The sequence below is a fragment of the Megascapheus bottae genome, chromosome 3 (assembly GCF_031878675.1).
Source record: "Megascapheus bottae isolate mThoBot1 chromosome 3, mThoBot2.hap1, whole genome shotgun sequence".
In the NCBI taxonomy this organism is placed as follows: domain Eukaryota; kingdom Metazoa; phylum Chordata; class Mammalia; order Rodentia; family Geomyidae; genus Megascapheus; species Megascapheus bottae.
The window spans coordinates 80,832,150-80,904,238 of record NC_143511.1 but is presented as its reverse complement, the minus strand read 5'-3'; the positions used below and the strand labels follow the sequence as shown (position 1 = coordinate 80,904,238).

General features: G+C 37.0%; 7 protein-coding genes and 1 pseudogene across 7 annotated transcripts; 2 read left to right on the top strand and 6 right to left on the bottom strand.

The window, feature by feature from the left end:
- The first annotated feature begins 18,322 nt into the window (after positions 1–18,322).
- Positions 18,323–19,832, top strand: LOC150065902 (olfactory receptor 1J21-like). Its single transcript, XM_090329382.1, has 2 exons — positions 18,323–19,226; positions 19,789–19,832. The coding sequence occupies exons 1-2, from the start codon at positions 18,323–18,325 to the stop codon at positions 19,830–19,832; spliced, it is 948 nt and encodes a 315-aa protein (XP_090185508.1).
- Positions 19,833–24,105: 4,273 nt separating this feature from the next.
- Positions 24,106–31,390, top strand: LOC150065900 (olfactory receptor 1J21-like). Its single transcript, XM_090329381.1, has 2 exons — positions 24,106–25,025; positions 31,291–31,390. The coding sequence occupies exons 1-2, from the start codon at positions 24,106–24,108 to the stop codon at positions 31,388–31,390; spliced, it is 1,020 nt and encodes a 339-aa protein (XP_090185507.1).
- On the bottom strand, positions 27,333–28,271 carry LOC150065901 (olfactory receptor 1J21-like). Its single transcript, XM_090330582.1, has one exon. The coding sequence runs from the start codon at positions 28,269–28,271 to the stop codon at positions 27,333–27,335; it is 939 nt and encodes a 312-aa protein (XP_090186708.1).
- A 3,490-nt stretch (positions 31,391–34,880) lies between the features above and the next one.
- On the bottom strand, positions 34,881–35,819 carry LOC150065899 (olfactory receptor 1J21-like). Its single transcript, XM_090329194.1, has one exon. It carries the CDS (start codon positions 35,817–35,819, stop codon positions 34,881–34,883), a length of 939 nt encoding a protein of 312 aa, XP_090185320.1.
- Positions 35,820–39,955: 4,136 nt separating this feature from the next.
- LOC150065898 (olfactory receptor 1J21-like) lies at positions 39,956–40,936 on the bottom strand (annotated as a pseudogene).
- A 9,507-nt stretch (positions 40,937–50,443) lies between these two features.
- Positions 50,444–51,379, bottom strand: LOC150065897 (olfactory receptor 1J21-like). Its single transcript, XM_090329193.1, has one exon. The coding sequence runs from the start codon at positions 51,377–51,379 to the stop codon at positions 50,444–50,446; it is 936 nt and encodes a 311-aa protein (XP_090185319.1).
- A 3,217-nt stretch (positions 51,380–54,596) lies between these two features.
- On the bottom strand, positions 54,597–60,924 carry LOC150065896 (olfactory receptor 1J21-like). The gene is made up of 3 exons (XM_090329380.1): positions 60,024–60,924; positions 57,564–57,618; positions 54,597–54,747 (listed from the first exon to the last, which is right to left on the bottom strand). Exons 1-3 carry the CDS (start codon positions 60,922–60,924, stop codon positions 54,597–54,599), a joined length of 1,107 nt encoding a protein of 368 aa, XP_090185506.1.
- A 7,677-nt stretch (positions 60,925–68,601) lies between these two features.
- LOC150065895 (olfactory receptor 1J21-like) lies at positions 68,602–70,637 on the bottom strand. The gene is made up of 2 exons (XM_090329379.1): positions 69,730–70,637; positions 68,602–68,641 (listed from the first exon to the last, which is right to left on the bottom strand). The coding sequence occupies exons 1-2, from the start codon at positions 70,635–70,637 to the stop codon at positions 68,602–68,604; spliced, it is 948 nt and encodes a 315-aa protein (XP_090185505.1).
- Between the last annotated feature and the right edge of the window lie 1,452 nt (positions 70,638–72,089).

Below are 72,089 nucleotides of genomic sequence, written 5' to 3'. Positions count from 1 at the left end.
CAACCATAATTAAGAATGTAACTTTGCTTCCATTTGAAATTTCATGTTTAACTGTTTTCTTTTATTGAATTCTTTTATTTTTGTTTTTCATTTTTATTTTATTACCCGTGTGATGTATAGAGGGGTTACCTTTGCATTCTGAAGGTACTGAGTTCATTACTTCTTGAACAGAATCACCCCTTCCCATGTTTGTCCCCCACTTTCCCCACTCTCACCCCCTCTCAAGTTGTAGAGTACCTTTCCAACATATTGTCCTGTGAATATCGCAGTTACACTAGTTCATCCTTTGTCTCATCATCTTGTTTTTCCTCTTTCCTGATTCAAATAAATATATACACAATATGTCGGGAAATGGTACTGATTTACTTGATATTGTTTGACGTTCTTATGAGAGTTATGTGTACAATGTCAAGATCATGGAAAACCTACATATTTTCTCAAACATTTTTCACATTATTATGAAGATATTAAATTTTTTCTTCTATTGTTTTGAAGTATATAGTATTTGCTATTGGCCCAAATATCTTTGCCAAATAACACAACATCAAGAATTGTTTCTATACTTTCCTCATTAACTGACCTGACCACATTCTTCCACTCTCCTCTTTTTCCTTTTTTGCTGGAGTTGTTTAGTGTGATTGTAACTAAGCACAAAACATTTTTTTTTCCTCCAAGGAAATGGGCCTGATCAAAAACCGAATTGAGATCCTTCTGTGTTAGAGGTAAGGTATGTTTGTGATAGACAACTGTCTTTTATTTTATAATAGCAAAGCAATTTTTTGCCTAATTTTCTTTCATCTAAAATAGTAGCTTTGCCCCTATAAATTGAGAAAGTAAGTTTGCTCAAGGCAAAGGTACTTAACTTCATTGCTACACGCTAATTACAGTAACAGATTTTTAAAAATCAATTCATATTAATTGCATAAATTAATGTTTACCATACTATTTTCATACATATATGTATCATGCTTTTTTCATATCCACTCTCCCATACCCTCTCTTCCTATGAAGAATGGTGGTTAATTAGAGGTAAGAGTCACACAGATTTTCTGCCCAGGCTGGCTTTGCACTGATTCTCTGATCTTAGACTTTTGAATAGCTAGGCTCATAAATATTAGTCACCAACACCCAGCTTCCTGATTGTTTCAGTGATGGCTCACTGTTTATTCAGATTTTATGATCTAGAAGTTATCTATGAGATAACTGCAGCATTTTCTACTAATGTATCTATGCTTCGATGACATGCTGTCCTCAGTGGATAAGAACATGTTATTTTTCTGACCAGTATTTTTTTTACATAGGTATAGATATTCCCCATTAGTCAGAAGATGGTTACCTGCTGTTCGCAGAGATAATTAAAGCAGTTTCCTGAATTGCCATGTAGTGAAAACTGATCTACTTATTAAGACACGCAAACTTGACCATTAGGGAACCACTTTTGCTACCTAAATTCCTTTATGTGAACTATATGTGTTTCCTGCTTTTCTATAGGAAAATTAATAAATAATCTATTATTTTAGTTAAACAATAGATTGTTGGAACTAAATTATTTAAATAATTTTAACAATTCATTGAATAGTATTTTAATGATAGATTATCTTAAATAAATAGTAGATTATTTATTATGCTAATTTTATTGTCTTTAGTTATAGAAAGAGATTTCAATTCAACATGTCCATTTGTGAGTGTAATACATTTTGGTCAATAGTACTCTGAGTTATTCTTCCTCACGTGTTTTAACCCTGCCTGTCTCCTCAAGCTTCCTGGTACCATTTTTACGTGCAGGTGACTGTATTCACCTCCCCATTCTCTCCATCCCTGCGAACCTCCTCGTCTTGCCTTTCTCCCTGACAAAACCTGTTTCCACTTCCTGGTATTTATATATTAAGTATAGTCTTCATGTATTGTGGAAATCAGTGTGATTCCACTGCTTATTTGCAAATATTTTTCAACTTCCAATTTTGCTACTTTTCAACTATCTAGAGGGACAGGTCCCAGTATTAAGGTACTTAAATTATTACCATACTAATTTCAGTAATGTACTTAATGTATGTACTAATTTGTACTAATAAGGTACTAATTTAACTAATCTAATTATAATGTGATTGTGTGGGGATGTCACCTTGAAAATGGCAGACATTCTATTGTAAGAAAGTAACGTGATATCAACCTGAAGAAGGGATGATTCATTTATGGCCAGGGGAGAAGCTTGTATTTGCAAATGTGATAGTAATATCCCAGTGGATTCTCCTGTAACAAAATTTTATATTAGCTCCATTTCAACACACACACATACACAAATTATGACTAACAGTTTATGTATACAAGAGTCTCCAGAGAAAAGCAGAAGTTTATGACTGAAAACTAGTAACTAATTGAGTCACTACAGTGGCAAATATACACTTAAGCTAATGGTTACTGTATAATGAGAAACCGAGCAAGATCTCACCAGCAGTAGGAACAATAGGAGGCAATAATGTATTCTTTGATAACAATTCATTAGGATCCAATTATTATAGCACTTGGAGATTTCTAATGCTTAAGAGAATTTTTTCTTACTTTTTTATTAGTGTATATGAATTGGGCAAAGGAGTTGTATGATGGTATTTTGCCTGATCATTTAATGTACATTGATCACATATCATAATGGCTTTATTCAGTAAGTCGTGCTTTGTATATGGTAGACTCAAATGTATATGACTTTTTTCCAAAGGAATCCTTCCACTATGTACCTAATGATAATATTTTATGCAAAATTATAAAATATTGCCTCTGATCATGAAGTTCCTGAAAACATATGGGACTGATTCTTGTTTTAAGAATGACAAAACTGTGCACATTGATTTAATATCAGTTTTAAATGGAGAGTAAAGGGGGCCAGGTATGATCTAAGTACATCATATATATGTGTAAAAATATCATAAAATCCATTAAAATGTATAAAAAAGCATTGCCCATTTAAAAATATATTATGTGACAAAATGTATTTTAATATTTTCTGGTAATAATGAAGTGTTTAAGTTTTATATGTTATGATTTTATCAGTTATCTACAATCATAAATGAAATATGTAAAATAGATACTGAAAATGCAAAAGGTAACTAAATGAAGAGTTTTGCTTTTTAAAGTTAAATGTAGGGGCCAGGAATTTGGTCTAGTGGTAGAGTGCTTACCTAGCCTGCACGAAGATTTGGGTTTGATTCCTCGGTACTACATACATAGAAAAAGCCAGAAGTGGTGCTGTGGCTCAAGTGGTTGAGTGCTAGCCTTGAGAAAGCCCACAAACAGTGCTCAGGCCCTGAGCTCAAGCCCCAGGACTGGCAAAAAAAATTAAATGTAATTGACAAAACTTTGCAGAAGAAAAGTTAGAATATCTGTATAAAGAATCCAGAGATGAACAAGAAGTTAAATAAAATGCAGAGGATCATTAATGAGTGTTTTGAGTACGTATATACATCTTGGAAATCCAGGAAAAAAAAAGAGAACCTTACAAACAACTAACAAAATTGAGCTACCAAGACACAGACAATCTGAATAAATCACAACAAGAAAAGAGAAAGAACATGTAATAGAAAGTCTCCCAACAAATGGGTACCAAGACATGTGAAAGGGTATCAATGTATGTGAATTAATGCACCTTCTATCTCGCAAATATCATGTAACCCTTTTACTAATTACAATAAACAAATTTAAAAAAGAGCTTAAAAAAAAAAAAGAGGGGCTGGGAGTTTGGCCTAGTGGTAGCGTGCTTGCCTAGCATGCACGAAGACCCAGGTTCAATTCCTTGGTACCAAATACATAGGGAAAAAAAGCCAGAAGTGGTGCTGAGGCTCAAGTGGTAGAGCTCTAGCCTTGAGAAAGTCCAAGGACAGGGCTCAGGCCCTGAGCCCAAGCCCAGGACTGGCAAAAAAAAAAAAAAAAAAAAAGAAAGTCTCCCAACAAAAGTTACCCATGAATGGAATAGTTTTTATGTGGAATTTTACCAGCTTTCAGAGGAGAGCAACTATTCTCACTTTATTCCAATTCCAATGTGTCCTAAGGTAGAGAACTCATTTAAAACAATTCTATTATTTCACTACTTTCCTGATCCTCTAACGAGAGAAGAATCTGGGCCCGATGGGGCACAACTATATTCCCAGCACTTTAAAAACAGTGGCAGGAAGTTTGTGTCTTTGATGCTGTACGAGATAAGTAGTAAAACCACCTCAAAAATGTAAGAAAAGGACACTCAACACACACGCCCTCAAAACTGTTGAAGATGAACTTTACAACTTGGGAGAAAAACACGGGAAGGGGTATCAATGTTCAAGAAATACTGTACCCACTACCTGACAAATGTAACTGTAACCCCTCTATACATCACCCTGACAATAAAAGAAAATAAAACCCTGAAAACTATATACCAATATCCTTGATGAAAGTAATTATGATAATTCTCAACAAAATATTAGGAAATAAAGTACACAATTATATTAAAAACATCATCCACCATGTCCAAGTGGGATGTATCTCAGATTGAAGGATAGTCTGACATATAAAATTTGTTGGACAGACTATGACACATCAATAGAATGAAGTATTAAAATCAAATGATCATTTCAATGCTACATTGATAATGATGAAATATAATTTCCCTTACTCTTTTGATCAGAAAGTGAAGTTGTTAGAGTATTCTTGATGTTCTTGAAATCACATAGGTTTTTACAGCAAGGGATTTTGCTTATCATATTCAAGAATTATCTTGGTACATTGTAAATCAAATTGTCCCAGGAAAGCAAAAGCTTTGGGATGTACCAAATTCATAATAGCTGCCTAAAAGTTACCATCATTCTTCCAATGTGAACTCCCTTGTGTCTGCTCAACCAACAGTTCTATCCCCAAAAGAAACTCAGAGCAATGGTGCAATTATACAGCTTGCCTCTAATTTATAGCTACGAGTGGAGAGTTACCCTTGGGTCCTCTGTGTTGTTTGTAAAGTTAAAACACATGCTAATTTTCCAGGAGCCATAAGTAAAGAGGAACCCATTTGGCTCTCAATGGAAATTCTTCTGCTTCTCACAAAGAAACTTTAAGCCCTTAGAGATCCCTTGTGTTTCACTGTATTTCATGCTTTCTAGAAAGAAATGAAAAATCCTGCCCATGCCTTATTGCAGAAGATAACTCTACTCGTTGTAAGGAGCCATGCCAGGACAGGAGCAGAATTTTCATTTGGTGGTATGACTATGTGGCTGTTGTGTGCCCAGTGTGTGATTCTTTTTTTTTTTTTTGCCAGTCCTGGGCTTGGGCTCAGGGCCTGAGCACTGTGCCTGGATTTTTTCTCAAGGCTAGGGCTCTACCACTTGAGCCACAACACCACTTCTGGCTTTTTGCTATGTATGTGGCACCGAGGAATCGAACCCAGGTCTTCGTGCATGCTAGGCAAGCACTCTACCACTAGGCCAAACTCCCGGCCCAGTGTGTGATTCTTATCTCTAGTGTCAGCTACATCATAGTGTGAAGACAACTCTGTCTTTTTTCTATAACAATTTATCTTGAGTATCCATTTTAATTTTAAGATGATTCTATACATGGAAAAAATCCATGTATAATTATTTATATCTCTCTGAACCACTTTTAAGAGTAAAGCGATGTCATCTTTTGCTTATCTTTACCATTTATCTTTAAATATTCAGGTTTTATATGAAATCTCTAATACTCATCTCTATTGCCACAGTACAGATAGAAACCGGTCTTATTTTAAATTACTGCAATAAGTTCCAATTCAGATACCTTCTTGTACACTTGCTTTTTTATGATTTAAACATTACACAGTAGACACAAAGCTCTTTAAAATATTTTACTCTACACTTTACCTCTACTTAAATCATTCTTAGGTATATATACTATTATTCTGAGAACAGAATGAAACAGTCCGTTATGGCAGAATAGACATCACCTAATCTGCTTCCTCAGTGATTTCCTAATCAATATCTTTTCTAAGCCAATCATGGTCTTAATCTTTTCTGGTCCTCAAATTGTTTTTGTGTGTGTCTGTGTGTGTGTGTGTGTGTGTGTGTGTGTGTGTGTGTGTGTGTGCGCCTCAGTCCTGGGGCTTGAACTCAGAGTCTGAGCCTGAGCACTGTCCTTGGACTTTTTCCTCAAAGCTAGCATTCTGCCACATGAGCCACTGTACCACTTTCGGCTTTTCTATGTATGTGGTACTGAGAATTTGAACCTGAGTCTTCTGCCTGCGAGGCAAACACTCTACCATTAGGCCAAACTCCGAGCTTGGTCCTCAAATTCTTTAAACTTGTCCTATCACCACTTTTTTTTCTCTTTTTCTTTTCTTTTCTCTCTTTCTTTTTTTTCTTTGTGGATCATGGGGCTATCACCCCACCCCTGGGCCTGGGCATTGTCCCTGAGTTCTTCAGCTCAAGGCTACCACCCTACCCCTGAGCCACAGCCCCACTTCTGGTTTTCTAGTGATTAATTAGACATGAGTCTCAGGTTCCTTAGTGCCCGGGCTGGTTTTGAACCGAGATCCACAGATCTCAGCCTCCTGCGTAGCTAAGATTACAGGAGTAAGTTACCATGCTCAGCAGAACTTTTAACTTCTGTGTACATTGTTATAATTTTTGTGAGGCATGTTCTTATATTAAGCTTTATTTTTAAACAGCACATGAGAATTAACTTTATTACTTGACAGTCCTGTAACTTGACAATATGCCAAAATCATGAACATACATGCTACAACTTCTTTTTAAAATTCATCATATATACATGAGCTGGTAACATAGTTACACGTAAGATAAGTAAATATATAATCCATCTCAAATAACATAGTTCAATAGGATTTTTAGTAAATTGAGCTGGAAAATACCTGCCCTTTAAAGATGATCAAATCAAGTTGGAATGTTAATATAAATTTTAGTTTATCTCCAAATGATGTATAGGTCAGTGTTCCTTGCCTGCTTTTAAAAACCAAGTTCAGATTCATGTTTAATATGTCTTTAGACTTTATCTTAGTACAAAATCATTATGATGTCTTTCCCTGTTATGTCTTTATCATACTTATGGACTTATTATCTAAGACTAACTAACTTAATGGAGAAAGAAGAGGATTAATTAGTATTTACAGAGTGCAAGAAATGTTAAATGTATAGCCAGAAAAAAAGTCCTTGGCATAAATTGAAACTCTTTCTCACTTACTTGAAGAAAATAATAATAATAATAAAGAATTATTGGTTCATAATCAAAACTAGGAACTACAAAATGGAGAAGCTATTATCTACTTATGATAGAAAGACATTTACAAAGATAATTTTTATTGACAGATCTTGTACGTAAAATTGAGCCATAGCACCATTTCCAGCTGTTTTCTATGTATGTGGTACCAAGGAATCAAATCCTGGTCTTTGTGAATGCTAGGCAAGCACCCCACTGCTAGGCCAAACTCTTGACCCTGTTATCTGCTTTTTTAAAGTCTCTCTCTCTCTCTTTTTAGACAATGCCTTACTCAGCTTAGGCTGAGCTGGAACTCAAACTCATGATCCTTTTTCATGTCTTCCTGAGTGCTGGGACTAATGGTGGTGTCACTCTGCCTGGCTATGTGCCCTTTCTTTATGGGTAAAACATTTTTTAAAAAATCTCAGATTTTGCAGTATATATCATATATTATCTGTATCAAGAGGCACCATTCTATGCAATAAAACACCAGAAGTAATCTATTTATCCACCAGAACTATTTTCCACTACCAGTCTAACAAATGTACTATCAATTAGCCCACTTTCTCCATCTCTCCTTTCATTGAATTCCTCCAGTTGGTTGAAACTCCTTATTCAATATCCAATTTTTAGTTCTCTTTAAGAGGGGATAGTAGCTAGGCATATGATTTCTATTATCTGCAAGGTCATAACCTTAAAGATGGTCTGTTCTTATAAAAGAAACTTTTTTATGTGTTTAGTTTCTTCATATAGTTATTCAGGGAGTTGTCATTTAACAAAGCAGTTTATAAATACAATGCATCTTGAACAATACCAAATATTTGATGTGATGATGATTCAGCAAGTGAGGAAGAATGATACATAGTACATGTATCTCAGATTGGTTGTTTTTCTACATTCTGTAGCATATAGGTTCTTCAGTTCTAAATTTGGCACATATAGTCTAAAACAATAAGAGGGAAAAAAAAAACCTAATAAGGTATCACCAAAGAAGGTGAGTGACTGAAAAAATTTGGGATCCTGAATATATACATATACATAGTGCATTTATTTTAAAATAGTGTTTAATTTGTAACAAAATCAGTAGATGAAATTGTTCTTTGCTTTCAATTCTGGTCCCTCCTTACTAGTAGCATAGGAGAATTAATTCCCTCCTCTGAATCTAAATTTTCTTATCTGTAAAAATTAAGCTATATACCTACTTCCAACAATTGTGTTAAGATTAAGCCAAACCACATGCTAAGACTAGAATGTAATAGATAGGAATAGAATAAGTTTCCCCCACAAAGGGACTGGTTTGATCGCTTAGCCCAACCCTTGATCTCAGAACCATAGGAAGAAGCAGCCATGATCTACAGGTTCCCACAGCCCCACCCTCCATCTTCACTAGCTCCTCTTACTCAATACTTTCAAGGAGTTTTATCTTGGTATCCATAAGCAATGTATTTCCATATTATTCTCTAACAATTCAAAAATGACAGTCCCCTGTGCAACAAATTGATGTCAATAAAAATGTGGAAAAAACTTCTAAAATAAAATAGAAAGGTGGTATTTATTCAGCTACAGTTTTTTTGCCAGTCCTGAGGCCTCAGGGCCTGGGCACTGTCCTTGAGGTTTCTCAAGTCTAATGCTCTATCACTTGAGCCACAGTAGAACTTGCAGCCTTTTCTGTGTATGTGTAACCCAGGAATTGAAGATGCTAGGTGAGCACTGTACTGCTAATCGAGCACTCTACCACTAGACCACACTCATGGCCCTTCCACTACATTTTGTTTTTATTGCCTACCATTATCATTTCTTTATGTTTGTATTGTACTAGGAGAACATCCATATTTGTTTCCTATAGTTTTTCTGGTCATATTTTCCTCTCAGTATTTTTTGTACTGTGCATTTCTAAGTATAGCACTATGGTTGTATAAAATGATGCTACCAATATTCTTGTGTATCCAGTGTGAACGTGGCACAGGTTCTATATATCATATACCCAGAACTGTTGAATTATATTGATCCAATTTCCTATCACTGCCAAATATAATATATACATATATATACATATATATGTATATTTTTTGGTGGATAATGGGTATTGAATTCTGGGTAGGGGTGCTGTCCCTGAGCTCCTTAGTTCAAGGCTACCACCCTACATCTGGAGCCACAGCACCATTTCTGGTTTTCTAGTGGTTAACTGGAAATAAGAGTCTCACAGATGGACTTTAGTGCCTTGAGTGGCTTTGAATCATGATCCTCAGCTCTCAACCTCCTGAGTAGCCAGGATTATAGGCATGAGCCACCATTCCCATCTGCCCAATATTTTCATTTCATAATTGCACATGGGTATGATTACATGCTACATGAATTCAAAATAACAGAGAACAAAGCAATCAGTGATTGCTAAGGGTTTTGTGTAGTAAAGATTAATGTGGAAGCAAAAGCAAGTTTTATTTTTGTTACAAAAGAAATATCAGAACAGAATATACATTGTGTGCCATGCTGGAATTGTGTGCAAATGCCACTATGCATTTTCATATGTTAAGGGAAAAAAGGGAAGAAACCACAATGATACAACAAAAGGTGTAAATCTTAATGTCAACTCTGGGCTTTATTTGATAACAATCTACCAAAACTGTGTCACATAATGAATTTATTATATCAAGGCAGAATGCCAGTGGGTGAATCTATGGCCAGATACTATGGGAAAAGTACTATATAATCATTTTTGCCCAAATTTTCTGTAATTTTTGCTCCAGTGGAAGAGAATGTGTTGCTTCCTAGTAAGGATGTCAAAGCATCTTGTGGATCTCCTCATATATTGAATGGAGGCACATTACTTACTGAACCTGGAATTCATTGAGCTGGGATCCTGAGTTACTACATAGTTAGAGCCATCGCACCCCTAAGAGACCCCAGGAGACCATCAGAACAGCGTCCAATCATGGCGGAATTCCTTTATATATAAACAAAGGATAATGTCTTCATCCTGCTTTTCTGTATGGGTGTATTTCTTTCATTTATTGCTTTGTAGATATTCATTGGTAATTTGAAGAGTCTTTGAGCTCAAGCCCCAGAACCTGCAACAAACAAACAAGTAAATGGACAAAAACAATGGCAGAAATGTAAAATAAATTCTTTTTGAAGATGCATGTCAGTGAGGGAGAAGGGAGGAGGAACAGGGCCTGAGGGTGCGGGGAAGAGGGGAGGATGAACATAGCCTAAACACATTATACACATGTATGAAAATAGAACAACAAAATCTTCCAAAATTGTTTTAAGAAAGGAAAGAGATTTTTTGCAGCTAAAATACACATACAAACATGCTTGTCTTTGTGTTTTGTTATATTTTTGGAGTCTAGTTTTTCTTCCATCAGTCCTATTCTTTAATTGATCTATGGGATAGTTTTACGCCATTGGTTGTTGTTGTGGTGGTGGTGGTGGTGGTGGTGGTGGTGGTAATGGTTGTATAGGTCATAGGGCTTTAACTTGAGGCTTTTTGCTGTAAATGTTCACACACACACATATGTATATCTTGAAACATGCAAGACATTCTTTAGATATAAATCTGACACTGGATTTCAATGGTCCATGGCAGTGAAAATTTCCAAGTGTACAATGTTACAATAATTCTCTGCTATGACTAAGACTCTCCGGTCTCATACAACATTCATTCATTTTCCACAAAGAATATCCTTGGATGTAATTCTTTCAATGACTTTGAATATAGTGGAACTTTACTGAGGTTTTAAATTTTGTTTCTCTAGCTGTTTTGGAGTTTGGCCATCTTTTCTTATGGTTCTTGTGGTTACAAGGTTCCTATCTTTGAAACTCTTGTTAAGTCAACTTGCTTAAAATCTCATTTCTTGTGTCTTCAGATGTAAGTATGTTATTTTTCAAATTAAAACTAAACTAGAGGGCTGGGAGTTTGGCCTAGTGATAGAGTGCTTGCCTAGCTTTCACGAAGACCCGGGTTCGATTCCTCAGTACCACATACATAGAAAAAAGTAGAAGGTGGTGTTGAGGCTCAAATGGTAGAGCTCTAGCCTTGAGAAAGCCCAGGACAATGCTCAGGCCCTGACCTCAAGCCCAGGACCTGCAAAAACAAACAAACAAACAAATAAATAAATAAATCTAATCTAGAAAGATTTTGAAAGGATTAGAGACAGTGAAAGAACTTGGTGTGGAATAGGATAAAGATGAATGTGTTTTTTTCATATATTTTTATTGTAATTAATAGAAGGGTTGCATGATATTTGCCAGATAGATGGTGCATTAATTCCCATACATTGATACCCTTTCACATGTCTTGGTCCCCATTTGCCATCCCCCAACCCCAACCCCTAGGATGAAAGTCTTATGGGAAAGCTTTCTAAGACAATAGTATCAGACACCTGAAGAAGTAGTATTGTCATTTATTAATTCAAAGAAATCCTCCCAAGGGTTAACTGGGCAGAAATCATGCATTCATTCGCCTTTTAAATCTTCATACATACATGAACGGAGGGAATTTCCAATGATATAGTCTCTATTTGAAAAATATTATTACCCTAGATTCCCAGGACATAGGAATGATCCTTTTCACATTATTATCAAAGGTACAAATGATAATTATGTCCTACAGAAAATCAGAAAATATCCTTGATTTCCAAATATCCTCAGGATTTCCTCCTTGAAATAAACAAGTAAAGCTTTGTTTTGAACATGAACAAAACCCTTGGATAGTTTTTTAAAAAAATATTACCCATCTGCTTAAATAACAAACTTATCATATTCATCTTCAGGTGTTTCTGGAGAGGTATGGAAAGATGTGGGATTAATTTTGGAAGGAGTAAAGAGAAATATTGAATGAGCACTTATTGATTTATTTATTGTCATAGTGATGTATAGAGAGGGGGGTTTCATTACACTTGTAAGGTAATGGGTCTATTACTCCTTGAATGTTGTTATTCCTTCCCATGTTTTTCTCAAACTTTCCATCCCCCTACCCCTCCCAAGTTGTAGAGTACATTTCCAACATATAGTCTTGTGACTATTGCTGTTACACTGATTCATCCTTTGTTCTTTCACTCATCATTTTGTTTTATACTATTATGAGAAACGTATCAGTGGAATGACAAACTCATTCCTTTTGGGCAGAAGAATGATGGTTTTAGGCATTATCTTTCAAATTCCACTTTCCACTTGTGATAGTGTAATAAAAGGTTGCTTCTTTTCTTGGTTAGAGAAGGAAGGAATCAGAATATTTCTAGTGTTCTTGAAATACCATGGAGTTCATGCCTTCTTGTCTCTGAGTTACATTTTCTCAAATGTAAACCAAGAAAGCAGAATTTTTTTGATCCATCACCTCCCAGTGAATCTTTTGTGATTATTTCCATTATTTCTCCATTGGATGAATTCTCATATGCACAAGCAGTTCTTCCCTCAAGGGAGCCAAAGGCAATAACGTGCTTTATCTTGTTTTCTCTAATTTAGAGCAAGAGATGAGTTGATTGCCCCTCCCCGCAGGGCTCTTTTAGTGTTGTGTGGTTTTTTTAAATTAGATTGACACTGATTCCTTTGGAACTATGGCAAAACTGTATTGATCTTTCTCTTATTTGTTAACAGACAACTCTTCTGCCTGTCTCAGTGCAATACAGAGTTTCCTAGAGATTCCATCAATTTCACCTTATCTCATACCTCCTCTAGATAAAGGGAAGAAGCGTTCTATGTAATGTTCCAGTGACAAAGAAGCATCCTTGGATCTGCTATGATCTGTGCTTCTCATCTCAGAGACCAGGTGAGAGCAGAGATAAAACTTACATTCAGTCGTGCCACATTATGTGCTCGTGTTTGTGTGTGTGTGTGTGTGTGTGAAGTATTATTTATTCCTTCACTCTACCTTCCTGCTTTGCACAGTTATCTGCCTGATTCAGTCAACTCCATGAGGGGCAATTTGAGGTCTGAGGAGATGTTTCCAGCTTGGCACTCAAGACTCAGTTGGAGAATTAAGCTTGCTGTTACCATACCAATTTTTTCATCTTTTATGAAATTTACCTTAATGTCTTCATTTAGGAGCATTGGAATACAATGAAGTATACAAATGTGTGCTTGGGGAATCACCATAGTGAAACCCCATCGTGTATCTTTCCAATTGTTGAGATAGAGCACAAGCAAACCTATGCATAGAATAAACTACTTTATCTCAAAGTGATTTTATATCTGCTTAATGAGATGCTTATTGGGAAAACATCTCCCTTTGTTTTGATGATTTTCATCTGAATTTGCTCTAAACATTTAAAATTTTATTCTTTACTACTGGTACAACCCACATGTGTTTTGTATATCTCATCTATTTTTTATAGCTATATATTCAGATTACATTGTCCCTGATCTGTTATAGTAGATAACAAGCTATTTAAGAATTTTCCATTTCTTTACAAATAGTACAATGTCATTCTTTCTAATGAATTAGCAAAATTTCTATTGTGTGTGTAGATGTATTGTAAAGATATTCTTAGCCATTTGTTAGAAAACGAAGAGATCTGAAAAAATTATGTGAAATGTAGTCAGTCAGACCCAGAGACACAAAGGACTCATGATTTCCCTTATCCATGGAAGCTACATCCAGCTTATAAACTGAAAAGTAAATGTATTGGGTGGTATGCAGGTGTATACAAATGTATTAACTGACATATGGTACATTAAAGTGAGAACTCAAATAGTGTGATCTTTCAGAAAGGCAAAGTCAAAGTTCAGCAAAATAAAACAGCAGAAAGTGGGTCTTTGAAAGGACTGGGGTCAAGTCAATGGGTAATGGACAGACAAAGAGAAGAGAGGGATAATGCAGTCAGGAATTCAACAGATATTCAACAAAATTAAGAAGAGTGAAGGAAGAGGTTGTAGAGAGGGAAGGGTGAGAATGATGAAATGGATGACATTGATCAAGATACATTGTGTTCATAAACTACTTTGATAAATGGCTACTCCTTTGTACCACCACTTAGAGATAATAAAAGAGAAACTTAATCATTTGTTTGGTTGAATATTTTCTTTGAGTACGCTCTTGCTCTGATACTTGGAACTTCCAAGCAAGCAGAAACGGTCTAACATATTTTGGCTTCACAATAATTTTCCAAGACAAGATCTTTCTGAGGCTGAACATGATTTCAAATATTCTCAGTTCTTCAAATGTCCTAGCCCTATCTTTTCCAATGGTTCTTCCATGGAGTACCCATCTGTATATTTTATAAATGATAGTTTGTATATTTAGGATATTTTAGATTATTTTTGTTTATGTGGTACTAGGGAATCAAACCCAGGACCTCATGCATTCTAAGCAAGCACTCTACCACTATGCCACATTCCCAGCCCTAAGTTTGTTTGTTCGTTTGTTTTTTAAAGAACATATATGTTTAGGATTCCTCATCAGGTTAGCATTTATACTTTAACCATTTATCAAAATCATGCTATAAATCACCTCCAATACCATTTCTAATCATTAGTTCTACCTTTCCATGTTGATGGGCAAATTGGTTGTGGAAAATCTCTAATTTTAGTATTAGTAAAAATTAGAAAATAATAAAAACAAAATGCCATTTTCAGGAGATAATTTGCATTTGCATTTTAAATATGATGAATGGTTTATTATGAACATGGCCATGGATAGCATAATTGAATGATTAATTTTAGGTAACAATGTCTAATTAAAAGAATATATTGGGATAAAACATGAAAATTTTTGTAGTTTCAAAATTATATACATAAGTATAAATATATAATTATAATGTATCTGTAATAAAATAAATATATGCTAAAGTAGATGTGTCATAATGCATATGTACTGAAGAGATTGTTGTGATGATTCCCCACATGAATATGGTATAGTTTCAACAAGTTTACCTCCTCCATTATGCTCTAAGACTTCTGAATAAAGAAACTTGTATGGTGATTTTCTTAAAAATGAGAAAATGGTTATAGTAAAAGTAAACTTCAGGTAATTGCCCAAATGAGTTTTTCTAAATATATTTTTATTTTAAGTATTAGAAGGGCTACATTACATTCACCAGATAGAAGATGCATTACTTCACAAACATTGATACCCTTTCTCATGACATGGTCCCCATTTCACTCCCCCCAAATCCATCCCTCATCTTGTTTTCCCCCCTTCCCTCTCCTATTTCAAATAACCAAATAAGAATATATTCAATATATCAGATAACAAGGTGAAATACTGTAACAATATGAGATAACCAAGGGACAGCAAAAGAGATGAGAATTAACATTGTACATTAAGGACAACAATCACTCATTATATGGCTTTTGTTTCTATATCATGGAGGTCCTTTCATTTAGCGTCATACTATATGGCCTTGGGTATCTAGGTTTTGCTCTATTGTAAATCTCTGCTAGGAGAGACCAAGGTTTCTGCTGGTTATGACAAATGAGGCAAACCATTGAGCCTATGTTCCTTTGAGTCTAGCTTAATATGATTTTTTCTAAGTCTTTCTATTTCCTTACAAATGGGGCGATGTCATTTTTTCTGACAGCAGCATAGAATTCCATTGTGTATAAATACCACATCTTGTTGATCCAATCATCTATTGAGGGGCATCTGGGTTGGTTCCATTTCTTTGCTATGGTAAATAGTGCTGCAATGAACATCATTGTGCTAGTGGATTTAGTTAACTTGAAATACTTTGTAGATCTCAAAGACAAAAACATTCAGCTTGTTTGAATTCTGTATAGTTTACAGACTCGAACGTTTAGTGAACAAATTCTTCTTTTCTCTTTCTCTATGACTAAGTTGTTCACATGGATACAAGACCAACTACCTTTCTGTGGGAAAAAAAAAAGAAATGACAATATTGACAAATCTTAAATATCTAATCAGAAAATATCTGCAAATAATCACTGGCATAAAAACCAGGATAGATGGCTTATGCATCTAATCCTAGCTACTCAGAAAGGAGATATCTGAGGATCACTGTTCAAAGCCAGCCTGGGCATTAAAGAAAGTGAGACTCTTATCTCCAATTAATCACTAGGAAATGGGAAGTGGTGCTCTGGTTTAGGCAGTAGCCTTGAGCTGAAGAGTTTAGGGACAGCGCACAGGCCCAAAGTTCAAGCCCCATAACCCCCACACACATACACACAAATAAATAAACTAAAATAAAATAAAAAATAAAAATAAAAACCAGGTTAAGCGCAATAGAAAAGCAGAAGATATTCTTTATGTCAGGAAGATATAAAGAACTTCCTTCACAGATTTAGGATTGGCCAAGAAAATGCAAATACTGACTTCTTTTTTGTGATAATATTTGAAAATAATATTTGAGCAAATTAATTGCAGAAAGGGAGCTCATTTAGATATTCCTATAATTGAATTAACCCGTAATTAGTTTAATAAGCCCAAACTATTGAGGAATAGATATTGTATCTATTTGTTTGATATATTTAAATTGCGACTTCCTTAACTCTCAAGGGGTAACATTTATTATTGTTTTTTTTTTATTGTCAGGTTAATGTCTAGATGGGTTACAGTTACATTTGTCAGGTAGTAGATGAATTACTTATCTCACATTGATCCCCTTCTACTGTTTATGTCCCCATTTCCCAACCCCACCCCTCCTAATCATGTTTTCTCCCTTCCTTTTCCTATTTCAAATAAACAAATAAACTGAGATGTAATATACCTGGTAACAAAGTCAGATACAGAAAGAATATGCACTAGAATAATTTGAAAGAGAAATAGGTGTTTTATCTATATTCTATTTCTCAAAATAATTGATCAATGTAATCCACATTCTATCACTTGATATTTTATGCTTTTGGATTAGATTCATGGCCTTAATTCCTTTGTCTTGACCATCATAGTTGTTTCCCACAATGTCTTCAGCTCATAACAGGCTGAAGCTCCACAGCAAGCCACTTGATTATCAATCCTTGGGGAAGAAATACTAGAGAACATGTATTTCAAAGGCATGGGAATGGAGGGCAATTGATAAATACAAATAATGGTAACCCTTTTGACACAAACCTAACTATCAGATTTCTACCACAAATACTTCTGTATAATCCTGATTTGATGATCATTTTAATCTCTTGTAGTTTCTCCAAAGGATGTTGCATTAAATTCTAAGTGGACAAATATGACCTTTAATCAGAATACACATAGCCATTAGTGGTAAAATGTTTGAGATTTAATGAGTAAAATGAACAGACTGACTAGTTTAAAATAATGTGTTTAGAGGGTGCTAGTGGCACACACCTTTAATCCTAGCATTTTAAAAGTCAGGGATCCGCAAGGATTCAATATTTGCATACCCAATGGTATAGGCATGGTATTGGAAATATAAACACAACTGCATAGACATAAAAATTTATGACTTTATAGACATAATGTTTTATTACATAGATTAATACATATCTATGACATACAAACCCTCAGCCTAATTTTAACTATGTTCAAAAATTTAAGTGCCAGTGATTATATATAGAGATTCCGTTCTTGAATACTTGTTTGTTAAATACGTCATTTGAAATATGATGTAAAAATCAATGTTAATAAATACTTAAAAAAAAAGGTTGGGATCTGAATTTTGAAATTTGACTCATAGTAACCATTACTCTCAATTAACCAGCAATAAGCCAAGACTGGAAGTGTATTTCAAATTGTGGAGTCCTAGCCATGAGTGACAATGCCTAGGAAGACTGAAAGGCCTTGAGTTTAAGCCCCAGTAACACACACACACACACACACACACACACACACACACACACACACAGAGAAAACCCAGTGTTCATCTCGTCAGGACGTAAGGAGACGAAGTCTTCCCCTAGATAATTGGCCCTTGATTGTTTCCCTAGATGGTTTGCTTTCCTAGTAGGTTGAAATGTCCTCATTTGGTTTGCTTCGTTAATGCAAATACTGGGTTTGGCCACAGCTTGTGTGGTTTTGGCCTATGTAGGCTGCTGGTCTTTGAGAGAAGAGTCTACCAGTCGTCTTATGGCTCTCCAATAAAGACTCACAATTTGGCCTTTTAAGTGGTGGCTTCTCTGTTTTGTGTGACTGAGTCACCTTACAATAATAAGAGATTCATTTGTCTTTCACATTTCTTTTTTATTTGCAGTCACGAAGAGGAAGAAAGCCATGAGGAGAGATAATCACAGCAGTGTGTCTGAGTTCATCCTCCTGGGTCTCCCCATCAGGCCCAAGGAGCAAGGCCTGTACTGTGCCCTCTTCCTGGCCATGTACCTGACCACCGTGCTGGGGAACCTGCTCATCATTCTGCTCATCAGGCTGGACTCCCGCCTCCACACCCCCATGTACTTCTTCCTCAGCCACCTGGCCTTCACCGACATCTCCTTCTCCTCCGTCACAGCACCAAAGCTGCTCATGAACATGCTGACCCAGAGCCAATCCATCCCGTATGCTGGCTGCATTTCTCAGGTGTATTTTTTCTTATTGTTGGGGGATCTGGACAGCTTCCTGCTCACCTCGATGGCCTATGACAGATATGTGGCCATCTGCCACCCCCTGCACTACACCACCATCATGAGTCAGAGGCTGTGTTTCCTGCTGGTGATTGTGTCCTGGGTCTTATCTGTTTCCAGTGCCCTTGTGCACACCCTCCTCCTAGCCCGGCTCTCTTTCTATGGGGACAACACTCTGCCTCATTTCTTCTGTGACCTCTCTGCTTTACTTAAGCTGTCCAGCTCAGACACCACAGTCAACCAGCTGGTTATCCTCACTGTAGGAGTGGTGGTCATTACTGTGCCATTCCTATGCATTCTGGTCTCCTATGGCCACATTGGGGCCACCATCTTGAGAGCTCCCTCCATGAAGGGAATCTGCAAAGCCCTGTCCACATGTGGCTCTCACCTCTCTGTGGTTTCTTTGTATTATGGAGCCATTATTGGGCTCTACTTTTTCCCCTCATCCAATGACACTAATGAGAAGGATGTCATTGTGGCTGTGATGTACACATTAGTGACACCCATGTTAAATCCTTTTATCTACAGTCTGAGAAATAAGGATATGAAAGGGGCTCTGGGAACTGTATTCAGAACACTTGTAAAGCATTAGTGATGGGCCCCATCTTTCCCTAAATTGTGTACCCATATTTCTCTGGCTAAGTTGCTGATTTTAGGAAGTCTTAATGTAGCATCATTTTCTTGCATTCATTTCCCCTTGATGCACTAACACAAAATCTACCCAGTTATCTGTTTGGCTTTAGAGCGTCGATGTTTTTCCAGTTTGCATATTATTCTTTTCACATGATACTCATTGCCATAGGGACCCCAAGTTTAATCTCTGTGAACAGGGTATAAATACAACCTCTCACAGCTTTCTTAAAACTTTTGTCATCATTACAGAAATATTTCTTTTGGAATTTTCTCTGTTTTGTTTTGTATTAAATTTGTTGTACACTTGGAAGTAGGTGTACTTTTTATATTCTATTGTATTTTATTGTCAGGGTGATATATAGAGGGATTACAGTTCCAGTCATCAGATAGTAAGCAAATTACTTCTTGAACACTGATATCCATTCCCATGTTTTTCTCCGACTCTTTCTCCCCCACCCTCTTCCAATCATCTTATTTGTCCCCTTCCTTTCCCTATTTTGATTAAACAGATTAATTTGTATACAATATACTAGATACAGTAACAACATGAGCTAAAACATAAGGGAAACAATGAGAAAAGAAATAACTTTACATACTACATTCAGAACAACAATCACTCATTATATGGCTTTTGTTTCTATATCCTGGACGTCCTTTCATTTAGCGTTACACTATATGGCCTTACGTATCGAAGTAACTAGGATTACAGGCATGAGCCACAGCGCCCAGCTGATATGTTTTTTAATTTTAAAGGTAGCAGTCCACATTGTCTTTTATACTAACCTGTGGGTATAGCCAAAGAAAACATAAGTCAACGTAGAGAAATTGGAAATCAGTCTTGGTGCCTGCCTAACAATGGATGTCTAAGGAAAATTTGCTGATTGTATACAATCAAGTATTATTCAGATAGATAAAGTGGAGCTGAAGACCCACAGAATAGATGTGGGATAAGTTTCCTAAGGAGTTTACTGGTAAACCTTTATTGAATGATGAAAAATTGTGTTGGGATTTCTTTTATTGTCAGGATAATGTATGAGGGGTTACAGTTACATTTGTCAGAAATGAGTATATTACTTCTTGAACCTTAATAACCCTTGTCATGTTTTTGACTGTGTTGGAATTTTGCTGGAATTGAATTAATTAACTCCATTCCTAATTTGTGGGCAGAGAAAGAATAACTATAAGTTTTTCCATATGGTTTAGTGCTGGTAATGAGATAAAAATCACCCTCACTCTTGTTCTTTGAGAATGAAGGCATCTGATGTTTTGAAATAATGAGATTATTCCAGTTATCACAGCCAACCTTCACCTTAGTTTATGGTGGACTTTGTCTCATGTCTCTTCAAGGTAAACTGAGAAGGCAAAAGGTTTTGTGAACCTATCTTTTTGTTGTGATTATGATCTTCCGAGGTAAACACTCGTATGCCTGCTTCATCCAGGAGTTCTCGTCCCACCCGGGGGAATTAAAGGGAACAAAGCAATTATATTCTGTTTGTCTCTGGGGATAAAGGTCATGACAAGTCCTCTCTATGGCTTGTAAATGTATTTTTGTCTTACGTCTCAGAGGATGCCAACAAACATATCTATATCGTTTCATACTGTTTTAGTAATTCGGCCTGTTGCAAAGGGAATTGGAACATTTTTGAGACTTACCTGTCTTCTGTGCCTGGTGGAAAGACAAGGAAGAGCTTGCCATGATGTATGTTTGAAGGTACCTCTGCCCTGTATCTAAAGGCCTTGGGCAGAACAGGAGTAGATTTTCATTCAGCAGTGCTGATGGTATGTGCTGGGGTGTGTGTGTGTGTGTGTGTATGTGTGTGTGTGTGTGTGTGCTACTGATCTCTTGTATGTATATTGGAATATCTATGCATATTATAAATTGGTATGGTCAGATAATTCTCCAATTTGAATAATTTCCTTAAACATATCTTTTATCTAGTTTTGGAGAGAGGGGGGGGAAAAATCCCTGTGAGCATCTTTTATTTATTCAATGTTTTCTTTGTTATGATAATGTGATGCACAGAGGTGTTACAGTTATATTAGTTAAGAGTACATTTATTTTTAGAAAATGTCAGCCCTTTTTTACTCTCTCCCTGTTTTTCCCTCCAACCCCACCCACAAGTACATAGTTCATTTTCAACACAGTGCCTAGCGAGTACCACCTCTGCATCTCTGTGTCCCCCTCTCCATTTAGAGTGTCTTTAATCAAGTAGGTGTAGTTTGGCTTCTTCTAAACCTAAGACCAAATCTCTGCAATTGTATTCAACACTGTGGCTATCATGTAGGCATAAACAAGTATTACTTGTATTTAAACTATTCTAATAAATTCCCATTCAGATTCACGTGGATACTTATGTTTTTATTGTAATTTGATTTATATAATATACCACATATTTAAAAATATTTAGTGTATTTTCTTTTTTTTTAGTGTATTTTCTTAAAAGCTCTTCTTCAAAGTATGGTTGTCCTGAAATACAATTAAACTTTTCTAATTTAAGGAAACAATTTTTTTGCCAGTCCTGGAGCTTGAACTCAGTGCCTGAGCACTGTCCTGGGGCTTTCTCAAGGCTATTTCTCTACCACTTGAGCCACAGCATCACTTCTGGCTTTTTTTATGTATGTGGTTCCAAGGAATCAAACCTGGGTCTTTGTGCATGCTAGGCAAGTACTCTACCATTAGGTCAAACTCCCAGCCCTGGAAACAATTTTCATATATTCTGGCTGTTTGATAATTCTCCATTCTTTTTTCTTCCTATGAATACCACAATCTCGATATTTTCTGTTCCTCAAATGGCAAGCTTCAACCTCTCCATCACTTAACCAGAGAGTTAAGAGAGTTAAAAAACTATTTTAGATTATTCATGGAACAAGTTTGTTAAAGAATAAAGAACAAATAATATTGATTTCTCCTATCATTTTAGCTTCTTGTAATTTAATAAACTATCAAAACCATAAATACACATTTCCTGATTCAATTTCTAGCAATTTATCCTATGGTATTTATGCTAATGTATAAAATTGCACAAAAATGATGTTATTTATTACAGTATGTATGTAAACAGTACAATATTAGAAACAATATCTGTGCTTCATACATGGCTAATTATCATTTTCATGTGGTAATTGCATAATACCATTTATTAACATAGTAATGAGTAAGATAACCGTGTATATAACCCATCTCAGATAATAACAGCATAAATAGGATGGTTTAGTATAGCAGACTGAAGGAAGAATTTTAAAGATAATTTTAGTCAATTGGGGAGATTTGTATATTAATATAAATTATAATTAGCCCCCCATGAATGATGGATCAAATAAGATACATCCCTTGTCTTCAAATATAAATACATTCAGATTGCATGAAATTTTATGTAGAAGGGATTTTAATTTTTAGTAGACAGATTATCAAATTCTGTCTCTCTCTGCTTTGTGATTTTTTTCATCTAGCTGGTATAATATCCACTGAGTTGAGAAAGCGGTATGAATGACTAGAAAGTAAAACATTAAAATTGTGAAAAGGAAAACAGAAGAACTTTTGACATAAAACCTAGCTAAGACACCATGAATAAGGAAAAAGCTTATTTGTTTATGCAAGGTGGACATTTGCAGAACTTCTTTTGAGAGAGAGAGAGAGAGAGAGAGAGAGAGAGAGAGAGAGAGAGAGAGAGAGAGAGAGAGAGAGAGAGAGAAAGGGAGAGAGAGAGAGAGAGAGAGAAAGGGAAAGAGAGAGAGAGAGAGAGAGAGAGAGAGAGAGAGAGAGAGAGAGACAGAGACAGAGACAGAGACAGAGACAGAGAGAGAGAGACTGAATGTGACTACAAAAACTATTTTCCAGAATTCTGAGGACTTGAATAAGGGTGGTTTGATTTGAGCCAAGGAAAGACTACACAGAAATGGTTTGAGAGAAAAGAAACAGATCTTCCCCCTCCCCCCCGTCTTTTGTCCATGAAAATTTCTAGAGAAAGGGTCATGTAAGACTGAAAATAGTAAGTTGGAAATAATTTTCCTGTTTCTTTTTGCTTGAATAAACTATTAGTCAGGCTATAATCAGGTTACTAATGAAGTTCTACCTTTCTTGGTACTGTAAAATAGAGGGGAGAAATGGATAGTAGTGCTTAATTAAAAAATCCCAAATGACATTGACAGTTTTCTTCACTTCTATGTTCTGCCCTCTATTGGGCAATTATTTTCCTAAAGGAAGCACAGAGATGTGCCACAAGGGGTCTCCTTAATTACTTTAGGTTACCGACATATATTCACTCATGCTCTCAGAGCCCTTCCTTGCCTGGCAGCATGTGGCATGTACCATCTCCAGTCACTGTCTTGGAAGATGCAGCTCACTGGGGATTCTTTCATTTTATCTGATCTCTAGAATAAAGTATTGGTTAAAAAAAAAGCCCGTAAGTTTTAGAGGTATAGACAGGATAAGAAAAGCAAACAAACCATTAGAAACCATCTACTGTTTTTATTTTTTTTTTCTGTAAATCTACTACTGATTGATTACTTAGTAAACTAAATTGTTTACTTGATATCAGATTTCCATGACAGACTAACAGGAATCTCAAGTTTGAGCCTGGGAGGACATGACACAATGATCATTCAGATCTTGCATATTGACCTGGTATCTAGGTAGATAAATAATAATTTTCTTTTGTTCGTGCCAACACCAGTCTACTATGGGGACAAAATCATGGGATGTTCACATTAAAAGACATGTAGATACTGGTTGACAACTTGGATTTTATAATGAAATACTATTCTTTCACATTTCTGACTTTCTTATTGTCCACAAAAGAGAAGAGCATGAGGAAGGATAATCAAAGTTGTGTGTCTGAATTCATCCTCCTGGGTCTCCCCATCCAGCAAGAAGAACAAGGCCTGTTCTATGCCCTGTTCCTGGCCATGTACCTGACCACCGTGCTGGGGAACCTGCTCATCATTCTGCTCATCAGGCTGGACTCCCGCCTCCACACCCCCATGTACTTCTTTCTCAGCCACCTGGCCTTCACCGACATCTCCTTCTCCTCCGTCACGGCGCCAAAGCTGCTCATGAACATGCTGACACAGAGCCAATCCATCTCATATGCTGGGTGTGTTTCTCAGGTGTATTTTTTCTTATTTTTTGGGTGCAATGACAACTTCCTGCTCACCTCCATGGCCTATGACAGATATGTGGCCATCTGTCACCCCTTGCACTACACCACCATCATGAGTCAGAGGCTGTGTTTTTTGCTGGTGATTGTGTCCTGGGTCTTTTCCTCTGCTGTTGCCCTTCTGCATACTTTACCCCTAGCTCGTCTCTCTTTCTGTGGAGACAACACTCTGCCTCATTTCTTCTGTGACCTCTCTGCTTTACTTAAGCTGTCCAGCTCTGATACTTCAGTCAACGAGCTGGTCATCCTCCTTTTAGGAACAGGGGTCATCACCTTGCCATTCCTATGGATTCTGGTCTCCTATGGCCGCATTGGGGCCACCATCTTGAAAACTCCCTCCCTGAAGGGAATCTGCAAAGCCCTGTCCAGATGCAGCTCTCACCTCTCTGTGGTTTCTCTCTACTATGGAGCCATTATTGGGCTGTATTTGGTCCCCTCATCCAACAACACTAATGACAGTGAAGTCATTGTGGCTGTGCTGTACACTCAGGTGACACCCATGCTCAACCCTTTCATCTACAGCCTGCGGAATCGGGATATGAAGGGGGCTCTGAGGAGAACATTTTCATTGTCTTAGGTGTTGTGTTTTCTGTGCAAAACCCTTGTATCCTGCACAGGCCTTCTTTCCTGAATTCTTACCGAATCTTGATGTAGCATTCTTTTTCTTTTACCTCTTTGACTTTTGGGTACAGTTTTTCCCTCTCATTCTGTCTCCTGCTCTCCCTCCTCTTTTCTGCCTGTCCTCTCTCTTCTCCTCCCTCTGTGCTGTTACCAAGGCTTGAACTCAGGGGCTTCGCATTGTTCCTTAGCTTTTTCACTCAAGGCTAGTTCTCTATTATTTGAACCACAGCTCCACTTTTGGCTCTTTTTGTCTTGCTAGTTAATTGGAAATAAGAGCATCACAGAATTTCTAGAACTGGCTCTCAACTGTGATCCTCAGAACTCAGCCTTCAGATATGTCAGGATATGTCAGGGACACAAAGTCTCTCATTCTCTCTCCCACCCTCTTGTTCTCTCTTTTATCCTCATTTCCTCCCCTCTCCTTTTCTCCTTTTCACTTTATATTGATTTAAGAATTTCAAGGAAGGTGTTTGCAAGCATGTTCCTTTCCTGAAATTTCCTTTTTTTTAATGTATTCTAGTGTACTAAAATCACTTGCAAATTTTATGTAGTTTTATAATTTAGTTGTATATTTAAAATGGATGTAAACTCAGCTTCAGCAAAGCTTTCAGTTTCTTTTTAGGTTCATGATTTTCTTACTATAGTTTATTTATTTTGAGGTACTGGGTTCTGAATAAGGGCCATGTATTTGCTATGAAAATAGAACCAAGGAAATGTAAGCAATTTAAATGACCCATACCGAGCCATGAAATTAAAGTAATAAAGAGTCTCCAAACAAAATGAAGATAAGTAATGGATAAATTTATGGCTGAATTTTATCAAATGTCTAAAGAAACATTGCTTTTCAGACTATTGCATAAATTAATAAATAAACGAACATTACAACATACACTATGAAACCAGGTTTTAAAGGACTGAACACCCACAAAAATGAACATTATACTGGATAAACAAGATGGAAAATAAATTCTTGCAAAATGAACTCAAGAATTTAATAAGAAACATCAACACTGTGATTAAGTAGGTGTAATTCCAGAGATACAAAATGGCTCAAAAAATGCCAACAGATGTAGTATAGACCATGAAGAGAACCAAAAACATGAATCATATGATCTTGATTGATAGATAACATCCTTTGATAAAATTCAAATTCCTAAAGAAAGTAGGAATGGAAGGAACACACTCAATATGATAAATAGTGTTTGACAAACTTATAGTCAACATACTACTAGATGGGCAAAATGGAAAGTAATTCCTCTAAATAAGAGGAAAGAGACAAGGGTGTCTATTCTCTTTATTATTAGTCAATATGGTTGGTGTATTCTTAACTGGAAAAATAAAGAAATGAAAGAATACAATAGGAAAGAAAAAAAGCAAAATTACGCCAATTTTCAGATGACATGATTCTCTTGGTAACTCCTAAGTAAATTCCTACATCTCATAAACACATAGTAGGGTGCCTCTTCATACGGATAATATATGGTATATGCTGTAATATCTGAGATTTTTTAAAAAAATGTTTTACCCATAAAGAAAGGACACATAGCCAGGCAGAGTGACACCACCATTAGTCCCTGCACTCAGGAAGTCATGGAAGAGGATCATGAGTTTGAGTTCCAGCTCAGCCTAAGCTGAGTAAGGCATTGTCTAAAAAGAGAGAGAGACACTTTAAAAAAGCAGGTAACAGGGTCAAGAGTTTGGCCTACTGGTAGAGTGCTTGCCTAGCATTCACAAAGACCAGGATTTGATTCCTTGGTACCACATACATAGAAAACAGCTGGAAATGGAGCTATGGCTCAAGTGGTGGAGCTCTAGCCTTGAAAAAGCCCCAGGACATTGCTCAGGCCCTGAGCTCAAGCCCAGGACTGGCAAAATAAAGGAAGTAACAAATATTTGAGGAAACAGTTATCCTTATCTTCTCTCTTGCTTCTTCTGTTTTGTTTTTAGAAATTCCTCGGTTTTTATTTTTTTTATCCATGTGGGAGCTTTAACTCAGGGTTTCTTGCTATTTACCTTCTCTTCAACATTACACAACATATGTATATGTGCAAACATCACCTGCTAGCCAAAAAAAATGTGCACATTTATTGTATTTCAAATAGCAGGCATACTTACAAAATCACTTTCCAAACAGATGCAGAGGGGGATGAGCCAGCCATCAGAAGAATCTCATAAAAACTAGGCCCTCAGAGGAAAAAGATTCCTGGGCAAGTTCGACAAGTTATCTTGCCCAGCTAATAGAGAAGTCAGTGTCAGTTACATAGAAAAGGTTCCTTTTTTGAGCATATTTCCCAGAGCTCCTTTCATATCTCGATTCCTCAGGCTGTAGATGAAGGGGTTGAGCATGGGTGTGACCAGAGTGTACAGCACAGCCACAATGACATCCTTGTCATTAGTGTCAGTGGATGAGGGGACAAAGTAGAGCCCAATAATAGCTCCATAGTAGAGAGAAACCACAGAGAGGTGAGAGCCACATGTGGACAGGGCTTTGCAGATGCCCTTCACGGAGGGAGCTCTCAGGATGGTGGCCCCAATGCGGCCATAGGAGGCCAGAATGCATGTGAATGGCACAGTAATGACAACCACTGCTAAAGTGAGGATAAGCAGCTCGTTAATGGTGGTGTCTGAACTGGACAGTTTAAGTAAAGCAGAGAGGTCACAGAAGAAATGAGGCAGAATATTGTTCCCATAGAAAGAGAGACGGGCTAGGAGGAGGGTGTGCACAAGTGAATTCGCTGAGGAGAAGACCCAGGACACAATCACCAGCAGGAAACACAGCCTCTGATTCATGATGGTGGTGTAGTGCAGGGGGTGACAGATGGCCACATATCTGTCATAGGCCATCGAGGTGAGGAGGAAGTTGTCAATGCACCCAAAAAATAAGAAAAAATACACCTGAGAAATGCAGCCAGCATACCGGATGGATCGGCTCTGGGTCAGCATGTTCATGAGCAGCTTTGGCGCTGTGACGGAGGAGAAGGAGATGTCGGTGAAGGCCAGGTGGCTGAGGAAGAAGTACATGGGGGTGTGGAGGCGGGAGTCCAGCCTGATGAGCAGAATGATGAGCAGGTTCCCCAGCACGGTGGTCAGGTACATGACCAGGAAGAGGGCACAGTACAGGCCTTGCTCCTCAGGCCTGATGGGGAGACCCAGGAGGATGAACTCACAGAATGTGCTTCCATTATCCCTCCTCATGTTCTTCTACTTCTTTACTGAAGGAGAGGAGGGAAAATAAGAGGTGAAAGAAAGACAAATTACCATGACTATTGTCTGATCAAATCATGGATTTAAATTAGTGAATATGTACATTTTGACCTAAATGTCTCAAACATTTCACCAGATTTTTGGCATTTGTTCACATGGAAACTACCTTCACATTTTTTTCAGAAATTTTGCATCGTCACAATAGCCCTCAGATAAGACCTGAATCAGAATTGAGTGGGGATGAATTCATGCTCTGATTATTCCTCCTCTTGGTTCTCTATTTCTGTTTTCCTGGACAGAAAATAAATAGCATGAACTTGGTCTAATCAATATATGCATTTTATTCTGAACATTTCATGTCTTAGCCACACTAACAGGCTATTGATGCTCTGAACAAATGACATTACTTGTCCACAGAAGAATCAACTCCCCACTTTCTGGAGAAAGCATGAGACATCAGAATGATCACAGAATAATCACTAAATGAAGCAAAGGTTAAGATTAAGGTATCCAGCAGTCCATGTTGGAAATCAGAGTTCTAAGAGGCAGTATACAAGGTCAAATTGATCATGAATTAATAGCAAAACTAGTACATGGCTTCGTACTGTCTTTGGACCTGTTTTAACCTATTGCAGGCCAGAGAAATACATTTTTAATGTTTTATGCACTGGATTAAGGTGAGAGAACCCAAGGTTTACTTTGAATCTCTACAATGGAATCTGGAGACTTGTTGCCAATTTCCAATATAGCAAGTCAATTCAAGAGAATCAAGTGTTTAAATCCAAGTCAATAACATAAAATATCTAGTGTAATGCCTCTTTCGCCACTCAAGATTTTCGGTCTTCCTCAGTCTTTCTAAAGGATTTTTACTGCGATATGGGAGAATAAAACATGTCTGACTTCCAACTTTCTATCTTAGAACAGATCAATCTTTGTCAAGGCTGTAAAATATGAGAAAAAATATTCTAATTACCTGGGTATGGTGGCTCACACCTGTAATCTTAGCTATTCTGGAGACTGATATCTGAGGAATAGGGTTCAAGAACAGCCCAGGCACTAAAGACCCTGAGACCCTTATCTCCAATTAATCACTAGAAAAGGAGAAAGGGGCTGTTGCTCAAGGTGGTGGCCTTGACCTGAGAGCTCAGGGACAGCACCCAGACGGGGAGTTCAAGCCCCATGACCCACAAAAAAAAAGAAAGTTCTAACTACGTACAGGATCTGTCAATAAAAATGATCTTTGTAAATGTCTTTCTAGCAGAAGTAGAGAATAGCTTCTCCATTTTGTAGTTCCTAGTTTTGATTATGAACCAATAATTCTTTATTATTATTATTATTATTATTATTTTCTTCAAGTAAGTGAGAGTTTCAATTTATGCAAAGGACTTTTTTCTGGCTATACATTTAACATTTCTTGTACTTTGTAAATACCAATTAATCCTCTTCTTTCTCCATTAAGTTAGTTGGTCTTAGATAAGTCCATGAGTATGATAAAGACATAACAGGGAAAGACATCATAATGATTTTGTACTAAGATAAAGTCTAAAGACATATTAAATATGAATCTGAACTTGGTTTTTAAAAGCAGGCAAGGAACACTGACCTATACATCATTTGGAGATAAACTAAAATTTAAATTAACATTCCAACTTGATTTGATCATCTTTAAAGGGCAGGTATTTTCCAGCTCAATTTACTAAAAATCCTGTTGAACTATGTTATTTGAGATGGGTTATATATTTACTTATCTTACTTATAACTATGTTACCAGCTCATATATATATGATGAATTTCAAAAAAGAAGTTGTAGCATGTATGTTCATGATTTTGGCATATTGTCAAGTTACAGGACTGTAAAGTAATAAAGTTAATTCTCATGTGCTGTTTAAAAATAAAGCTTAATATAAGAACATGCCTCACAAAAATTATAACAATGTACACAGAAGTTAAAAGTTCTGCCGAGCATGGTAACTCACTCCTGTAATCTTAGCTACGCAGGAGGCTGAGATCTGTGGATCTCGGTTCAAAACCAGCCCGGGCACTAAGGAACCTGAGACCCATGTCTAATTAATCACTAGAAAACCAGAAGTGGGGCTGTGGCTCAGGGGTAGGGTGGTAGCCTTGAGCTGAGGAACTCAGGGACAATGCCCAGGCCCAGGGGTGGGGTGATAGCCCCATGATCCACAAACAAAAAAAAGAAAGAAAGAGAGAAAAGAAAAGAGAAAAAAAGTGGTGATAGGACAAGTTTAAAGAATTTGAGGACCAAGCCCGGAGTTTGGCCTAATGGTAGAGTGCTTGCCTCGCAGGCAGGAAGACCCAGGTTCAAATTCTCAATACCACATACATAGAAAAGCCGAAAGTGGTACAGTGGCTCATGTGGCAGAATGCTAGCTTTGAGGAAAAAGTCCAAGGACAGTGCTCAGGCTCAGACTCTGAGTTCAAGCCCCAGGACTGGAACACACACACACACACACACACACACACACACACACACACACACACACAACAATTTGAGGACCAGAAAGATTAAGACCATGATTGGCCTAGAAAAGATATTGATTAGGAAATCACTGAGGAAGCAGATTAGGTGATGTCTATTCTGCCATAACGGACTGTTTCATTCTGTTCTCGGAATAATAGTATCTATACCTAAGAATGATTTAAGTAGAGGTAAAGTACAGAGTAAAATATTTTAAAGAGCTTTGTGTCTACTGTGTAATGTTTAAATCATAAAAAACCAAGTGTACAAGAAAGTATCTGAATTGGAACTTATTGCAGTAATTTAACATGAGACCTGTTTCTATCTGCACTGTGGCAATAGAGATGAGTATTAGAGATTTCATATAAAACCAGAATATTTAAAGATAAATGTTAAAGATAACCAAAGGATGACACATCTTTTTACTCTTAAAATTGGTTCAGAAAGATATAAATAATTATACATGGATTTTTTTTCCATGTACAGTATCATCTTAAACTTAAAATGGATACTCAAGATAAATTGTTATAGAAAAAGGATAGAGTTGTCTTCACACTATTATGTAGCTGACACTAGAGATAAGAATCACACACTGGACACACAACAGACATATAGTCATACCACCAAATGAAAATTCTGCTCCTGCCCTGGCATGGCTCCTTACAATGAGTAGAGTTACCTTCTGCAATAAGGCATGGGCAGGATTTTTCATTTCTTTCTAGAAGGCATGAAATACAGTAAAACACAAGGGATCTCTAAGAGCTTAAAGTTCCATTGTGAGAAGCAGAAGAATTTCCATTGAGAGCCAAATGGATTCCTCTTTACTTATGGCTCCTGGAAAATTAGCATGTGTTTTAACTTTATAAACAACACAGAGGACCCAAGGGTAACTCTCCACTCGCAGCTACAAATTAGAGGCAAGCGGTATGATTGCACCATTGCTCTGAGTTTCCTTTGGGGGTAGAACTGTTGGTTGAGCAGGCACAAGGGAGTTCACATTGGAAGAATGATGGTAACTTTTAGGCAGCTATTATGAATTTGGTACATCCCAAAGCTTTTGCTTTCCTGGGACAATTTGATTTACAATGTACCAAGATAATTCTTGAATATGATAACCAAGATCCCTTGCTGTAAAACCCATGTGATTTCAAGAACATCAAGAATACTCTAACAACTTCACTTTCTGATCAAAAGAGTAAGGGAAATTATATTTCATCATTATCAATGTAGCATTGAAATGATCATTTGATTTTAATACTTCATTCTATTGATGTGTCATAGTCTGTCCAACAAATTTTATATGTCAGACTATCCTTCAATCTGAGATACATCCCACTTGGACATGGTGGATGATGTTTTTAATATAATTGTGTACTTTATTTCCTAATATTTTGTTGAGAATTATCATAATTACTTTCATCAAGGATATTGGTATATAGTTTTCAGGGTTTTATTTTCTTTTATTGTCAGGGTGATGTATAGAGGGGTTACAGTTACATTTGTCAGGTAGTGGGTACAGTATTTCTTGAACATTGATACCCCTTCCCGTGTTTTTCTCCCAAGTTGTAAAGTTCATCTTCAACAGTTTTGAGGGCGTGTGTGTGTGTGTGTGTGTGTGTTGAGTATCCTTTTCGTGTGTTGAGTGTCCTTTTCTTACATTTTTGAGGTGGTTTTACTACTTATCTCGTGCAGCATCAAAGATACAAACTTCCTGCCACTGTTTTTAAAGTGCTGGGAATATAGTTGTGTCCCATCGGGCCCAGATTCTTCTCTCATTTGAGGATCAGGAAAGTAGTGAAATAATAGAATTGTTTTAAATGAGTTCTCTACCTTAGGACACATTGGAATTGGAATAAAGTGAGAATAGTTGCTCTCCTCTGAAAGCTGGTAAAATTCCACATAAAAACTATTCCATTCATGGGTAACTTTTGTTGGGAGACTTTCTATTACATGTTCTTTCTCTTTTCTTGTTGTGATTTATTCAGATTGTCTGTGTCCTGGCAGCTCAATTTTTTTAGGTTATAGCTGTTTGCAAGGTTCTCTGTTTTTTTTTCCCCTGGATTTCCAACATGTATATACATACTCAAAACACTCATTAATGATCCTCTGCATTTTATTTAATTTCTCCTTGTTCATCTCTGGATTCTTTATACAGATATTCTAACTTTTCTTCTTCAAAGTTTTGTCAATTACATTTAATTTTTTGCCAGTCCTGGGGCTTGAACTCAGGGCCTGAGCACTGTTAGTGAGCTTTCTCAAGGCTAGCACTCAACCACTTGAGCCACAGCACCACTTCTGGCTTTTTCTACGTATGTAGTACCAAGGAATCAAACACAGATCTTTGTTCAAGATAGGTAAGCACTCTACCACTAGACCAAAATCCTGCCCTTCTTCATTTAGTTACCTTTTGCATTTTCAATATCTATTTTATATATTTCATTTATGATTTTAGATAACTGATAAAATCATAACATATAAAACTTAAACACTTCATTACCAGAAAATATTAAAATACATTTTGTCACACAGTATATTTTTAAATGGGCAATGCTTTTTTATACATTGTAATGGATTTTATGATATTTTTACACATATATATGATGTACTTTGGTCATACCTGGCCCCTTTACTCTCCATTTAAAACTGATATTAAATCAATGTGCACAGTTTTGTCATTCTTAAAACAAGAATCAGTCCCATATGTTTTCAGGAACTTCATGATCAGAGGCAATATTTTATAATTTTGCATAAAATATTATCATTAGGTACATAGTGGAAGGATTCCTTTGGAAAAAAGTCATATACATTTGAGTCTACCATATACAAAGCACGACTTACTGAATAAAGCCATTATGATATGTGATCAATGTACATTAAATGATCAGGCAAAATACCATCATACAACTCCTTTGCCCAATTCATATACACTAATAAAAAAGTAAGAAAAAATTCTCTTAAGCATTAGAAATCTCCATGTGCTATAATAATTGGATCCTAATGAATTGTTATCAAAGAATATTGCCTCCTATTGTTCTAACTGCTGGTGAGATCTTGCTTGGTTTCTCATTATACAGTAATCATTAGCTTAAGTGTATATTTTCCACTGTAGTGACTCAATTAGTTACTGTGATATTCATGGGACAATATGTTGGAAAGGTACTCTACAACTTGAGAGGGGGTGAGAGTGGGGAAAGTGGGGGACAAACATGGGAAGGGGTGATTCTGTTCAAGAAATAATGAACTCACTACCTTCTGAATGCAAATGTAACCTCTCTATACATCACTCGGATAATAAAATAAAAATGAAAAACTAACAAAAATAATTCAATAAAAGAAAAGAGTTAAACATGAAATTTCAAATTGAAGCAAAGTTACATTCTTTATTTGACTAATCCTGGGCTTGAGCTCAGGGCATGAGCACTGTCCTTTGACTTTCTCAAGGCTAGAGCTCTACAACTTGAGCCACAGCACCATTCCTGGCTTTTTTTTTCTATGCATGTGGTGCCGAGGAATCGAACCTGGGTCTTCATGCATGCTAGGCAAGCACTCTACCACTAGGCCAAACTCCCAGCCCCCAAAGTCACATTCTTAATTATGGTGGTGGGTGGAATCCACCTCCACCATGGACACACTGGGAAAAACATTTTTATTAACTGGAAAAAGGAAAAAGTTCTACAGAAGGTTATAAAATATCCAATAAAAAAAGACTAAGGTGTAATGATATAGTTATGAATGTTTTAAGGGAAAAATCTACATAGAGAAGAAAAATGTAGTTTTGTAAAAACCTTTTGAAAGACTCTCAAGATTTAAAAAAGATAATAATGATATCTGGTGTTTCATACTGCTGAAAGATAGTTTGTAAAACAAACATACCCCATCAGGAGTCACTAATAATAATACCAAGGGACAAACTAAGAGAAAGAAAGAGAAGGGGTGACGTAGTTCAAAAAGAAATATATGCATTATCTAATTTACATACCTGGAAACCCCCTTCTGTACATCACCTTTATCATTAAATTATTCTTAAGTTTTTAAAAAAATGAAGTAGTAATACAGTCAGGAGAAGATTCAGGGAAAGAGCTGACAAGTTTTAATGTCCATTTAGTTGGCGACAATGGCAACTATACTGAAAAGCTTCCTCTCCTGAGCATATTTCCCAGAGCTCCTTTCATATCTCGATTCCTCAGGCTGTAGATGAAGGGGTTGAGCATGGGTGTGACCAGAGTGTACAGCACAGCCACTATGACATCCTTGTCATTAGTGTCAGTGGACGAGGGGACAAAGTAGAGCCCAATAATAGCTCCATAGGAGAGAGAAACCACAGAGAGGTGAGAGCCACATGTGGACAGGGCTTTGCAGATGCCCTTCACGGAGGGAGCTCTCAGGATGGTGGCCCCAATGCGGCCATAGGAGACCAGAATGCATACAAATGGTAGAGTAATGACCAAGGACCCTACAATGAGGATGACCAGTTCATTGACACTGGTATCTGAACTGGACAGCTTAATCAAGGCTGAGAGGTCACAGAAGAAGTGGTGGAGAGTGTTGTCTAGAAAGAAAGAAAGACGTGCTAGAAGAACAGTGTGCACAAGAGCTCCGGCAAAGGACAAAACCCAGGAGCCAATCACTAACAAAGTGCAGACGCTCTGACTCATGATGGTGGTGTAGTGCAGGGGGTGGCAGATGGCCACATATCTGTCATAGGCCATCGAGGTGAGCAGGAAGCTGTCCAGATCTGCAAAAAATAAGAAAAAATACACCTGAGAAATGCAGCCAGCATACGGGATGGATCGGCTCTGGGTCAGCATGTTCATGAGCAGTTTTGGCGCTGTGACGGAGGAGAAGGAGATGTCGGTGAAGGCCAGGTGGCTGAGGAAGAAGTACATGGGGGTGTGGAGGCGGGAGTCCAGCCTGATGAGCAGAATGATGAGCAGGTTCCCCAGCACGGTGGTCAGGTACATGGCCAGGAACAGGGCATAGAACAGGCCTTGCTCCTCAGGCCTGATGGGGAGACCCAAGAGGATGAACTCACAGAATGTGCTTCCATTATCCCTCCTCATGCTCTTCTATTTCTTTATTGATGCAGATAATAGGACAAGTTGGAATGAGATCTGTCAATGTGAACAAGCAAAAGGAAAGAGAAGCAGAATATGATGACCTGTCTCCTAACAAATAATCCCTGTGCCATATCCAAGATTCCCCCAATCTCAGCACCACCAATCCTTAAGAGCTTAGGAGCTGCCTCAAATTACTGCTCATCACTCAATTTGTCCAACCATACTGACATTATCACTAAAATTACCACATTCCCCAGCATGCTATGTTAAATATTTTGTTAGCCTGATATTCCTAATGTATTATACCCCCCTTTATGCTAATTCTTTGCCATATCACTAAACAATTTATATATTACAATGAAAATGCAAATTAGTTGACTTGTGGATTCATTGGTTAGTTTCAATATTTTGCTATTTCTAGCAATATTATAACTCTCATCATTCATATCATTTTATGCATTAGTATGCATGTGTATATGATAAATACCAAGAATTGGGGTTAGTGTGTGTATATTCATAGTTTTGATGGTCAAATAGGTGACAAGGAAAGCTATTCATATTAGTTATGAAGAAAGTTCCAGAAACATAAGATCTTGTCATAGGAAGATCATGGAAATTGGAAGTTTTACTTAAAAGTTTGGAACCTCTACAAGAGCAGGAAATTTGCAATAAAGGGAAATTTTAAGAGAATGGTCTAGCTAGATGTATAAAATCTTTTATCTACTATACAAAAGGTTCCAATTGTATTCTCAGCATAATACTGGAAGTTAAGTAAATAATTGACTAAAAGTTTTGAGCATCTTTCTTTTAAGCAGATAGATTTCTGATTATATAAAGAGTCTGAGTACAGGTTGTTACAACAGATTAGACACAATTAATCAATACTTACACCTGGACTGTGACGGAGGTGAGTGCAATTGTAGAGACTGGCATAAAATCTGGAAGAGACCTAACAAGACTTCATGGGGGATAAATATGGGAAACAGGAACTATGTGATCTTATTATCTTCTAATAAATAAGATGCAGAATCATTTTGAGATAAATTATTCTCCCTGGAAAGTTGTCTTTGTCCTAACCTTTCCAAATTTAGACAGTCCACAGTAAGCTACTGTCCAGAGAAATGTAAATTACCCTGTGGTATGAAGAGAGGTAGAATCTGGGGGTCACATACAGTGGACACACACTCAACACACATCATCTTAACTACTGAACTTGTAATTTCTACACCTGCTCTGACAGAGCTGCTCAGGTGAACACTGGTGCCTTCAGCTACAAAGTATAGGAAGGCTCTTCTTCTTCAATGCAGGGAATGCATTGAACCAGGAAGAACCTCTACAAGGCACTAGGTTTCATTGTGGAAGGTGCAAGACTTAACTAGATCAGAACAAAACAATGTATGTCCCCAAATAGCTCATGGCTCCTGCAAATGCAATATGAGTTCTCATTTTAAAAGCTATAGGTTGGCTCCTGGAGGTCTCGTTGTTTCCTAACTGACGTAATTGGTTCACTTCCTTTGAGTCCTGTGGGGATAGAATTCCTTATGGAAACAGGCAAATGAGAGGTCACACCTGGAGGAATAATCATCACAAGGAAGACATTAGGAACTTTGGTTCACAAAACTTTTTGCCTTCTCAGTTTACATTGGAGACTACGTGATTCAGACTCCATAATGACCCAAGCTGTAGACTGTAATAACCACACCATCATAATATATGAACAGCAGGCTAGTTTCTTATTGTACAAAACAACTGATTTCAGTAAATTTTTCTATATACTCATTCCTTACTTGATCACCTTCACCTCATTACTTTTTGATCCATCACTCCCTCTGGTTCATCCCCACTCAGAAATCCAACTTTTACATTCATGTCTTTCATTTTCTTATTATTTTTAGATATGGGTTTTACTTTTGAGGGAAAATATGGCAAGTAGTGACGCAGTAAACATGAGTATAGAGATATCCCAATCGTATGCTTATTTGTATTTCTTAGAGGACCAAGAGTAGAATAGCGAATATTTTTAATTCTCGTGGAGCCTCCATACTGATTTCCACAATACATAATTTTCTATTCTTTACCCCCCTCATCATCATTATAGATGGGTTTGTCATTATAGATGAGTTAAGATGGAATCTCAATATAATTTTGTTTTCATTTGTCTAAAGATGCTGAACACTCTTCTGCATTTGTATGTTTCTCTTGAAAATTACCTATTCAATTCATTTGCCCATTTATTATTTGAATTATTCTTTTAGTGTTTAACTCTTTGTATGTTCAGGATATTAATCTCTTGTGTAATTTGTAGCTATCGATGATTTTTTTCTAAACTCCCTGCATTTGAGGGTTGTTTTCTTTGATGTACAGAAAAGTTTTAATCTGGTGTCATCCCATTTGTCAATTAGTTTTTATTTCCTGAGCATTTTGAGTCTTGTTCAGAAATTATTTGTCTGGGCCTATATTTGGAAGTGATTGTCTATAGTTCCAGATTTGCTTTCCATCCTCTGTGTCCTCTTTATATTCTTTCTTGAGTGCTTTAAGATTTTCATTGTAAAGGTCTGTCACCGCCTTTGTTAAGTTTATTCCAAGATATTTTATTGTTTTGCATCTCTGGCAAAACAATAGTATATTTGTCAATGGTACATAAAAATGCTACTGAATTTTGTACATTGATCTTTTGTATCCTGATACTTTGCTGAAAGTGTTTATCAGATGTAGGAATTTACTTAGGAGTTCTCAAGAGAATCATGTCATCTGAAAATTGGGGTAATTTTGGCTTTTTTCTTTCCTACTGTATTCTTCCCTTTCTTACTTTATTTTTCCAGTTAAGAATACACCAACCATATTGACTAAGAATAAAGAGAATAGATACCCTTGTCTCTTTTTCTTCTTAGAGGAATTGCTTTCCATTTTGCCCATCTAGTACAATGTTGGCTAGAAGTTTGTCAAATACCATTTATCATATTGAGTGCGTTCATTCCATTCCTACTTTCATTAGGAATTTGAATTTTATCAAAGGATGTTCTATACCAATGAAGATCATATGACTTATATTTTTGGTTCTCTTCATGGTCTATACTACATCTGTTGGTTGGCATTTTTTGAGCCATTTTGTATCTCTGGAATTAAACTTACTTAATCATAGTGTTGATGTTTCTTATTAAATTCTTGAGTTCATTTTGCAAGAATTTTCCATCTTTTTTATCCAGTATAATGTTCATTTTTGTGTGTGTTCAGTCCTTTAAAACCTGGTTTCATAGGGTATGTTGTAATGTTCCTTTATTTACTAATTTATGCAATAGTCTGAAAAGCAATATTTCTTTAGACATTTGATAAAATTCAGCCATAAATTTATCCATTACTTATCTTCATTTGGTTTGGAGACTCTATTACTTTAATTTCATGGCTCAATATGGACCGTTTAAATTGCTTACATTTTCTTGGTTCTATTTTCATAGCAAATACATGGCCCTTATTCAGAACCCAGTACCTCAAAATAAATAAACTATAGTAAGAAAATCATGAACCTAAAAAGAAAGAAACTGGAAGCTTTGCTGAAACTGAGTTTACATCTATTTTTAAAATACAACTAAATTATAAAACTACATAAAATTTGCAAGTGATTTTAGTATACTAGAATACATTAAAAAAGGAAATTTCGGGAAAAGAACATGCTTGCAAACACCTTCCTTGTAATTCATAAGATCAATATAAAGTGAAAAGGAGAAACGGAAAGGGGAGGAAATAAAGAAAAAAGAAAGAACAAGAGGGTGGGAGAGAGAATGAGAGACTTTGTGCCTCTGACATATCCCGATATATCTGAAGGCTGAGTTCTGAGGATCACGGTTTAGAGCCAGTTCTGGAAATTCTGTGATGCTCTTATTTCCAATTAACTAGCAAGACAAAAAGAGCCAAAAGTGGAGCTGTGGTTCAAATAATAGAGAACTAGCCTTGAGTGAAAAAGCTAAGGAACAATGCTAAGCCCCTGAGTTCAAGCCTTGGTAACAGCACAGAGGGAGGAGAAGAGAGAGGACAGGCAGAAAAGAGGAGGGAGAGCAGGAGACAGAATGAGAGGGAAAAACTGTACCCAAAAGTCAAAGAGGTAAAAGAAAAAGAATGCTACATCAAGATTCGGTAAGAATTCAGGAAAGAAGGCCTGTGCAGGATACAAGGGGTTTGCACAGAAAACACAACACCTAAGACAATGAAAATGTTCTCCTCAGAGCCCCCTTCATATCCCGATTCCGCAGGCTGTAGATGAAAGGGTTGAGCATGGGTGTCACCTGAGTGTACAGCACAGCCACAATGACTTCACTGTCATTAGTGTTGTTGGATGAGGGGACCAAATACAGCCCAATAATGGCTCCATAGTAGAGAGAAACCACAGAGAGGTGAGAGCTGCATCTGGACAGGGCTTTGCAGATTCCCTTCAGGGAGGGAGTTTTCAAGATGGTGGCCCCAATGCGGCCATAGGAGACCAGAATGCATAGGAATGGCAAGGTGATGACCCCTGTTCCTAAAAGGAGGATGACCAGCTCGTTGACTGAAGTATCAGAGCTGGACAGCTTAAGTAAAGCAGAAAGGTCACAGAAGAAATGAGGCAGAGTGTTATCTCCACAGAAAGAGAGACGAGCTAGAAGGAAAGTGTGCAGAAGGGCAACAGCAGAGGAAAAGACCCAGGACACAATCACCAGCAAAAAACACAGCCTCTGACTCATGATGGTGGTGTAGTGCAGGGGGTGGCAGATGGCCACATATCTGTCATAGGCCATGGAGGTGAGCAGGAAGCTGTCGATACTCCCAAACAATAGGAAAAAGAATTCCTGGGAAATGCAGCCAGCATACGGGATGGATCGGCTCTGTGTCAGCATGTTCATGAGCATCTTTGGTGCTGTGACGGAGGAGAAGGAGATGTCGGTGAAGGCCAGGTGGCTGAGGAAGAAGTACATGGGGGTGTGGAGGCGGGAGTCCAGCCTGATGAGCAGAAGGATGAGCAGGTTACCCAGCATGGTGGTCAGGTACATGGCCAGGAAGAGGGCATAGAACAGGCCTTGTTCTTCTTGCTGGATGGGGAGACCCAGGAGGATGAATTCAGACACACAACTTTGATTATCCTTCCTCATGCTCTTCTCTTTTGTGGACAATAAGAAAGTCAGAAATGTGAAAGAATAGTATTTCATTATAAAATCCAAGTTGTCAACCAGTATCTACATGTCTTTTAATGTGAACATCCCATGATTTTGCCCCCATAGTAGACTGGTGTTGGCATGAACAAAAGAAAATTATTATTTATCTACCTAGATACCAGGTCAATATGCAAGATCTGAATGATCATTGTGTCATGTCCTCCCAGGCTCAAACTTGAGATTCCTGTTAGTCTGTCATGGAAATCTGATATCAAGTAAACAATTTAGTTTACCAAGTAATCAATCAGTAGCAGATTTACAGAAAAAAAGTAAAAACAGTAGATGGTTTCTAATGGTTTGTTTGCTTTTCTTATCCTGTCTATACCTCTAAAACTTACGGGCTTTTTTTTTTTTTTTTACCAATACTTTATTCTAGAGATCAGATAAAATGAAAGAATCCCCAGTGAGCTGGGGATTCTCTGAGAGCATGAGTGAATATATGTCGGTAACCTAAAGTAATTAGGGAGACCCCTTGTGGCACATCTCTGTGCTTCCTTTAGGAAAATAATTGCCCCAATAGAGGGCAGAACATAGAAGTGAAGAAAACTGTCAATGTCATTTTGGATTTTTTAATTAAGCACTACTATCCATTTCTCCCCTCTATTTTACAGTACCAAGAAAGGTAGAACTTCATTAGTAACCTGATTATAGCCAGAAGCTTTGACTAATAGTTTATTCAAGCAAAAAGAAACAGGAAAATTATTTCCAACTTACTATTTTCAGTCTTACATGACCCTTTCTCTAGAAATTTTCATGGACCATAAAGGGGGGAAAAGATCTGTTTCTTTTCTCTCAAACCAGTCCTGTGTAGTCTTTCCTTGGCTCAAATCAAACCACCCTTATTCAAGTCCTCAGAATTCTGGAAAATACGTTTTGTAGTCACATTCAGTCTCTCTCTCTCTCTCTCTCTCTCTCTCTCTCTCTCTCAAAAAAGTTCTGCAAATGTCCACCTTGCATAAACAAATAAGCTTTTTCCTTACTCATGGTGTCTTAGCTAGGTTTTATGTCAAAAGTTCTTCTGTTTTCCTTTTCACAATTTTAATGTTTTACTTTCTAGTCATTCATACCGCTTTCTCAACTCAGTGGATATTATACCAGCTAGATGAAAAAAAAAATCACAAAACAAGAGAGATACAGAATTTGATCATCTGTCTACTAAAAATTAAAATCCCTCTACATAAAATTTCATGCAATCTGAACGTATTTATTTTTGAAGACAAGGGATGTATCTTATTTGATCCATCATTCATGGGGGGCTAATTATAATTTATATTAATATACAAATCTCCCAAATTGACTAAAATTATCTTTAAAATTCTTCCTTCAGTCTGCTATACTAAACCATCCTATTTATGCTGTTATTATCTGAGATGGGTTATATACACGGTTATATTACTCATTACTATGTTAATAAGTGCTATTATGCAATTACCACATGAAAATGATAATTAGCCATGTGTGAAGTACAGGTATTGTTTCCAATATTGTACTGTTTACATACATACTGTAATAAATAACATCATTTTTGTGTAATTTTATACATTAGCATAAATACCATAGGATAAATTGCTAGAAATTGAATCAGGAAATGTGTATTTATGGTTTTGATAGTTTATTAAATTACAAGAAGCTAAAATGATAGGAGAAATCAATATTATTTGTTCTTTATTCTTTAACAAACTTGTTCCATGAATAATCTAAAATAGTTTTTTAACTCTCTTAACTCTCTGGTTAAGTGATGGAGAGGTTGAAGCTTGCCATTTGAGGAACAGAAAATATCGAGATTGTGGTATTCATAGGAAGAAAAAAGAATGGAGAATTATCAAACAGGCAGAATATATGAAAATTGTTTCCAGGGCTGGGAGTTTGACCTAATGGTAGAGTACTTGCCTAGCATGCACAAAGACCCAGGTTTGATTCCTTGGAACCACATACATAAAAAAAGCCAGAAGTGATGCTGTGGCTCAAGTGGTAGAGAAATAGCCTTGAGAAAGCCCAAGGACACTGCTCAGGCACTGAGTTCAAGCTCCAGGACTGGCAAAAAAGAATTGTTTCCTTAAATTAGAAAAGTTTAATTGTATTTCAGGACAACCATACTTTGAAGAAGAGCTTTTAAGAAAATACACTAAAAAAAAGAAAATACACTAAATATTTTTAAATATGTGGTATATTATATAAATCAAATTACAATAAAAACATAAGTACCCACGTGAATCTGAATGGGAATTTATTAGAATAGTTTAAATACAAGTAATACTTGTTTATGCCTACATGATAGCCACAGTGATGAATACAATTGCAGAGATTTGGTCTTAAGTTTAGAAGAAGCCAAACTACACCTACTTGATTAAAGTCACTCTAAATGGAGAGGGGGACACAGAGATGGAGGGATGAAATATGAGCAGATGCAGCGGTGGTACTCGCTAGGCACTGTGTTGAAAATGAACTATGTACTTGTGGGTGGGGTTGGAGGGAAAAACAGGGAGAGAGTAAAAAAGGGCTGACATTTTCTAAAAATAAATGTACTCTTAACTAATACAACTGTAACACCTCTGTGCATCACATTATCATAACAAAGAAAACATTGAATAAAAAAAAGATGCTCACAGGGATTTTTTCCCCTCTCTCTCCAAAACTGGATAAAAGATGTTTCAGGTAAATTATTCAAATTGGAGAATTATCTGACCATACCAATTTATAATATGCATAGATATTCCAATATACATACAAGAGATCAGTAGCACATACTGCAAAGCGCACACACACACACACACACACACACACACACCCCAGCATATACCATCAGCACTGCTGAATGTAAACTCTACTCCTGTTCTGCCCAAGGCCTTTAGATACAGGGCAGAGGTACCTTCAAACATACATCATGGCAAGCTCTTCCTTGTCTTTCCACCAGGCACAGAAGACAGGTAAGTCTCAAAAATGTTCCAATTCCCTTTGCAACTGGCCGAATTACTAAAACAGTATGAAACGATATAGATATGTTTGTTGGCATCCTCTGAGACGTAAGACAAAAATACATTTACAAGCCATAGAGAGGACTTGTCATGACCTTTATCCCCAAAGAGAGACAAACAGAATATAATTGCTTTGTTCCCTTTAATTCCCCCGGGTGGGAAGAGAACTCCTGGATGAAGCAGGCATACGAGTGTTTACCTCGGAAGATCATAATCACAACAAAATGATAGGTTCACAAAGCCTTTTGCCTTCTCAGTTTACCTTGAAGAGACATGAGACAAAGTCCACCATAAACTAAGGTGAAGGTTGGCTGTGATAACTGGAATAATCTCATTATTTCAAAACATCAGATGCCTTCATTCTCAAAGAACAAGAGTGAGGGTGATTTTTATCTCATTACCAGCACTAAACCATATGGAAAGACTTATAGTTACTCTTATTCTTTCTCTGCCCAAAAATTAGGAATGAAGTTAATTAATTCAATTCCAGCAAAATTCCAACACAGACAAAAACATGACAAGGGTTATGAAGGTTCAAGAAGTAATGTACTCATCTGACAAATGTAACTGTAACCCCTCATACATTATCCTGACAATAAAAGAAATCCCAACACAGTTTTTCATCATTCAATAAAGGTTTACCAGTAAACTCCTTAGGAAACTTATCCCACATCTATTCTGTGGGTCTTCAGCTCCACTTTATCTATCTGAATAATACTTGATTGCATACAATCAGCAAATTTTCCTTAGACATCCATGGTTAGGCAGGCACCAAGACTGATTTCCAATTTCTCTACGTTGACTTATGTTTTCTTTGGCTATACCCACAGGTTAGTATAAAAGACAATGTGGACTGCTACCTTTAAAATTAACAAATATCAGCTGGGCGCTGTGGCTCACGCCTGTAATCCTAGTTACTCAAGAGGCTGAGATCTGAGGGTCAAGGTTCAAGGCCAGCCTGGGCACAAAAAGACCTGAGACTCATCTTCAATTAACCTCCAGAAAATGGGAAGTGGGGCTTGGCTCAAGGGTAGGGTGGTAGCCTTGAGCTGAAGAGCACAGAGACAGGGACAATGCCCAGCCTAGTTCAAGCCCCATGTGTCCTGGTCCATTGTCCCCCAGTCCCTCCCAACTTGTAGGAGGGATGGGGAAAAACTCCGACCAGGACGAGCCACGAGAGGAGAGGGCCCACTGTCCTCCCACACTCAGCCTTCTTTCCCCAGAGCACGAACAGAGACGCCACGCAGCTTCATCAAGACAGGAAAAATCTCTCTCTTAATAAAACCCCCCTCCTGAGGAAGTCTCTCCAGCTAATATACCCTCAGTTCTAGGTCCCAGCAGAGAGTGATTAACAATAACACATTTGTAACCAATGCTAATCAAATCTTGCGCCCTGCCTATTGTGCCTTGCCTTGTCTCAGCAGAAAGTTATTAGACATGGCGTTACTCAGCCCCCATCATCTCCCCCATCTTTATTATAGAAAAAAGACAAAACCTAGGATATGTGGGGCTACCATCATATCAGATCGACTGTGCCTGTCTTAGGTGTCTCCAAGCTCGGTCGTCTTCTTCCCCATCATGGGATCACCAAGTCCTTTTTACTTGGCTCCTGTCTTAGGTTGATAGGCTAATAGCTTGGACTTGCCCATCTTTGACTACCAGCCATCCATTTAAGCAGATCAGACCTGAGGGGATGCACCTATTTCCATGGAAGCAGATGCCTGTCGTATTAGCATTCACTTTCTGCGTTAACTTTGTAGGCAAGCAATATAGACATATTACAATTATAGCACATAAAAATAAATCCAAACCAATCAATCCTGCCCATCTTTGACCAAGTCCCCAAATAGTCTTAACCAATCACCCGAAGTTAGAATATTAACATGTGTCATTTGTGCACATAACAATTCCAGTCCTCACATGCTGATTAATGGCTTATTCAAAGCATTCTCTTTAGGAACCACAGTGGCAAGGGTAATTCTCACGGCAGTAATGGCAGCTACAGATGTGGCAATAGCCACCACCATGGCCAGGAAAATACCAAAGTCACTTTTACTGATGAGTGGGAAAGCATTCTCCTCCCCCTGTACTGGCACTGGTGTATACTGAGGGGCTCTGACGACAACAGCCAGAGAAAACAGGGAAGCATTCCAACATCAACTAATAAAACATTAATAGAGATTGAAACCAATAGAAAAAACAAAGACTATCACACAAGCCACAGGGAATAGCAGGGCAATGGAAGAATTAGAAGAGTCTTCCAATGCCCTCCACCTTTTTATTTGAAACTACTGTCCTATCTCACCTTCCAAAAATGACTCTGTTCCCTTCATTTTAAGGGGGTTATGGACGAAGATCCATTTTCTGTAGCTTCTTCAAGCTGACTCAGGGGCATTGTCGCTATATTTTGCCAGGGACCCTAAAAAGCTTTAGCCTGTTTTCAACTATGGGCGGTGGCTCCCTATTTTGCAAGTCTGCACCCGAGCACAGGCTTTCTAAATCACTACCACTTAATTCTTCCTCTTTCTCAAGTATTTTTTCCAAGCATCTCTGCACTTCTTTTCACCTGTTCTTAAACTGTTTACTCCCGTATAAGTTGCCTCATAGTTTAGACTTAGATTTACCCAATTGTCTTTGTTTTTCAAGTATGAATTTATTATTTAGCATGCTACTCGCGCAGAATTAATACTGCTCGTTCCGGTCTGAACCCATTTCATTCTATTCTAAAATTCCTTATTGTGGTTCTTTTTCCAAACCCCTTATTGCCTTGCCCTTATACCGCTCTGGCCAGAGACTTCTGCAAGGTTCCTCAGTGGCTCCCTACTGTGCCAAAGTGACCCGTGCTTAGGAGGTGATCTGGGAATGATTATTGCCTTGCCCTCCGTGAGGTTCCTCAGTTTCCCCACCGTGCCCAAGTGACCTGCACTTTGGAGGCTGGCTGTGAATGATTATTAAAATCTTTGTTAAAACACCTAGCTGCTTCTGCTGTGTTTGCCGCTCCGCTTTGACACAGCTGCATCTTCTTTGCCTTTTTCCTCCTTAGCTTTGGGAGTTGTTTTTCTTTTGCCTTTTTTATGGGTTTTTCTTGTTATCTTTTGCCTTTTTTATGAGTTTTTCTTTGTATTTTCCTTTCAGGTTTCTCTGGTTTTTCAGTCTTACTTCTTTGACTTTTGTAGGTAGTTGCTTCCCTTTTACCACCTTTTTTTTCTTTCTCTTTCTCTTTTGTCTTTCTCTTTCTCTTACTCCCTGTCTTTTTCTTTTTCCCTATGAGCAATTTCAGCCTGCATTTTCCCTTCAGGTTTCCCTGGCCCTTCAGTCCCTTCTCCATGTCTCTCTCGCTTGGCACAACTCGCCATCGTGCCCCTTTCGTGCACCATTTCTTGCCCCACGTTGGGCGCCAGTATGTCAGGGTCCTTTGTCCCCGGTCCCTCTCGACTAGTAGGAGGGATAGGGAAAAACATGCCCTGACCAGGAGGAGCCACAAGAGGAGAGGGCCCACTGCCCTTCCACACTCAGCCTTCTTTCCCCAGAGCACAAACAGAGATGCCATGCAGCTTCATCAAGGCAGGAAAAATCTCTCTCTCTAATAAAAGCACCCTCCTGAGGAAGTCGCTCCAGCTAATATACCCTCACTTCTAGGTCCCAGCAGAGAGTGATAAACAATATCACATTTGTAACCAATGCTAATCAAGTCTTGCGTCCTGCCTCTTGTGCCTTGCCTTGTCTCAGCAGAAAGTTATTGGACATGGCGTTACTCGGCCCTCAACACCATGAACCACACAAAAAATATTAGAATACATTTCCTCAGTGATTTATGGTGTCTGGAGTGATTTACATTCTCACCAACACTACATAGGGCTTCTTTTCCTTCTGCATTCTCCTCAACATTTGCTGTTTTCCTGATGATAGCCATTCTGGCTGTGGAGTGAAATGTAATCTTAATAAATGTTGAACATTCCTCATGCAGATCTTAGCCAGTTGTACAACTGTTCAAGTTGTTTGCCCATTTGTTAGATGGATTATTCTTTGGATGTCATAGAGGTGGAATGATATAAATATAATCATTTCACACTGGTTTCTATGTAGTCCAACTATTTTTTATAGAAGAGTTTAACAGTAATAGTAAACTCAAAATTTTTCTGGGTAGACAATGTCCAGATTCACTTTTATGTAAACAGAAGATGCATGCACATACTGTGATAGGATTATTTTCATGGTAACAAAATCTTCAATGTAAAAGATGGCCACAGAAATAAAGCACACAGGTGTGTCACCGTCTCGTGATGGAATATGAAAACACATGGATTTCAAAAGGACAATAAGAAATAAGTGGACAAAAGCTAAAAACAATCTTATTTTATTTAAATAAAATCCAGGACAGTAAAAATTAAAGATCCAGTACAGTATATAAAACTGAAAGGAAAAGTAAAGAATGGTTGCAAAATTTACTGATATATCTAAAGGGAAGCAAGGTATTTGAGAGGAAACAAAAGACATTTCAGCTATACTGTTAGCTTTCAATCAGTTAACTGAAGAGATGGTTAAATCTTTTTATATTCTATTAAGTATTTGCATATAACACAGGAACATACGCATATATATCTATGTCCTGATGTAATATAATGTTTATATATACATATGTATATATACTTAAACTGTGTGAAATCTATATTTTTGTTTCATTTGTATAGTATTTCAATACTTTTGGACAAACTAAAGTAAAATTTTAAGTAAAATGGGGGGAAAATTTTGAGGCTTAAAAAATATTCAAGTAGCAGATATATCTATGAATTCCATCTTCTACCCATAAAGTACCTTGTGAATCACTTCCACTAAACACTGCTAGCTTAGCAGTAAAGGAATGGTTATACAACATTCCTTCATTTCCTTGTACATACTCATTACAGTACTAAATAAAATCAGGGAGAGAGGAATGTTTGTCACACTGATTATCTTGTATCAGAGGAGTTAACTAACTTTGGCTTGAGGCAAGACTTTTTCACAAGGACATAAGACAAAATTCTGTCATCTCACACAGGACAACACTTTCATATACTGAAGGAAAGTAACTTTTTTCATTTTAAAATAAAAAGTTCTTGGATTAACTACATCTATATCCTGAGAGAATTCTGTCCAGATGAACTAGTCTTCCTGACAACAGCCTAGCCAGCTTAATAATGAATTAAATATGCACAATTCCATCACATCCAAGAAGGCCATTTAACAGTCTATTCTCAAAGCTATGCCTCAAGCCTACTTGAATTTCTAGTAACCTAGAAGGCACCAGGGGAGTTGGACCCAGGATACAGGATCACTACCGAACTATCTGAATTATTTTTCCATTCTTATACAGAAAAATGTCTCCCTTTAAATTTGTGGTAAAAATCACTTAATTTGAAGTTAAAGATGTTATATCTAGTGAATGTATTTTAAAGGACAGAGTGAAAAAATTTGGACAGTGCATAAGCAATAACACACAATGTGGTAGAAATGAAGATTGTTGGTTTGTGGGTTCAAAGTTAAGAAAGAGAAAAATTTTCTTCAACTCAACTGCATAGTAATACGTTCACAGAAATGAAAAAACTGCTAGATATTTCAGAAACAATACAACAAAGGATTCTGAATACTTACATCACAAAGAAATAATGAATAGGGGCCCGGAGTTTGGCCTGGTGGTAGAGTGCTTCCCTAGCATGCAGGAAGACCCGGGTTCAATTCCTCGTTACCCCACATACATAGCAAAAAGCTGGAAGTGGTGCTGAGGCTCAAGTGGTAGAACTAGCCTTGAGAAAGCCCAAGGACAGTGCTCAAGCCCTGAGCCCAAGCCCAGGACTGGCAAAAAAAAAAAAGAAATAATGAATATTTGAGGAAATAGATATGTTTTCTCTACTATTGTGACATATAGAAAAACTGGTATCTCACAAATATCTGCCATATTATATATCAACTAAACTATAAATGCAGAGTGAAAATATAAATGCATAAATAAAAATAATTTTAATACCTAAAACTCAATGTGTAATAAAGATTTTAAAATTTTTATTGTATTGCAAATTTAAACATTAAAACTCTCATAAACTTACCAGGAAAAATTACTGCTACATTAGACAGGACTAAATAAAATTAGGTATAGAGACAAAATAATCTAACCAAAGACTATAGCAAAAAAAAAATTAAAGTGAGTGTTTGTATAAAAATTTAAAAGATTTAGAGGACAAGGAAAGTAAGCAAGAGGAAAATGGCCATGTATTTATGTTTTTAAATTTCAAAAGAATAAATACACAAAATTCGCTCTCCAAACTTTCAAAAGTAACCAGATAATTAAAACACATGCAATGTTAATTACAGGAAATGTAGAGGCTGAAAAGTGTGCCAAATCAAAGTACAAGAAAAGCCACTGGGCAGAGGGAAGATGTGTCATACAGAGGATCTCCTATCCAGTTAATTAAAAATGCAAATGCAATGCAAATCACAATGAGAAGTTTCTTCTAATGAACAATTTTCTCAGAGCTTCTTTCATATCCCGATTCCTCAGACTGTAGATAAAGGGATTTAACATGGGTGTGAGCAGAGTGTACAACACAGCCACCATGACATCCTTGTCATTAGTGTCATCCGATGAGGGGACAAAGTAGATTCCAATAATTGGCCCATAGTAGAGAGAAACCACAGAGAGGTGAGAGCCACATGTGGACAGCGCTTTGCAGATTCCCTTCATGGAGGGAGCTCTCAGGATGGTGGCCCCAATGCGGCCATAGGATGCCAGAATACATATGATTGTTACACTAATGACCACCATTCCTACAATGAGGATAGCCACCTGGTTGACTGTGGTGTTTGAGCTGGACAGCTTAAGTAAGGCAGAGAGGTCACAGAAGAAATGAGGCAGAGTGTTGTCTCCACAGAAAGAGAGACGAGCTAGGAGTAAAGTGTGCAGAAGGGCAACTGCAGAGGACAAGACCCAGGACACAATCACCAGCAGGAAACACAGCCTCTGACTCATGATGGTGGTGTAGTGCAGGGGGTGGCAGATGGCCACATATCTGTCATAGGCCATCGAGGTGAGGAGGAAGCTGTCCAGATCCCCCAACAATAAGAAAAAATACACCTGAGAAATGCAGCCAGCATATGGGATGGATTGGCTCTGTGTCAGAATGTTCATGAGCAGCTTTGGCCCTATGACAGAGGAGAAGGAGATGTCGGTGAAGGCCAGGTGGCTGAGGAAGAAGTACATGGGGGTGTGGAGGCGGGAGTCCAGCCTGATGAGCAGAATGATGAGCAGGTTCCCCAGCACGGTGGTCAGGTACATGGCCAGGAAGAGGGCACAGTACAGGCCTTGCTCTTCGGGCCTGATGGGGAGGCCCAGGAGGATGAACTCAGACACACTGCTGTGATTATTCCTCATTATGTTTCTTCTTTGTGTACAGATGAAAAGACAGATCAGGTTGAGCCAGAATTCGATGTCTTTACGATGACTACATCAAAAAAATTTTTTGTTATGATGTCTAAATCAAGAGAAATAAAAAAGAGAATGAAGACGTTCATTCTATGACAATAACAAAAATTATATAGTGCCATACAATGTACCACATCCATCACATTCTCTTTGTAAACATTTTTTTCCCAGACAGCATTTGGAGTGCGGTATAATGCTTTCTGGAGGAATAGAGTTATGGAATGTTCATTGAACAACTTGACCTGCACATTAACAGGTTACATAGTCTCTTGATTCAAAGACATATTAGAACACTTGCAATATTTTGTCTTCTCGACACATCTACAAGAAGTGAAAAAAAAAGCTTATTTTTTTGCCATTAGCAATAACATATTAGCTTTTCTCTTTTGTGATTCCTTGCTTAGATTTTATACCCTTAGTCATTTTTGCATATTTCAATTCTTCCTTTTATGTTGCTAAAGTATGCTTCCTCTTTAAGTCTGTTAAGATCATCCTATTAATAGAATTCATCATAAAAGAAGAAAGCTGAATATAATAGTCTATTTTATAAATAATTAATTTTATATAAAACTTATTTACAATGAAAATTGATCTTTTTAAGCAAATTCAGCTCCATTGAGAAAAAGTTATATACACTGTCTCTTCTTTAGACCTAAACACTGACTATAATGAGCATAAAATGATTTTTGATAGGTGAAAACCAGTGAGAGAAAAATAGTTAAAAGAAAGTATGAATATGGGCTGGGAGTTTGGCCTAGTGGTAGAATGCTTGCCTAGCATGCATGAAGACCCGGGTTCAATTCCTCGGTACCCCACATACATAGCAAAAAGCCAGAAGTGGTGCTGAGGCTCAAGTGGTAGAGTGCTAGCCTTGAGAAAGTCCAAGGACAGTGCTCAAGCCCTGAGCTCAAGCCCAGGACTGGCAAAAAAAAAAAAAGAAAGTATGAATATTAGATGATCAAAGTATTTCAAATGATTGTCTAAAAATAGAATAATTAAATAAGTTAAAATTATTTTAAAAGGGAGACCAGATAAATATAAAGAGTGAATGTGGAAGAAAAAGAAGGGAGGGGGTAACAATATTTGACAAGAAATGTACTCATTACCTTATCTATGTAACTGTAACCCCTCTGTAAACTACCTTGACAATAAAATTAAATTTAAAACAATAAGGTATATTATATGCCTGTATAGAAATAATTAAATAAAAACCTTTGGGCACAATTAACAGATGATAATAAAAGTAGTCATATTTTTAAAGGAAAACATTAAAATTATAAAAATGAAAATAGGAATATTAATAAGATAATCAAAGCTTCTAAAAATAAAATGCAATGAATTAAAGCTACAGGTTTCCCTCTTGTGAAGGGAGTGTCTTATTACCTAATTTGACAGTCTTTTGATAGTTAACTACACTTTGTTAATATCTCAATAGACTTAATATAGTAGAAGCTATCTTTTTAATTTCCCCATTCTTTAGAGACTACAGATAAATCTTGTTACTATATTAGTTCCTGATACTGAGTACAATATAGTTATATAGCTCAGTCTTTATTTTAACAATTAGTTTATTACAAGGAAAATGGTAATAAGTTACCTCATAGACAAATGGCTTGTTTCTTAACATTTTGTTATTTATAACAATATTTAAATAATGGATATTTATCTTGCTAATTTCTCATATATATGTGTATATGATAAATCTTTATAGCATAATGTATGTCATATATGCGCACATATCACAATGTATCCATATATTATGTATTTAAAAATAAATTCTCAAATAAAACTACTAAATAATTAGAGTTTACTCTGATTATTTAACACCGCAATTTTCTTGCAAGCTTTATAAGAGATTGTAAGAGGGGATGGGGGGGAATGAAAATGGGACCAAAACATGGGAAGAGGTAACAATGTTCCAGAAGTAATGTACTCACTACCTTAAAAATATAACTGTAGGGGCTGGGAGTCTGGCCTACTGGTAGAGTGCTTGCATAGCATGCACAAAGACCTATGTCCAATTCCTCAGTAACACATACATAGAAAAAAGCCGGAAATGGTGCAGAGGCTCAAGTGGTAGAGCTCCAGCCTTGAGAAGTCCAAGGACAGTGCTTAGGCCCTGAGCTAAAGCCCAGGACTGGCAAAACAAAACAAAAAAAAACAACCCCTTTATAAATCACCCTGATAATAAAATAATATTTAAAAACTATAAAAGAAATTGTAAGAGTGGTTAGAACTATTAAAAGTAGCATGCATGCAAATCCTTTACTCATAAACAAGAAATAATTTTAAAAATGCATATGGCTAGACAAAAAAAGAAATAGAACTACTGAGAATTTCTCTTAAATATTATGATTTTCAAGAGCTAAGGTGGTAAGAAAACAAGTCTTACACATTCCAAAAGTTAATCATAGAATCTGCACCAAACTATGAAAAATTGACACTTTTATTTGTTTGTAACAAACAGGACTAGAGAATTTGAGGAAAAGGAAACTAAAATGAATAATCACTTTAGGGAAGATTAGAGAAGTATTTGAAGACAATACAAGGACTTCTTTTCTATATGGGAAGTTTTGAATATTTTCTAGAAAAAAAAATATACACAAAAAATAGCAACTCAGGGGGCCGGGATTTTGGCCTAGTGGTAGAGTGCTTGCCTAGCATGCACAAAGACCTGGGTTCGATTCCTTGGTACCCCACATACATAGCAAAAAGCTGCAAGTGGTGCTGAGGCTCAAGTGGTAGAGTGCTACCCTGAGAAAGTCCAAGGAAGGTGCTCAAGCCCTGAGCCCAAGCTCAGGACTGGCAAAAAAAAAAAAAAATAGGAACTCAAATTCTCTATTGGCTGCAAGGAAGAGATCAGATTTTACTAACTAATTATGAGTATCACAGTAATAATGAGAGTAGGTCATTGGTGTTTTACTTTAGGTGTAAACAAATACCTAACTCTGGTGAAACTTGAAATTATTAGGATACCTAAACAGTTACAAGGGCTAAGAGATAAGAAATAAAAGATACAATTTTCTTGTCAGATAAATGCTTCCCTTTTCATATTAATATCTCAAATGTGGATAGATACTAATTTCAAGACAAAGTACAATATGAGAAACATACCGTGTATGATCCAAATGTAGACACACCTATACACCATGACACTTTAAATTGTTCATTCTGTCTGTACTCTGACATGAGCACAAGTACCTTTAGCTGAAAAGACAGAAGGAGGTTCTTTTCTATTTTTTCCTATAGAAGTCACAAAATTGAGAAACTGACTAAATTTCTGAGGTGCCCAATCCTCCATGCCCAAACCCAGAAAACTAGAATCAAATAAGTTAGATAGAGAAATATAGGCTTTTTTGGTCTTTTATAAGCCAAGCAGAATACTAAAACGCAATTCCTCGTGCTTATACCTACATTAGAGATAAACAGGATAATTGCATGATTGTTGTATGTTCCTTTGGGGAAAGAATGACTTCTTGAACAAAGCTTAAGAATTTAGCCTTGGAGGATTTAAGTTAATCTCAAAGCAACCATTAAGAACTTGGCAGTTCAAAAACTTCCCTTCTAAATCCACATAGGGAAAGAAGAAATTAAAATATCCCTATTCACAGATGACATGATCCTATACCTGAACGACCAATAAACTCCACTCCCAAATTATTACAACTAATAAATCACTTTGGTAAAGTGGCAGGACACAAAATCAACCTGGAAAAGTCACTAGCCTTTCTGTACATCAACAATAGACAAATAGAAGGAGAAATCAAGGAAATGATCCCATTTGCAATAGACCCCAAAAGAATGAAATATTGAGGAATTAACCTAACCAACGATGTAAACTATAAAAGCCTAAAGAAAGAAATCAAAGAGGATAGCAAGAAATGGAAAGACATCCCATGCTCATGGATAGGGAGAATCAACATAGTGAAAATGGCCATACTGCCCAAATAGATATACAATTTCATGCAATCCCCATCAAAATACCAAGGACATCATTCTTTACTGAAGTAGAAGGCATAATCAAAAGGTTCATATGGAACAACAAAAGACCTAAAAGAGCCAAAACAATTCTAGGCAAAAAAAGCAATGCAGGTATTATTACAATATCAGACTTCAAAGTGTCCTATAGACCCATAATAACAAAAACAGCATAATACTGGAAAAAAATAGACCAGAAGATCAATAGAACAGAATAAAGGATCCACAGGTAAAACCACATACCTATAGTCAACTTATATTCAACAAAGAAGCCAGAGATATACAGTGAAATAAACAAAGCCTCTTCAATTATTGATACTGTGAAAACTGGGCAGTCACATGGAGAAAACTAAAATTTGATCCTAGCCTGTTGCTGTGCACAAACATTAACTCAAAATGGATGAAAGACCTCAATATCAGAAACTGCTACATGACAGAGTAGGAGAGACACTGGAACTCATAGGCACAGAGAAAGACTTCTTGAACAGAGTCCCAGGGTCACAACAGATTGAAGAAAGACTCGCCAAATGGGACTACCTACAAATAAAAAGTTTCTACACAAAGGCATAGCTACTAAAATAGAACAGCAACCAATTTACCAATAATATTTACCAATAATATTCAATATCTATAGGGAACTCAAGAAACTAATCACCCCGCAAACCCAACAAACCAATCACTAAGTGGGCAAGGGAACCAAAGAGAGACTTATCAAAAGAAAAGGTTAAAATGTCAGAAAAATATATGAAATTGCTCCTCATCCATGGTCATAAAGGAAATGCAAATGAAAACAACCACCTTACTGCAATTAGAATGGCCAATAATGTGAACTCAGACAACAGCAAATGCTAGCAGGGCTGTAGAGAAAGAGGAACCCTACTGCACTGCTGGTGGGAATGTAAACTAGTACAACCACTCTGCAAGGCAGTTTGGAGGCTTCTTAAAAAACTGAAAATAGACCTTCCCTATGATCCAGCTATACCACTCGTGGGCATTTATCCTGAGCATTATAACCCAGGATATGATAAGGACACCTGCTCAGCTATGTTCATCGCTGCACTATACACAAGAACCAAGCAACTGAAATAACCCAAATGCCCTACTACATATGAACTGATATAAAAATGTGGTACATATATACAATGGAATTCTACATAGGTACTAGACAAGATAAAATAATAACATTCACTGTGAAACTAGAGCAAATCATGTTGAGTGAGATAGGCCAGATCAAAGAAACAAAAGGTACATGGTCTCTTTGACATGTGGATATTTGATCCAAACAGTGCAAAGCAATGACTCATTATTTGGGAAATCAAGGTCATTGACATGAACCTGGAGATATATATATATATATATATATATATATATATATATATCTGTGTAGACATATAAATTTATGATGGGACATACATTCTACAGACATATTGATGTATCATATGGATTGATATATATCTATGACATACAAACAGCTTAATTTTAAGTTTGTTCTTAAATTTATGTGCAAGTGATTGCATATACTTGTTTGTTAAAGTTGACATTTGAAATATAATATAAAAATCAGTGTTAATATAATTTTTAATTAAAAAAATCTTCTTTTCTTCTCACTTTACACTATGAAAAGGGTGATTCAGGATCCACCAAAACCCAAACTGCAGATGGAGTGTGATAAACAAAGACCCAATTTATGGTCCTGGGCAATTTCATGAAGATCATAAACACAACAACCTCATGCAATAAATAAAAATGTAGGCATGCATCCCTTGGTTATCTCATATTGTTACAATATTTCACCTTGTTATCTGATATATTTTATATGTGCTTAATTGGTTATTTAAAATTGGATAGGGAAGGGGAAATAAAAATGAGAGGGGGAAGGGTGGGAGGGAAATGGGGACCATGTCATGAGAAAGGATATTAATGTTTGTGAAGTTATGCACCTTCTATCCTGTGAATATAATGTAACCCTTCTCTTAATCTCAATAAAAAAATGTAGGCATGCAAACTTCAACACCACTACTATATTTGGGGACTGGAATATATTTCCCTGTATCTCATGCCTGTATCCTGGATATTCAGGAGGCTGAGGTATGAAAACCATGGTCCAAAGCCAGTCCAGGTAGGAAAGTCTATGAGACTCTTATCTACAATTAACCAAACAAGAAAACCAGAAGTGGATCTGAGGCTCAAGCGATAAAGTATTACCCTGGAGCAAAACATAAGAGACAGAATTCAGTTAACACAGAGAGAAAGACAGACAGACAGACAGACAGACAGACAGAAAGACAGGCAGGCAGGCAGGCAGACAGACACAGAGACATAGAGACAGAGACAGATGTGAACGTATCAAAGAATTTTGAACGTGACTTTACTGATGATATTGTTCATTAATTCTGTGCCTTAACAATATACTCATTCAGTTCTGGAAAAGGCTAGAGTCTGGACAGCTGCTGGAGCTTGCAATGAACTAGACAATACCACCAAAGCTAGGGTTAACTATGGGGCTGAGATGGGCTCCAAATATAGATGACCCTATGGCTAGCTGCACTACAGCAGGATTTAGCTGGGGAGGTAGTAAAAGGATTGAATTGGATCTGGTTTTAACTTTAGCGGGGCCTGAGGCAGGGCTACTAATCCTAGAGCTATAACAGGTGCCATATGACATGAGAGTTCATTGTGGGGTAAACAATGTGCACCAGACTACATTTTGAAGATCTTCCAGTCAAGAAATCCATCCCAATGTTGTTTCACCCCTTCCCCATCCAATTTCAAATAACCAATCAAGCATATATACAATATATCAGATAACAAGGTGAAATACTGTAACAATATGACATAACCAAGGGACAGCAAAAGAGATGAGAGATAACATAGTACATTAAGGACAACAATCACTCATCATATGGCATTTGTTTCTATATCCTGGAGGGTGAATATAATGTAACCCCTCTATTAATTACAATAAAAAATATATGAAAAAAAAACAGAAATCCATCCCCAGGACCAGGAGTTTGGCCCAGATATAAAGTATTTGCTAGAATGCATAAAGACCCAGGTTCAACTCCTCGGTACCACATATATAAAAAAGAGAGAAGTGGTGCTATGGCTCAAGTGATAGAGCGCTAGCCTTCAGGAAATCCCAAAGACAGTGCTCAGGCCCTGAGTTCAAGCCCCAGGACTGGCAAATAAAAGAACGGAAATCCACCTCCAGGAAGTGGCCTGAACTACAGACCTCCCTAGTCAGTGGTCTCAGGAAACCTCCTACATCTGGCCCACCTGGAGCCCACTTAAAGCAAGCCAGATGTTGAGGAACAAGGTTCAGAGGTCTGAAGTAGGAAAGCTCAGCTGCATGCACACAACTATCTGCTTTTAGTCCGGAAAGTGCTGAGGCTTGCAGAAATCCTTTGGTATGCCTCCTTGATTCAGGTGCCCCAAATGGAAGAGAGAGTACGAGAGATAATGAGACACCAGCCTACAGATTCCTTCTCCATTTCTCTCCTAGACACACCATACCTGATGCTAGACTCCTGTGGCCGCTCTATCCACCAAGGGTCTTGTCTCATCCCTCCAACACAGCAAGTTGGTCAAATTTTCAAGAAAGTTCCAAAACTTCTGAAAAGAATATGTTCTTTCTCTCTCCCTTTTCTCTCTCTCTCTCCCTCTCTTTCTTGTGTGTCTCTCTCTCTTCCTCTATGATGTAATATTCTGTTGCTCTCTGTTAAATTTATTTTAGTACAGTATAACTTCTTTTGTTGGTTTTTCTGTGGCACAATTTCTTTCTAGCCAAAGATATCAAGCATGTTTTCATGTGCTAATAACCATCTTTAGAAAGAATACACTTGAAAAGAATTGTAGACAATGCATGAGAAATTATGCAATTTGGCAGAATATAGACTGAAAGACAGAAAAAGATAGGCAGTTCTAAGGTTGATGTACACACCAGCATGTCTGCAGAAAGTGGCAAAACACTGTACATGTGTGTGCGTATAGAGTATATTTCAGAAATGATAAGAGAAAAATATCTGACTATTTCATCAGAAAGAAGGAATAAATATGTGAGAAAAAATTTTAACTCATACAAATATACAGGAACACCATTGTATTAAGTAAAATCTATCATTGTATATATCAATATAAATATAAATAATAATTTTAATACCTAAAACTGAATGTATAATAAACATTTCAATAAATATTTGATGTATATTATACAATTAAGTGTAAAAATGATCATGGATATACTGAGAAAATTACAGCTATGTTGAGACAGAAAAAAGCATTAAAACTGCAATCCAGAACAAATAAAAAAAGATGAAAATCTATGTTTCTATAAAAATTTTAAAACTATGAAGGACAAGGACAGTTTGCAAAGAGGAAAATAACAACGTGTTTATGTGCTTTTCAAATCCATTTCCAAAGCTCTCACAGATACCAAGATGACTAAAACATTTGCCCAATTCCTTACAAGAAATACAGAGGCTGAGAAGTGTGCCACATCACAGTGCAAAACAAACCTCAAGTCAGAGGGGAGACATGTCGTAGAGAGATTCCCAGATGCAATAAATAGGAAATGCAAAAGCAATGCAAGAGAAGTTTCCTCAGTGGAGCCATTTTCTCAGAGCTTCTTTCATATCCCGATTCCTCAGACTGTAGATAAAGGGATTTAACATGGGTGTGAGCAGAGTGTACAACACAGCCACCATGACATCCTTCTCATTAGTGTCATCCGATGAGGGGACAAAATAGATTCCAATAATTGGCCCATAGTAGAGAGAAACCACAGAGAGGTGAGAGCCACATGTGGACAGCGCTTTGCAGATTCCCTTCATGGAGGGAGCTCTCAGGATGGTGGCCCCAATGCGGCCATAGGACGCCAGAATACCTATGATTGGTACACTAATGACCACTGTTCCTACAGTGAGGATAACCAGCTGGTTGACTGTGGTGTCTGAGCTGGACAGCTTAAGTAAAGCAGAGAGGTCACAGAAGAAATGAGGCAGAGTGTTGTCTCCACAGAAAGAGAGACGAGCCAGGAGTAAAGTGTGCAGAAGGGCAACTGCAGAGGACAAGACCCAGGACACAATCACCAGCAGGAAACACAGCCTCTGACTCATGATGGTGGTGTAGTGCAGGGGGTGGCAGATGGCCACATATCTGTCATAGGCCATCGAGGTGAGGAGGAAGCTGTCCAGATCCCCCAACAATAAGAAAAAATACACCTGAGAAATGCAGCCAGCATACGGGATGGATCGGCTCTTGGTCAGCATGTTCATGAGCAGCTTTGGCGCCGTGACGGAGGAGAAGGAGACGTCGGTGAAGGCCAGGTGGCTGAGGAAGAAGTACATGGGGGTGTGGAGGCGGGAGTCCAGCCTGATGAGCAGAATGATGAGCAGGTTCCCCAGCACGGTGGTCAGGTACATGACCAGGAAGAGGGCACAGAACAGGCCTTGCTCTTCGGGCCTGATGGGGAGACCCAGGAGGATGAACTCAGACACACTGCTGTGATTATTCCTCATTATGTTTCTTCTTTGTGTACAGATGAAAAGACAGACCACGTTGAGAAACAATTCAATGTCTTCGTGAGGACTGCATTTAAAAAAATTTTTTACAATCTCTAAGTCAGGAGAAAAAAAGAGAACGTGGACATTCATTCTATGACAATAACAAAAATTATAATGCCATACAATGTACCACATCCATCACATTCTCTCTGTAAACATTTTTTCCCAGACAGCATTTGGAGTGTGGTGTAATGCTTTCTGGAGGAATAGAGTTGTGGAATGTTCACTAACAACTTGACCTGCACATTAACAGGTTACATAGTCTCTTGATTCAAAGACATATTAGAACACTTGCGATATTTTGTCTTCTCAAGTCCCATCTGCAAGAAGTGAAAAAAAAACCACCGTTATTTTTGTGTCATTAGCAATAGCACATTAGCTTTTCTCTTCTGTGATTCCTTGCTTAGATTGTATACCCTTAGTCATTTTTGCATATTTCAATTCTTCCTTTTATGTTGCTAAAGTATACTTCCTCTGTCTTCCTCCTTTAGGTCTGTTAATATCATCCTATTAATAGAACTCAACATAAAAAACTAGACATAAGAGTCTATTTTATAAATAATTTTATATAAAAACTTATTTATAGTGAAAATTGATCTTCATGTTAAACAAATTCAGCTCAATTGAGAAAAATTTACATACACTGTCTTATCTTTAGACCTAAACACTGACTATAATGAGAAAAAAATGATTTTTGGTAGGTGACAACAGTAAGAGGGAGATAGAAGAAAGGATGAAGATTTCAAATGATTGTCTAACAATAGAATAATTAAACAAGTTAAAATTGTTTTAAAAAGGAGAAGAGAGTAGAAAGTATGAAAGAAGAGTAAATGTGGGAGAAAAAGAAGGGAGGGGGTAACAATATTTGACAAGAAATATACTCATTACCTTATCTATGTAACTGTAACCCTCTGTACATCACCTTGACAATAAAATTAAATTTAAAACAATAAAGTATATTATATGCCTGTATAGAGATAATTAAATTAAAACCTTTGGGCACAATTAACAGATGATAATAAAAGTAATGTTGTTAAAGGAAAGCATTAAAATTATAAAAATGAAAATAGGAATATTAATGAGATAATCAAAGCTTATAAAATTAAAATGCAATGAACTAAAGCTACAGGTTTCCCTCTTGTGAAATGAGTGACTTATTACCTTATTTACCAGCCTTTTCATAGTTAACTAAATTTTGTTAATATCTCAACAGTCTTAATATAGTATACACTATCTTTCTAATTTCCCCATTCTTTAGAAACGATACATAAATCTTGTTACTATATTACTTCCTGATACTGAGTACAATATAGTTATATAGCTCAGTCTTTACTTTAACAATTAGTTTATCACAAGGAAAGTGGTAATAAGTTACCTTATAGACAGATGGCTTACTTCTTAACATTTTGCTATTTTTAACAATATTTAAATAATGAATACATATCTTGCACATTTCTCATATATATGCATATATGATAAATCTTTATAGCATAACATATGCCATATATCCACACATATGACAATGTATCAGTATATTATTTATTTAAAAATAAATTTTCGGAAATATAATTACTAAATGATTAGAATTTACTCTGATTATTAAACACTGCAATTTTCTAGCAAGCTTTATAAAAGATTGTAAGAGGGGGTTGGGGGGAGGGAAAATGGGACCAAAACATGGGAAGGGGTAACAATGTTCCAGAAGTAATGAACTTACTACCTTAAGAATATAACTGTAACCCCTTTATAAATCACCTTGAAAATAAAACAAAATTTAAAAAAATAAAAAAGAAATTCTGAGAGTTCTGAGAACTATTAAAAGTAGCATGTTTCCAAATCCTTTACTCATAATCAAGAAATAATAAAAAAATTTCATGTAGGCTAGACAAAAAAAGAAATAGAACTACTGAGAATTTCTCTTAAATATTATGATTTTCAAGAGCTAAGGTGGTAAGAAAACAAGTCTTACATATTCCAAAAATTAATCAGAGAGTCTGCACCAAGCTATGAAAAATGGAAACTTTTATTATTTGTTTGTAGAGAACAGGACTAGAGAATTTGAGGAAAAGGAAACTAAAGTGAATAATCACTTTAGGGAAGGTTAGAGAAGTATTTGAAGACAACACAAGGACTAGTTTACTGTATAAAAAGTTATGATTTTTTTTCTAGGAAAAAATATCCACAGAAAATAAGAACTGAAATTCTCTATTGGCTGCAAGGTAGAGATCAGATTATACTAAGTAATAATGAGTATAGCAGTAATAATGAGAATAGCTGATTGCGCTTTTACTTTAGGTGTAAACAAATACGTAACTCCGGTGAAACTTGAAACTATTAGGATACCTAAACAGTTACAGGGGCTAAGAGATAAGCAATAAAAGATACAATTTTCTTGTCAGATAAATGCTTCCCTTTTCATATTAATATCTCAAATGTGGATAGATACTAATTTCAAGACAAAGTACAATATGAGAAACATACCATGTATGATCCAAATGTAGACACACCTATACACCATGACACTTTAAATTATTCATTCTGTCTGTACTCTGACATGAGCACAAGTACCTTTAGCTAAAAAGACAGAGGGAGGTTCTTTTCTATTTTTTCCTATAGAAGTCACAAAATTGAGAAGCTGACTAAATTTCTGAGGTGCCCAATCCTCCATGCGCAAACCCAGAAAACTAGAATCAAACAAGTAACATAGAGAAATATAGGCTTTTTTGGTCTTTCTTTTATGAGCCAAGCAGAATACTAAAATGCAATTCCTCGTGCTTATACCTACATTAGAGATAAACAGGATAATTGCATCATTGTTGTATGTTCCTTTGGGGAAAGAATGACTTCTTGAACAAAGCTTAAGAATTTAGCCTTGGAGGATTTAAGTTAATCTCAAAGCAACCATTAAGAACTTGGCAACCATTCCTTCAACCACTATGGAAAGCAGTATAGCAATGCCTCAAAAGGCTAAACATACAACTTCCCTATGACCCAGCAATTCCACTACTTGGCATTTACCCGACCATCCAGAAACTAGGACATATTAAATCCACTAGCACAATGATGTTCATTGCAGCATTATTCACCATAGCAAAGATATGGAACCAACCCAGATGCTCCTCAGTTGATAAAGGGATCAACAAGATGTGGTATTTGTACACAATGGAATTCTATGCTGCTGTCAGAAAAAAACAACATCGCCCCATTTGTTAGGAAATGGAAAGACTTAGAAAAAATCATATTAAGTGAAGTAAGCCAGACTCAAAGGAACATAGGCTCAATGGTTTCCCTCATTTGTCATAATCAGTAGAAACCTTGGGCTCTACTAGCAGAGATTTGCAATAGAGCAAACCCTTGATACATAAGGCCATATAGTATGAAGCTAATTGAATGAACTTATTGGATATTGAAACAACAGCCATATAATGAATGATTGTTCTCCTTAATGTACTAGGTTATCTCTCATCTCTTTTGCTGTCCCTTGATTACCTCATATTGTTACAGTATCTCACTTTGTTATCTGACATATTGGATATATTTGTATTTAGTTACTTGAAATTGTATAGGGAAGGGGGGAAAACCAAGATGGGGTGACGTGGGGGAGGGTAATGGGGAGCAAGACATGTGAAAGGGTATCAATGTATGTGAAATAATGTACCTTCTTTCTGGCAAATATCATGTAACCCTTTTATTAATTACAATAAAAAATATTTAAAAAATAAAAAAATTAATGTGAAAAAAAGAACTTGGCAGTTCAAAAACTTCCCTTCTGAATCCACATAAGAAAAGAAGAAATTAAACTATTCCTGTTCACAGATGATATGATCTTATACCTGAACGACCAATAAACTCCACTCCAAAACTATTAGAACTAATAAATCGCTTTGATAAAGTGGGAGGACACAAAATCAACCTGCAAAAATCACTAGTCTTTCTGTTCATCAACAATAGACAAATAGGAGAAATCAAGGAAATGATCCCATTTGCAATATCCCCCAAAAGAATGAAATATTGAGGAATTAACCTAACCAACGATGTAAACTATAAAAGCCTAAAGAAAGAAATCAAAGAGGATAGCAAGAAATGGAAAGACATCCCATGCTCATGGATAGGGAGAATCAACATAGTGAAAATGGCCATACTGCCCAAATAGATATACAATTTCATTCAATCCATATCAAAATTCCAAGCACATCATTCTTTACTGAAGTAGAAGGCATAATCAAAAGGTTCATATGGAACAACAAAAGACCTAAAAGAGCCAAAACAATTCTAGGCAAAAAAAAAAAGCAATGCAGGTAGTATTACAATATCAGACTTCAAAGTGTCCTACAGAGCCATAATATCAAAAACAGCATGATACTGGAACAAAAATAGACCGGAAGATCAATAGAACAGAATAAAGGATCCACAGGTAAGACCAAATACCTGTAGTCAACTTATATTCAACAAAGGAGCCAGAGATATACAGTGAAATAAACAAAGCCTCTTCAATTATTGGTGCTGAGAAAAATGGGCAGCCAAATGGAGAAAACCAAAAATTGATCCTAGCCTGTCGCCATGCACAAACATTAACTCAAAATGGATCAAAGACCTCAATATCAGAAACTGCTACATGACAGAGTAGGAGAGACACTGGAACTCATAGGCACAGGGGAAAACTTCTTGAACAGAGTCCCAGGGTCACAACAGATTGGAGAAAGACTCGCCAAATGGGACTACCTACAAATAAAAAGTTTCTACACAAAGGCATAGCTACTAAAATAGAACAGCAACCAACCAACTGGCAAAAGATATTTACCAATAATACTCAATATCTACAAGGAACTCAAGAAACGAATCCCCCCCAAAACCCAAAAAAACAATCACTAAATGTGCAAGGGAACTAAAGAGAGACTTATCAAAAGAAGAGGTTAAAATGTCAGAAAAACATATGAGAACATGCTCCTCATCCATGGTCATAAAGGAAATGCAAATGAAAACAACCACCTTACTGCAATTAGAATGGCCAATATTGTGAACTCAGACAACAGCAAATGCTAGCAGGGCTGTAGAGAAAGAGGAACCCTACTGCACTGCTGGTGGGAATGTAAACTAGTACAGCCATTCTGGAAGGCAGTTTGGAGGTTTCTTAAAAAACTGAAAATACACCTTCCTTATGATCCAGCCATACCATTCCTGGGCATTATAACCAAGGATATGCTAAGGACACCTGCTCAGCTATGTTCATCGCTGCACTATTCACAAGAGCCAAGCAAATGAAAGAACCCAGATGCCCTACTACATATGAACTGATACAAATGATGTGGTACATATATACAATGGAATTCTACATAGGTACGAGACAAGATAAAATAATAACATTCACTGTGAAACTAGAACAAATCATGTTGAGTGAGATAGGCCAGACCAAAGGAACAAAAGGCACAAGGTCTCCTTGATATGCGGTTATTAGATCCAAACAGTAGAAAGCAATGACTCAATATTTGGGCAATCAAGGTCATTGACATGAACCTGGCGACATATATATATATATATATATATCTGTGTAGACATATAAATTTATGATGTGATATACATTCTACAGACATATTGATGTATCATATAGATTGATACATATCTATGACATACAAACAGCTTAATTTTAAGTTTGTTCTTAAATTTATGTGCCAGTGATTGCATATACTTGTTTGTTAAAGTTGACATTTGAAATATACTGTAGAAATCAGTGTTAATATAATTTTTAATTTAAAAAAACCTGCTCTTCTTCTCACTTTACTCTATGAAAAGGTGATTCAGGATCCACCAAAACCCAAAATGCAGATGGAGTGTGATAACCAAAGACCTGATTTATGGTCCTGGGCAATTTCATGAAGATCATAAACACAACAACCTCACTCAATAAATAAAAATGTAGGCATGCATCCCTTGGTTATCTCACATTGTTACAATATTTCTCCTTGTTACCTGATATATGTTATATGTACTTAATTGGTTATTTAAAATTAGATAGGGGAGGAGGGAAATCAAGATGAGCGGGTGGAGGGTGGAAGGGAAATGGGGACCATGTCATGAGAAAGGGTGTCAATGTTTGTGAAGTTATGCACCTTCTATCCTGTGAATATAATGTAACCCTACTCTTAATCACAATAAAAAAATGTAGGCACGCAAACTTCAATACCACTACTGTATTTGGGGACTGGAATATATTTCCATGTATCTCATGCCTGTATTCTGGATATTCAGGAGGCTGAGATATGAAGACCATGGTCCAAAGCCAGTACAGGTAGGAAAGTCTATGAGACTCTTATCTACAATTAATCAGAACAAGAAAACCAGAAGTGGATCTGAGGCTCAAGTGATAAAGTATTAGCCTGGAGCAAAACATGAGAGACAGAACTCAGTTAACACAGAGAGACAGACGGACAGACAGACAGACAGGCAGGCAGGCATGAAGACAGGCAGGCAGACAGACACAGAGACATAGAGACAGAGACAGATGTGAAAGTATCAAAGAATTTTGAACATGACTTTACTGATGATATTGTTCATTAATCCTTTGCCTTAATACATTCATTCGGTTATAGAAAAGGCTAGAGCTCAGTACAGCTGCTGGAGCTTGCAATGGACTAGACAATACCACCATGGGGCTGAGATGGGCTCCAAATATAGATGACCCTATGGCTAGCTGCACTACAGCAGGATTTAGCTGGGGAGGTAGTAAAAGGATTGAATTGGATCTGGTTTTAATTTTAGAGGGGCCTGAGGCAGGGGTACTAATCCTAGAGCTATAACAGGTGTCAAATGACATGGGAGCTAATTGTGGGGTAAACAATGTGCATGGGATTACATTTTAAAGATCTTCTAGTCAAGAAATCCATCCCCATGTTGTTTCACCCCTTCCCCATCCAATTTCAAATAACCAATCAAGCATATATACAATATATCAGATAACAAGGTGAAATACTGTAACAATATGACATAACCAAGGGACAGCAAAAGAGATGAGAGATAACATAGTACATTAAGGACAACAATCACTCATTATATGGCTTTTGTTTCTACATCCTAGAGGGTGAATATAATGTTTCCCCTCTATTAATTACAATTAAAATATATTGGAGAAAAAAAAAGAAATCCATCACCAGGACCAGGAAGTTTGGCCTAGATGTACAGTGTTTGCTAGAATGCATAAAGACCCAGGTTCAACTCCTCGGTACCACATATATAAAAAAGCCAGAAGTGGTGCTATGGCTCAAGTGATAGAGCACTAGCCTTCAGGAAATCCCAAAGACAGTGCTCAGGCCCTAGTTCAAGCCCCAGGACTGGCAAAAAAAAAAAAGAACGGAAATTCACCTCCAGGAAGTGGCCTGAACTACAGACCTCCCTAGTCAGTGGTCTCAGGAAACCTCCTACAGTCTTCCAGCCTGCGCTCTCCATACACAGCCATAGTCACAACCTCAGTCCTCCTCAACATCTGGCTTGCTTTAAGTGGGCTCCAGGTGGGCCAGAAGAAGAGGAACAAGGTTCAGAGGTCTGAAGTAGGAAAGCTCAGCTGCATGCACACCACTATTTGCTTTTAGTCTGTAAAGTGCTGAGGCTTGCAGAAATCCTTTGGTATGCCTGGTTGATTCAGGTGCCCCAAATGGAAGAGAGAGTACGAGAGATAATGAGACACCAGCCTGCAGATTCCTTCTCCATTTCTCTCCTAGACACACCATACCTGATGCTAGACTCCTGTGGCCGCTCTATCCACCAAGGGTCTTGTCTCATCCCTCCAACACAGCCAGTTGGTCAAATTTTCAAGAAAGTTCCAAAACTTCTGAAAGGAATATGTTCTTTCTCTCTCCCATTTCTCTCTCTCTCCCTCTCTTTCTTTTCTGTCTCTCTCTCTTCCTCTATGATGTAATATTCTGTTGCTCTCTGTTAAATTTATTTTAGTATAGTGTAACTTCTGTTGTTGGTTTTTCTGTGGCACAATTTCTTTCTAGCCAAAGATATCAAGCATGTTTTCATGTGCTAATAACCATCTTTAGAAAGAATACAACTGAAAAGAATTGTAGACAATGCATGAGAAATTACACAATTTGACAGAATGTAGACTGAAAGACAGAAAAAGATAGGTATGGAACTAACCTAGATGTCTCTCAGTTGATGAGTGGATCAACAAGTTGTGGTATTTGTACACAATGGAATTCTATGCTGCTGTCAGAAAGAATGGCATACACATATACAAGAACACCAAATTGTACTAAGTAAAATCTATCATTGTATATATCAATATAAATGTAAATAATAATAATTTTAGTACCTAGAACTGAATGTATAATAAACATTTCAATAAATATTTGATTTATATTATACAATTAAGTGTAAAAATGATCAGGAATATACCAAGAAAATTACTGCTATGTTGAAACAAAAAAAAGCATTAAAACCGCAATCCAGAACAAATAAAAAAAGATGAAAATCTATGTTTCTATAAAAATTTTAAAACTATGAAGGACAAGGACAGTTTGCAAAGAGGAAAATAACGTGTTTATGTGCTTTTCAAATCCATTTCCAAAGCTCTCACAAATACCAAGATGACTAAAACATTTGCCCAATTCCTTACAAGAAATACAGAGGCTGAGAAGTGCTCCACATCACAGTGCAAAACAAACCTCAAGTCAGAGGGGAGACATGTCGTAGAGAGATTCCCAGATGCAATAAATAGGAAATGCAAAAGCAATGCAAGAGAAGTTTCCTTAGTGGAGCAATTTTCTCAGAGCTTCTTTCATATCCCGATTCCTCAGACTGTAGATAAAGGGATTTAACATGGGTGTGAGCAGAGTGTACAACACAGCCACCATGACATCCTTGACATTAGTGTCATCCGATGAGGGGACAAAGTAGATTCCAATAATTGGCCCATAGTAGAGAGAAACCACAGTGAGGTGAGAGCCACATGTGGACAGAGCTTTGCAGATTCCCTTCATGGAGGGAGCTCTCAGGATGGTGGCCCCAATGCGGCCATAGGATGCCAGAATACATAGGAATGGCACAATAATGATCACTGTTCCAACAATGCAAATAACCAGCCTGTTGATGGTGTTGTCTGAGCTGGACAGCTTAAGTAAGGCAGAGAGGTCACAGAAGAAATGAGGCAGAGTGTTCTCCCCATAGAAAGAGAGTCGGGCTAGGAGGAGGGTGTGAACAAGGGCATTGGAAACAGATAAGACCCAGGACACAATCACCAGCAGGAAACACAGCCTCTGACTCATGATGGTGGTGTAGTGCAGGGGGTGGCAGATGGCCACATATCTGTCATAGGCCATCGAGGTAAGGAGGAAGCTGTCCAGATCTGCAAAAAATAAGAAAAAATACACCTGAGAAATGCAGCCAGCATACGGGATGGATCGGCTCTGGGTCAGCATGTTCATGAGCAGCTTTGGCGCTGTGACGGAGGAGAAGGAGATGTCGGTGAAGGCCAGGTGGCTGAGGAAGAAGTACATGGGGGTGTGGAGGCGGGAGTCCAGCCTGATGAGCAGAATGATGAGCAGGTTCCCCAGCACGGTGGTCAGGTACATGGCCAGGAAGAGGGCACAGAACAGGCCTTGCTCCTCAGGCCTGATGGGGAGACCCAGGAGGATGAACTCAGACACATTGTTCTGATTATTCTTCATCATGTGTTTCCTCTTTTTGTGCAGGTGAAAAGTCAGAACAAACTGTAAAAGAAAGAAAAGATAGGGACATAGTTAAAAGAGAGGTTAGATCGTTAAAATACTTCAAATGTTTCCATGAAAATGCAATAATGAAGGCAATTAAAATTTCCTTAAAGATGAAGAAGAGATAAGAAAGTGTAAAAGAAGAGTGAATGTGGTAGAAAAAGGCTCTCCTTTGTTTTACAAGAAGTGTACTCATTACCTTATGTATATATCTCTAAACCTTCTGTACATCACCTTAACAATGAAATTAAAGACAATAAGGTACATTATCTTTATCTGTGGAAACTTCTAAATAAAATTTTTGGTACAATTAACAGATGATAATAAAAACAGCCATATTTTAAAGCAAAACATTAAAAAAGTAATAAAAATGACAACATAAAATAAGAATGAAAATACTGATAACATTTTAAAACCTTCCCAAAAGTAAAATGAAAATAATTAAAACTACAGCTATCCCTCTTGTGAGATGATTACTTAATTTACCAGCCCTTCATAATTAAACTTTGCTAATACCTCAGTCATCCTAATTTAGTTGAAGTTATCTTTCTAATTTCTCCATTCTTTAGAGACAACATTATAAATCTTGTTAATATATTCCTTCCTGGTACTGATTACAATATAGCTATATTGCTCAGTCTTCATTTAACAATTAATTTATCACAGGGAAAGTGGTGATAAGTTACCTTATGGACATATTTCTTATACTTTGCTATTTGAAATATATTTCTTTTGCCTCATTATTCATATCTCTCTATATATATATCTTTAAAGTATATGTTACATATGCACACATATGACAATATCTAAGTATATTATGTATCTACAGAATAAATTCTTAGAAATAAAACTACTAAATGTTTGAAATTTACTCTGATTATTAAAAGATACAATTTTCTAGTATACTTTATAAGATATTGTAAGAGTCATTGAAAGTATTAAAAGTAGCACACTTTTGCAAATCCTTTACTTATAATCAAGAAATAATAAAATAAATGTTGGATAGGCAAAAAAGAAATAAAACTTCTGAGAATTTCCTTTCACTATTACGATTTTCAAATCCAGAGAGGTAAGGTGATAAAGAAGCCACGTCTTAGATATTGCGTAAGTTATTCATAGATGAATCTGTACCAAAGTATGAAAAAGGACCCGTATTATTTTTTATAGAGAAAGGATTAAAGAACTTGAGGTACAGAAAAGTCAAGAGTATAACCACTTTAGGGAATGTTAGAAAAGTATTTGAAGAAATATTTGAGCAAGACAACACAAGTACTTGTCTCCTATACTGGGAAGTCTTGAATTTTTTTGAGAATAAAAAACAGCATACAAAAAAGTAAGAGGTTAAAATATCAAATCCCTAATGCACCATCTATCTGGCAAATATCATGTAACCCTTCTATTAATTACAATAAA

Coding starts and splice junctions, on each gene's coding strand:
- LOC150065899 (XM_090329194.1), bottom strand. CDS start 35,819: ATGAGGAGGGATAATGGAAGCACATTCTGTGAGTTCATCCTCTTGGGT.
- LOC150065897 (XM_090329193.1), bottom strand. CDS start 51,379: ATGAGGAATAATCACAGCAGTGTGTCTGAGTTCATCCTCCTGGGCCTC.
- LOC150065895 (XM_090329379.1), bottom strand. CDS start 70,637: ATGATGAAGAATAATCAGAACAATGTGTCTGAGTTCATCCTCCTGGGT. Junction 68,642..69,729: donor ATGAAAGAAGCTCTGAGAAA/ATTGCTCCACTA, acceptor AGGCTGGTGTCT/CATTATCTCTCGTACTCTCT.
- LOC150065901 (XM_090330582.1), bottom strand. CDS start 28,271: ATGAGGAGGGATAATGGAAGCACATTCTGTGAGTTCATCCTCCTGGGT.
- LOC150065902 (XM_090329382.1), top strand. CDS start 18,323: ATGAGGAGAGATAATCACAGCAGTGTGTCTGAGTTCATCCTCCTGGGT. Junction 19,227..19,788: donor GGATATGAAAGGGGCTCTGG/GAACTGTATTCA, acceptor GTCCCCTTCCTT/TCCCTATTTTGATTAAACAG.
- LOC150065900 (XM_090329381.1), top strand. CDS start 24,106: ATGAGGAAGGATAATCAAAGTTGTGTGTCTGAATTCATCCTCCTGGGT. Junction 25,026..31,290: donor CTGAGGAGAACATTTTCATT/GTCTTAGGTGTT, acceptor AAATTGTTATAG/AAAAAGGATAGAGTTGTCTT.
- LOC150065896 (XM_090329380.1), bottom strand. CDS start 60,924: ATGAGGAATAATCACAGCAGTGTGTCTGAGTTCATCCTCCTGGGTCTC. Junction 57,619..60,023: donor GGATATGAAAGAAGCTCTGA/GAAAATGGCTCC, acceptor TTATGTTTTGCT/CCAGGGTAATACTTTATCGC. Junction 54,748..57,563: donor ACTTCTGGTTTTCTTGTTTG/GTTAATTGTAGA, acceptor ATTTGATTCTAG/TTTTCTGGGTTTGGGCATGG.